General features: G+C 37.0%; 3 pseudogenes; 2 read left to right on the forward strand and 1 right to left on the reverse strand.

The window, feature by feature from the left end:
* The first annotated feature begins 9,935 nt into the window (after nt 1-9,935).
* Nucleotides 9,936-10,824, forward strand: Cavporv1r-ps683 (vomeronasal 1 receptor cavPorV1R-ps683 pseudogene; annotated as a pseudogene).
* Nucleotides 10,825-36,400: 25,576 nt separating this feature from the next.
* Cavporv1r-ps682 (vomeronasal 1 receptor cavPorV1R-ps682 pseudogene) lies at nt 36,401-36,914 on the reverse strand (annotated as a pseudogene).
* Nucleotides 56,288-56,699, forward strand: Cavporv1r-ps681 (vomeronasal 1 receptor cavPorV1R-ps681 pseudogene; annotated as a pseudogene).
* Nucleotides 56,700-72,089: the final 15,390 nt, after the last annotated feature.

Here is a 72,089-nt window from a genome sequence, read left to right on the forward strand (position 1 = left end):
AGTCAATCTGCCAGTCATGTGTAAGTGAGAATCCAAACCCCTGGGGTGTGAGTAAAGGAAACTCAATGAACCCTGGAGTGTAGTTACCTAGAAGACAGGGCACTGAAATTCAGTAGTCTTAAGGAGGGTGTTGCAGGAAGTAAGGCAGATAAGAGGCTCAAATAGACAGCCTAGGAGACTGAAAATTACATGAAAACTATCATGAACACAGGAAAGTATAGTGTGATTTTTTGAAGAAGTAGAAATGAATCGTCTTTGATCTAAGAACCATTGATCCTTTGTGGGATAGTTCTGGTATTGTTGACACTCAAAGGGAGTATAGGCAGGTGGTGAAGCATGAAAGGGCAAAGTAGTCTCCCCTTATAGTATGATGGGGGAGATTAGCTACTTCCTTTGTGGCTTCATCTGCAGAGGCATTTCCAGTGGCTATGGGATCTGTGAGTTTTCAGTGTCACAATGAAGTGTATCCACCAGTATTAGTAGAAAAGCTGCCTGGAGATGGACTTTAATGCAAGGGGCATGCATGATTGAGGATTGCTGAGAGGGGAGAAAACCTCTCCCTACTCATATGGCAGTGTGATTGTGAAGTATGTGAAATACATATTGGAATCTGTTGTTGTCTACCTGTAAGCACAGTAGCACAGGTTAGAGCAGTTTGAGCAGTCTGCTCAGTCTGTTCAGTGTGTCTAGAGGTAGTTCAGGAGAGGAGAGCTGTAGTTTCTGTAATAGTGTCATGTGAGACAACTGCTTAAGCTGCCTTAGCTGACAATGTAAAGGAAGCCTGAAAGGAACTCGCATCAATAAATCAACTGTGATCAGAGGTAGGAAAGGGGGAAGTTGAGATATGAGGAAATGGCAAGATTGTTATGTGGATGAGAGACACAGGCAAGTGAATCTGACATCTGAGAAGGAGGCAGAGTGGGAATGAAAGGACAGAAATAATTAAACCTTCAATTATTGTAATGATTTCTATGAAAACTGCATACAACTAAGATTCCAGGAGCGAATAGAAGATGAAAGAGATTTGATAAGGGTGTGAGACCCTCCAGGTTATGGGAGGAGTACAGCATGAGCATAAGAGAAACTGCTGATGGAAACAACCACAGCAAGGCTGGCCAACATAAGACTGGAATCATGATCCTTAGATAGGAAATCAACTGGGCATAGACTTGGCTCTGTGGTACATAGACAGAAATGTTGTGTACAGTGTGGCAAACCAGGGATAGAAATATTTTTAGAGACTTTGGAAGGGAGTTGGAAAGAAGAGTGAGAAAGGTTTTTTGACATAAAGTTTCCATTGAGTGTAATTTGTATGATTATAAAGAATTTTCTAAGGAGATGGTAATGATAGATACATTGTATCAAAGTGGGAAGTTTCGTTTAAACCTAGAAAATCATCAGGTGGCCATGGTCCTCACTTTGTAAATATTCTCATCTTGTGAAATCAGTTGGATGTAATGCAGAAAATGTGAGTGTAGACCCATACTAGTAGGTGAAAACTTGCTTACAATATAAGGGAGGAAAACAGTATTGGTCTCTCACCCAACTTGGCTCTTCCTGCATTTTCTATCTTCTGCCATCTTGAAGTATCACCCATGTGCTATGCCACCCTACCTTGCAGCAAGCTGATTATGGGCTGAAACCTCTACAATCTGAGACACATAGATTTTTCCATCCTTGATTTTGGACATTGGGTATTATGCATCAGCAATGAAAGAAAAGTAACTAAGACAGAGGGAAAAGCTAGGAACCCAGAGCAAGGGAACCACTATGAGAGATGAGAGAAATTGTTGTGTTTTACCGAGGGTGGGAATGTGTGACATTAATTGGACAATATCTGGCATGTGTTTGTATAGAATAATACCCAATATTTGATAGATGGGGAAGAAAATTAAACCTCAGATGCAGAACGAGACCAGAACTTCCTGGCTAAATGTTGAAGGAGTACAAGTGTATCCCATCTAACGGATTCATAAAAGGGGGCATAGAGCAGGAGATCATCTATATTCTATATGAGGTGGGATCAAACAGGTGAAAGGAGAGCAAATCACAGGCAAAATCCTGACTAAAGTAGTGGAGACTGAGCCAACCTAGGCAAAGTCAGGATTGGTAAATGTTACAATGTGTCCACGTAAAGGTGAACATTGTCTATGATGAGGGATGTAAGGAAGGTTGAAGAAAGCATCCTTCAAATCTCAGACTGAGATGTGCATAGTAGATGGCGGAATCAGAGATAACAGGCACTAGAGGATACATAGGAAGAACACTTTGATTAATAGCAGTGAGGTACTCCACCAAAATGTTGGTGGCATTCATCTTTACAACAGAGATAAAGAAGATATGATTATGGCATAAAATGACCACTCAGTCAGTTACCACAGTCCAGTTATACCTCCAGTTTACCTCAGTCCCTGTTACTAATACCTGTTAGTTCTGTTTACCAAAAATGACTGGTCACTATGATGCATGGTTGTCCACTATAGTGCACATTGTAGAAACCAATGACAAGTTGTCAAGGCACTCTGCCCTGTACTTCTGCTTGCAACCCGATGATAACCTCAATCACTGAGCCATCAGGACCTTAATTCTTTTGGGCAAAAACCCAGTCAGGTTCATCAGTGTAAATATATTCACTGGCTTCAAATCTTTTTGAGTGTCACTTCTGTCCTGGTTCCAGTTTTCTGAAATATTTTGGCTCCCTGATCAGGAACAGCTGCATTGTCCATTTAGGACACAGAGTTTGGGCATTTGTGTTTGGAGCTAGGAACTCTCTATAGGTTCATTCATGGGAAAATGTGCCCATGATATTTCCTCAGAATCTCCTCAAAGATTTTGAAATGAATGCATCTGCTTAACACTTTTAATCCATTATATCCAAAACAGATCAAAAGGAAACAGTATGGTAAGGACATTGGTTGAGGTAGGTGCCCGCAGTGCACCCCTGTCAGTCTCTCTGTCAATCTTCTTCAGCTCAAGCATAAAGTGAGCCCTCAAAAGTAAGCAACACTCTTGAGGAAAGGGAGTTGAAATCTGTTAAGCTCTGAGTGCCTGCTGAATGATTGTGTGAATGACTACAATGGAGGCAATGAATGCAATCCATTGCATCATTAAGGCTGCAATAGAAAGGATGCAATAGAAAGTTCTGTATGTGTCACACAGTGAAGAGGAGGGTTTTTTCTCTACATTACGGTGTTTTATTGTTCCTTACCCTGTGGTCCCAAGCAGGCATATAAAATGGGCAAAATAGAGACTCTGCATTCACCTTCTCCATAGCCAGACAGTTCCAACGTTACTGAGGATCAACTGGATAGGTGAGTGCTTGACTGGGCTCTCTGTTAAGGGTCTCCCATCATTTCCCTGTCACAAAACCATTGAAGGGTACACCTCATACATAGAGGGAGTCAGAATGGGTGGAATTTAGGCAGCCCAAACCCTCAGACACTGACTTCATGCCCCAGAATTTTAAAGAGGATTTTTCTGGTGATTAGAGAGTTAAAGTGAAACCAAATTGCTTCCTCTTGTGTCTCAGGAAATGACCCACTCCTCCTCAGAATTCAACTATTAGTAGATAAATCACCATTGTTGTCCATCACACCTATTGCCAAAAACAGTTTTAGCATCCAGTGCTAATATGTAGTTCTGGAGAGGACAATCATGCCTGTGTTCACCCACAGTCTACCATTGCACACTTAACCTGATCAGATGGTGTCATCTAATTTCTTCTGATTCTGTTTAACAAAGAAATATCATTGCACTTTGACTGAGGAAAAAACTTGACCATCAACCCTGATGAATTGGTGTCCATGGCCTTTCTCAAAGATCACCCTACATAGGAGCACAAAATCCAGCAAAAGAAAGAAAATAACCATGTCAAACACGTCTCAAAAGCATCAAAGAAACAGAAAAAACCTCATCAAAATATCAAAACTTATTACTATGGCCTAGAAGCCTGATACATCTCTTCAGACTTTTATGAGAGACTCTATCTGCATTTCTTTCATAATGGGTTGGCTGAAAGTCTACAGATGATAGATCCATCCATCATTGCTCAAAAACAATTGATATACCCAAGAGAATCCAAGCTGATAGTTACCTATACCCTCTGACCAAAGAACAATATACAACACAGAAAAAAATACTATGGACACCAGAAAATATATCCCAATTTTAATTAAAAGATAGTGACTCTCAAAAGGTTCAATTTAGATCAAATGAAAACCTTATAATCAGTGTGGCAGGATCATACTAGGCCAAACAAGGCTTCCTTGACCTGTATCACTGGCAACCTACAGTTCATATCCATGTTGGGGATCAACCTATGAAGTTCCTCATAGACAAGAAACCTATTTATCCTCCATCAAAAAAAGTTACCCTCAGCAGGGAAACTGGGACTCTGCCTCTAGCCCCTACTACCCGGCACAAACTTACAGCTCAAGAGGACTTCTCACCAAATATGAATTCCTGTGCATGCCAGAAAGTTCCCCTGTCATTCCTTGGAAAAGAAGTCCTCTCAAAGTTAAAAGTGACCATTTGTTTAAAAGAAGCTCTAGGCATGTTTAAGCCTCCATGTGTACATCTATCCTATATGCATGAGGGAAAATGAAAACAAATTACTAAATAAACAAGAAACAGAAAAGCCAAATAAATAAAATGGCGCACAAAACAAGGTTGATATAGGCCTTTAAAACAAGGTGATAGGAATGTAATTAAGGCTATTATTTTATCTAGTGATCTTCAACAGGGTTCCTCAGATCACCAGACACAAACATGAAAAATTGATCCAATCCTACGAATGTTAACCATTTTGTTCCAAGAACTAATAGAATTTGTAGCACAATCATCTTAGTTATCTTAAGTGTGTTTATACAAATTTAAATATTTTTTCTTTTCCTTTCTTTACTTCCTGCCCTTTTCCATGAGATATTATTTTCCCCTTTAAGCAGATGCTTAGACTTTGATAGTATATACTGAGGATGTTAATCTTATATACTCTTACCTTTTCTAACATTAGGAAGACAATATGGTATTTACACAAGTGAGTTTGACTTATTTCAATGATGAGTATGGTCTCAAGTTCAATCCTATAAAAATCTCAATGTAATCATTGTTTATAGCTGAGTAGTACTCCATTGTATAAAAGTACCATTTTTTTAAATCCTTTCTTCAGTTGATGTCTATGTAATTTGTTTCCAAGATATGGCTATTGTAAGTTGTGCTGCTGTAAATATGGCTGCATATACACCATTGTAATTCCAATTCTTCTGAGAATATGCCCAGAAGTGAAATAACTAGGTCAAATAGTAATATCCATCCCAGTTTTTTGAAGAACCTCCAGACCAAATTCCACAGTGGTTGCACCAGTCTAAACTCCCACCAGTTGTGCAGGAGCATTCTTTTTCTCCACAGCCTTTCTGGTGTTTGTTGTTGGTAGTTTTCTTTATCCTGGCCATTCTTTCTAATTTCAACATACATGAAAAGGTATGGACTGCTTTTTTGAAGAGACATTAAGGTAGCCATTGTTGGTTTTCCTATTGTCTGGTTTTGAAGGCCTGTGATGCCTTTAGTGTTCTGTTATGATCAGTTTTATACTATTTTTTGTATGAATTCATTGTGTGTGAAAATGTAGACAGCTATTTAGAAGAAAACAAAAGACATTATTGTAGCCTCTGTTGATTTCCTGTTGTCTTGTTTGAAATCTTTGCCACTTACATTGTTTTCTTCTGATCTGCTTTGTTCTGATTTTTATGGCTTGTATTTCTCTATTTAAAATAAAATAAAAAATGTTAAAAAAAAAACAGTGTCCATCACCAATCCAAGCCTAACTCTGTTTCCTGAGAAGAAGAATGAAGCATGCATCAACATGAGGTAGATAAGCACAATTTTGAAAGTCTAACAATTCTCACAGAGGTATGCACTGAAGATTAACCTCTGGTCCTGACCATCAGCCATGCTCTCTTAGTGACTAAACTCTACCATGCCATGACTCCCATTGCTCCCAGATAATATCCTGTATTACGGGAAGCTCAAACAGGCATCAGTCACATCTCAGCTAAAACACACTAGCATCCTGAAAACTTTTAATCACCTTGGAACTGCACACTACTTCTGGTGAAGAATCACAGTGGGGATTACTGCTCAGTGCAAAGTCTTCATGCATCACCTTGCACTCTCTGATTATCAATCCTTACACTGTTTTGAGTCTGCTTCCTCCAGACACCATCTGATTCATTTTCCTGGAAGTAAAGGTGACTTGTTTTGTTTGAGTGCTGCCTCCTCTTCACCAGCCTTTGTTTTCCTTTAAATGGAAAGAATTTACTTCTGGATTCAAAAGTCAACTGACCTGGACTCAACTTCAAGAGCTTGCTTACCCCTTTGCAGAAGCCCTTACAGTTGAACTTGGTATTTATCCTGCAGAAAATCCTGCTGGGAAGACAATAAAGCACTGCTGAAACATTGGAAAGCAGGTATGCCATGTCATTGTACCAGAAAGAAAAGAGATTATCTTTTTCATTCCAATCCCAAAATGAAAATTCATTGAAACTGCTGAGTTCTAAAAAATCTGAGTTCGATAAAAGCAAGACACCTCTTTGATGTCATTTCTGGAAAACTTTTGGCAAATTTTACTCTCTCCCAAAACAATAAAAATCATTCAATAACAATACAAAAGATCTTTTTAAAGCTTCATCCTTGGGAATTCCAGATGTATCTGGAATTCAGCTTATTTAATAATGATGACAATGGCTTCAAAGATGATTACTTAGACTTTCAGCCACTGGGAGCACCCACTGTTCTACCCGTGCAAATATTTGAATCCAATGTGTGAGGGATGCTCCCTTGCATCCATGCTCTAATAGCCACTGCCCTTCTGAACAAGAAAATCAAGATGCTCAGGTTAGGCTATGGCCTAACTCTCCAGGAGCCACATGCTTTACTGCACCTTCCTGAATAACCATGCACATGGCTGGCTCTCCAACATGTAAGTGCCCAGAAAAACCATTCTAATTCAAAAATCTCACCTGACACTGTAGCAGTAAAACCATTCAATGCTGCCACTTAGCTGCACATCAAGCTGGGCTTTCTAGAGAACAAAACAACATGGTGCTTTCTAGAAGCAATTTAGGGAAAACTCTGTAAAGGGCATAAGAATGTACGTGTCTTGTCTGGGAAAGATTTTCCAGGGAAATAAAAAGAAGTCACAAATACAGTGCAAATCCCCTCCCCCAGCCAGTGTACTACTGTTTTTGATACTCACTGTTGCCAGATAACCTCCACTTACTTCAGTCCCTGCCACTAGTACCTGTTGATCACTCTGCTGCAGGACTTATCACTGAAGTACACATTGCAAGAAAATGTCCCCAAATGATAAGCCATCATACTTCTGTACTTCTGCTTGCAACCCCAAGAAAACATCCCTCCCTCAACCTTGAGGACCTGACTTCTACAAACACACTTTACTGATTCAACAAAATCAGACCCAATTCTACCTTTGAGTATGTGTTATCAGATATGTAAAACTCCAGCCCGGCAAGCATCCCTCAGATCCCTCTTTCTGTCTGATTACTTTTCTGAGCATCAGAACATAGATATAAGTTTTATTGCCCCAGCATCTGACGGAAACATATTAGAAGGCATTGGACAGTCTACTGGCCATTCAGAATCCTTCCATTCCACTGACACAATCAGAAAAACTTGGCACTACACTGATCATTCAGAGGACCTCTGCTATCTTCTGATTCATTTAGAAGAGCCAACCCTTTCACTTACCCATTCAGGACTTTAACCCAATAGATCCAATTAGAGGACTTTGGGATTTCCATGGCCACAACCTAGAGGACATACATAAAAAGTGCTCCTTATTTGTACTCTGCTTACTTTTTGATTATAACTGACATTTCAGTGTTTCCAACCTTCTTGTCAAATTCAGTGGTCAGTGTCCACCAGTGTACATGAAAACGTTCGTGACCTCCAAAAATTCTGCACTGTGTAGTTTTGTAAAATACTTAAGTGTGCTCCAAAGCACACACTTACCATTGCTGATTTCTCCAACTTTACATGAAAAAATAAATTGTGTGTTGTTTGTGGAAACAAGAATAAACTTTCTAGCCACAGTCACCAAGAAACACAGTTATGATATTCTCAGAATATAGTTTCAACACCTGCCTTTGCACTGTCTTGAAATGTATAGGTGAAGTGGTAATTGCGTTTCAAAGGGAGTCAACCATGACTTATATCTTGAGTCCTGATAACCTCTCTCCCACACAAGCAGGAGATTTTACCTCAGCCTGCTGCTCAAGAAGCAGGAAGATGCTAGATGGGTATTTTCTGTAGTTTCTGTTCTAGTCTGTGAGACAGAGGCTAAGAAATAATGAGCTGTTTCAATGTCTGTATTTTTGTGAGTTGTCATTTCTGGAAAAGCAATTCAAAAGGAGTAACAGAGTCACACAGGGGAGGAGAATGATTCACAAGGTACAAGCTGAGCTCTGGACAGAGACTGGAGGGGTGAAATCCTACACCAGCCTGTAACTGCTCCCCCCCCCCAATTCTTTTACATATCTAGAAGGGAAAAATAGTTCTGACAAACCCTCCAAGAGAAATGTCACCTGATATCACAGATACATAACACTCCAATCTGCAAATCCATCAGCTATTCAGATTTCTGTGGAGAAATCACAGAAAAACTTATATCACTTACCTTCTGGCTTCACTAAAAGTTCTTGTATGTTATAGTGGGTGTTCTGGAGAGAGTTGAAGGAGATTTTATCTGTGTAAACAATGTGTTCAAGTTACATTTTTATAATGCTTTTTCTCTCAGTTGGGTAAAGGTAACAATTGCAGACAGTTTGTGAATCTCTGCAAACATTTGTAGTATTGACTATTTTGAATAAATTTTCCTTGACTTCATTTGAGATGGTTTTCATTAAAAAGTTAAATTAATTCTTTCCTGATTTATTCTGGAGAAAAATTAATGATGTCAAACAGGTTTGGTTATAATTATCAGGTTTACAAACTTCAATGTCATTTTGTGACTCCATGTATTCATGAGCCATTATGATGCGTGTGGTCTGAAGACTCAAACTCCATTTCTCACTCATGATGTACTTTAGCCTCATTCTCTAAAGACATTATCTGTTTTGTCTTTCTAAATTCAAAAACAAAAACAGAAAGTTATTTAGTGATGTTTAATTCCGTTTCTAGAATGGAAATTTCACATTTACAATATTACTTTAATGAAAAAATCAATATAATATGTGATTTCTATTTCAAATGGCAGAAGAAAATCTTTTATTACTGTCAAAACATTGAACATGTTTATTGAACCCACATAGGTTATAAGAGTTTATTATGTCCATCCTTATTTTTAAAACCTTGTGAATATTCTCCAATATTCCAATTATACCAATATTCTGTGGTATAAGTAAAATTTTCATGCTGAATGGAGATTAACACTGTTAAATATTTCTACAGGGATATCTCAAATATGATAAATGTTATACAGAGAGCCTAATGTCACCAGCATTCTGACTCTGACAATGCAACACAGAAATATGCATAGTGTTACTGAAGCCTGCTTCACAGATCCAAGTACCTTTTGACATTTAGATGAGTCACATGCCTGCCCTTCATTAAAAATGTTTTTGCTTAATGGCAAATATTATTAGGGCCTAAGCATTATTTTTAGCCCTATGTACATGGGAATTTTTAACTCAAAATTCACAGAGGTCCATATGGTCAAAATGCTATATAATGAATAGGAGCATTTGAGATTGAAAAACATCTTCAAAACACAAAATATAGAGTGGAAATAAAGTTTTAAAGAATTTAAGTGTGAAACACTTTGAATACATTTATATGAAATCTTCTCAGCACTACATATGTTTCTCTACAAAATTGCATACTGTACCATGTTCCTATGAATCCTGCACAGAGTGGTATCTATGGATCTGAAATTAGTAATTCTCTTCCTTTTCCCAATTGTCATTGGAAGCCTGGGGAATCTTTCACTTCTATGTCATTCTGTCTTCCTTTACTGCAGTGGACACAAGTCAAGATCCACAGATGTGATTGTCAGGCATGTGACTGTGGCCAACACCCTCTGCATTCTCTCCAGAGGAATCCCACAGATCACGGCAGTGCTTGTAATGGAAGATTTCCTTTATAACATTGGATGCAAACTAGTTTTCTGTGCTCAAATGATAGCAAAACATATTTCTGCCAGCATCACCTGCATGCTCAGTGTCTTGCAAGCCATCATCATTAGCCCAAGGAACTCTAAGGTGGGCAGAACTAAAATTTAAAGCAGAGAAGAACATTGCACCAAGTATCATCCTGATCTGGGTCTTGCACATCTTGCTAAACATCGGAGTTCCTATCGTTGTGAGTAACAAAAGGAACAGTACAAACAACAAACACCATAGATTTTCAGTATTGTTTTGCTATTTCTAGCAAAGAAAAATCTCTACCTTTGTGGCATTGACTTTATCCCGTGACATTTTGTGTTTGAAACTTATGATCTGGACCAGCAGCTCCATGGTTTTCATCCTCTACAGGCATAAGCAGCAAACACAGCATATTCATCACTCTAGCATCTTATCAAGGTATTCCCCTGAGACCAGAGCCTCTCAAAGCATCGTCATCCTGGTCTGTACTTTTGTATCTTTCTAAGCCCTTTCTTCCATCACGTACATTTGGTTTTCTATTTATAACAAAGCTGCTTGGTGGCTGGTTAAAACTTCTGCCTTAGCCAATGCTGCTTTCCCTACTATTAGTTCATTCATTCTCATGACTCATGAGCAATGTGTGTGCAGGTCCCTGTGGAAGAAGTGAGCATACATCTGACCTCATCTGACGTGGGACTCAGTCTGCCTTTCATGACTTCAGTACTACACACACTCATCCATCACAAATCCCAAAGCATAATTAGATGGTAGTATTACTTCAGAAGCAAGTGTAAAGATGACAGCTAGATATATTTTCATATATGATGGAAATTTTCTAACAAAAACATTTTACTATTTACTGTTAATACAATTTAATTGTATACTTGAAAGTTTTTGACCTCCTTATTCCATGGCTTTCCTTCTGCTTTTTTTCTCATTTTTTTCCATTCTTGGTTTTCTGAATGTAATAAATTTCTTTGCCAACTTCAAATATAAATTTTAATTTACTTTTTGTAGTGTATTACATGTGTATATATAGATATGTACACATATGTATATACATTATTATTATATATTTATGTAACTTTAAGTCTTTTAATATTCTTTTGTTCTTGCCTCATTTCTGTTTTATATTTCTGTCTTTATTTTTGAATTTTAGATCTTGTATTTCAACTTTTATTTTATTCTAAAATATTATTTTATTTAAATGATTTTTAAAAATTCATTATTGCTTTTGATAATCATCTATAATTGTTTAATAACAATATGTACTTTTTATGTAAATGTTTGGTACACAATTTGGAGACATATCTATATGGTAGACTTTTGGAATATCTAACATCTTGATATCAAATATTGTCATGAGACAAATATAAGAATTCAGAAACAGAATTGTTAACTTTTAAGCTACTAGAATGTGGCATGATTAACATTCAAAAATATGTACATTGTGATGTGCATAACTGAACGTATTTGGAAATAAGCACATAGGACACCAGCTTGAAAATCAGTGCCATTCAAATAGAAAGCTATCTGCAATCTTGGTAATTTGACAACTGTAGCTCAAGTTAGACCTAGGGGCAGAAGAGACTTGCAATAAATTCTTACTTTAGTAACAAATGTCTCCCGTGGAGTGCATGTATCTTGTTTGGTTTCATATTTCTACTCCAAGGAAATCTGAAAGTTTTCTGAAGTGTGTTACCAAACATTGTTGCCACATTGAGACATTGATAAACCTTGGTGCGTCTATGTCTGCTACCTCCTCCTTCCACTTGAAGATCTCATCTAAGTATGTAATCTTTACATAGTTGGTAATAAAGAACTGCCCAAACTCATAATCCATGCTGAGAATTACACATCATTTCGAGTAACTCTTTCTTTTCTTTTTTTTTTTTTTATTTAAAGAAAAGGAAACGAAAAAAGAAAAAAAATACATGGAGATAAAAAAAGGGTAGAAATAATACTAAATTACAGACAAACAAAAGGTAAGAAATTGCCGGTTGATAAGTTACAAATTGTCATCTTCGAAATGGCTGTTCAGGTTATAGAATTAAAGTATTTAGAATGACATTCAAAAAAAGTGACCCTACAAACCATTCTGCTCTATGGTCGAACAAAAGCTCCGTAATATGATTATCAGTCCCACCTATTTGTTTTACATCTCTAACAGGGTAAGGTTAACCATATCAAAACAGAACAGAACATTTAAAAAAAAATAAAAATAAAAAACAATTTAAAGAAATACAGATTTCAAAGCAAGTCCACTGGAGATCTACCTTATCTGTCTCTAGCTTCTTACAAATAGTTGTCCCTAACTTCACCCACTTTATATACTTATTGCATATTATAGAACTAATCAAATCATTACAGGATGATGGAGTCTTTTTAGGTCCTCAAGTTCCAAATTTGGGAAGACAATAGCAACTACCATCGCATCTCTCATTCTCTTTGTGATAGCCGTCCCCATCTCTGCATATGCTGAAGTTGAGCTGAAGAAACCAGTCCAATGTCATTCTAATCAGCAAGCAATAGATTGCTAGAATTTATATTATAACGCTACAAAATAAGCCTCGGGTTTTTCAGGTCTCTTCCTCAGAGTATTTGTTCCTATCCTCTCTGTATTATAGGGAAAACCAAGTCATAACAAGACAGCGAAACAATTACCTAGAAAAACATGCAATGGATAAGACTTATAAAACTATAATATAAATGATCTTCCGTAGCTACTATGTTTTCTCTTGTTATTTTCAATAGATTTGTCCACAACACTGGCTTATTATAGTTAAACATACTAACACCTATTTTTATAAAAACTTATCTTTGACTGCATTGTAGTATTTGAGAGCTGTTACTGATTCATACCAGTACAGATATCCTTTACATCTTGTCATGCTCAGAGTAGTTTCCTCTACTTTTAGGGTTGATTCTAACAAGCATACCGATTTCAAATAGGATCAGTCAAGGCCAACCAATAGTCTTATGATTCAGATACAATTAAGATCAGTCATAGTAAGACAATGTAAGTAATACAGGATTTCAGCCTAAGTCAATAGGAAAGTAAGGGTAGTTACCATGGTATAACCTGCTATTTTTGGTTCTAGAGGTCTGTGTCCTCAAATCTGACATGAGTGGACAGACCAGAACAAATTTAATTCAATCTAAATATGGCACTAGGACTACTGTGTCTTTTAAATCGTTATACACCATTAGCAATGACCTCTGCTTTTTTTTAAATATAGTTTCAGAGCTGTCTCTACCAAAGACTAGCTTACCGTCTCTGCCTCATGTCTGCTACTCCACTTTTCTGCTATATTTTGTCCACCTTATTCCCTCATTCCATTGTCTGCCCCGTTCACTGAGGCCTCTCTGCCACTGTAGCTGTAATCCTGATTTCTCTTCCTCTCTTTCTCTGTAATGTCCTTCAGCGCTCTCTGTAGGGTTGGATTGGTGGCCACGAACTCCCACAGTTCCTCCTTGTCTTGAAAGTATCTTATTTCTTCATTAATTTTTAGAGAGAATTTTGACGGATATATGAACTTCGGTTGCATATTTTTTTCCTTCAGGACTTGTAATATTTCTCCCCACTCCCTTCTTGACTTAAGAGTTTGTGTTGATAAGTCTGCTGTTATTTTGATAGATTTCCCGTTATAGGTAACCTGCATCTTTTCTCTGGCTGCTTTTAATATTCTGTTTTTTTGGTGGATTTCTGGGATCTCGATTATTATATGCCTAGGCGTAGATCTGTTTTGGTTGTAGGTAGCTGGCGTTCTGTATGCTTCTTTTATCTGGATATCATTTCTTTTTGCTATACGTGGGAAATTTTGCTTTAATATATCTGTGAATATTTTTTGTATTTCATTTTTGGATGTTCCTGCTTCCTCACTCACATTCTTTATTCTTAGGTTATGTATCTTTTTATCATCTTCCAGTTTTAGAATTGCTTCTTTCTGGTTCCTTGTTATTTTTAAGAGGCTTTTTCTTTCACGTTCATAAGCCCTAAATCTCTCTTCAAGTTTCAGAAGGTTGTCTTTAGTTTCTGTCAAGGCATTTTGCCAATATTCAATGGAGTTTTTAGTTTCCTGATATTCTCTTTGGATCTGTTTCATGTATTCTAAGTTATGCTTAAATTCTTCTTCAGATGCTTCTCTTTCTTTTCTGAATTCCTCAGTTCTTCCATCTGTGTTCTCTTGGGCGGGGCTTGTCATTTCTTTAATTAATCTCTTTATATCTTGCCTCACTTGGATCAGGAGTACATCTTTAAATTCCTCTATGAGATCATGTAAGTACTTTTTAATTTCGGCTGATGCTGTGTCGAGTAGAGGATGGTTACTGTGTTTGTTCTCTTCAGTGTTTAGTTCTCTTGGGTTTATTTTCTCCTGTTGAACAGCTGGAGATTTTTTTTAATTTTTATCTCTTGTCATGTTTCTGGTTTCTTTCAGACTGTCCTGGAGTTCTCTGGCCCTCTCTGAATTGCTTAGGGCCTCTCAGAAGCGTGCTGGCTTGAGTTTTTGCTGTCCTCCCCAATTTGCTGTTATCTGGGGTAGGCTGGGATGCAGGGGCGGTACAGTCTAGTCTCTAGCCTCTGTGTCAGTTAGTTCATAAATTAGGCTGTACTTTCTGGTTGTCACTGAGTTGTGACTATTTTGTATCCGCTTATTGGGCCCCAAGCAGAGGCTTGGTTTAGCCCCAGTAGCTCCTGCCAGTTCTCTTTGAATAAAAAGCAGCTGAGTAATGGCACAGGATTCTGCCCAAGTCCCAGCCGTTCTCTTCCAAACCTCTCTGTGACAGGAGCACCAGAAAAGCAGCTCTGCCCAAAACTAAGATGGCTCCCACTAAGTTCTCTGTGTGGAGCTGAAGCCAGCAAGTAATCAGGCTCTGCCAGGACTCAAGATGTCTTCCACCAGCCCTCCCTACAAGGGGACCTGGTGATGTCACCAAGCTGCGGTTTCTGCCACCAGGCTAATATGTCTGCACCAGACTCTGTGTTATTGATTTCCCTGTGGTGGCGGGCCAGCTGTTCTCTGGCCAAACCCAGCAGCTGCGGGGTTCTCTGTACTCACCAGAGTCCGGTGCAAGTCCTCATTCCGGGACCGCCGCACACCAAGCTGCCCACTTTTCCCGCACTCCCAGGACAGTGCGGGGCGGTGTACAGCGTGCGCGAGTAACTCTTTCTTAAAATTTGCTCAATTTTTTTCTTGCCTCTGTGGCAACAACATGTTAGATCTAAAGTCATAGCAAACTTTTACTTACACAGTGTGGTGGTTCTAATTGTACACCACACAGTATTCTACAGGAATCATACAGGGTTTCCTTCTCATCCTGAATCTATGACTCCTGTTTTATCTAACTTTCCATCTCCTGAAAACCAGTATTCTCTCCATTTCTAAAGGAATGATCATTGTGTATTCTGCATCCTTATTAAGTCACACAATATTTTAAAAAGTTTTTTTCCCACTCTATTTTACTGAACATAATAGCATTTGCTTGTCTTTTAAGCCTGGATATTAGTCAGGTCTTCATGTGCAACACATTTTCCTTCTGATCTCTCCTCCTTAGAACTCTGAGATGCCTTCTTTGTGTTCCTTACTGTAAATTATTTTGTTAATGAAATTAGAAAAACCATATATCTTTGACAGCCAATTTTTCTTCCTTTGGATACATCCACCAAGAGCCTGTAATTCTGGGTCAAATGTCTGCAATATTTTTTTGCATTTTAAAGAAAATTCTCAGCTGGGATTTAACTCAGGTTCATACGTGCATGCCTGGAAAACCTCAAAATCATGAGTTTGATCCCTCATAAAAAAATAAAAGAGAAAGAGAAAATTCTCTACAGCTTTCCATACCTGTAAAACATCACATTGTCATTATTTCTCTGCATGTGATTGGTTAAGAGAGGTACAAAACTTCACAGACTGTAAATCTTGATCTGCTGTTCACCTTTAAAAAGTTGGAGAATACCTGATGGTGTGACTTCTTTCATTACTCAGTGTTCTCTGTGGTGCTCATGGATTGGACCAGAGCTTTTATTTTTTACTGATTCAAGAGCAGGTCAAAGCAATAAAAGCACAAATCCTCCTCTTAGTCAAAACCACCAAATCCCTCCTTACCTGCACAACTTGATGTACTTTTATACTCTAAAATTTACTCTATCTTTTGAGTCTCTTTATTGAGTTGATACTGTTGATCATGGGCTTCTCAAGAGGAAGCCTGCAGGTTCTTTATCCTTGTTGGTTCTCAAGTCATGACTCCTGTGTACAGATGTACACTTCCTGTGTCAGGAAAGGAACACCACTGATTATTGTCAGAAGGATATGTATTGTATGTATCTCTACAATATTTAGTTGTGTATTCACTTAATTCCACAAACTATATGCAGGACAGAAAAGTTGCATTATCCAAAAGTGTAACAGGCACTATATCAATTAATGTTTTAATATGTCTTTGAGGATCTTAATGAATATATTCAAATATGGATTTTGAATAAGAAAAATGGTCATTTTTCTCAATATAATGTTACATATTTTGAAACTAGATTTATCAAAATATTAAATGCACTTCATATTATCTGCTTTATGCCCATGTATAGGTTAATATTTTTATAGCAATTTTCCCACAATTCTTCATTTCAGGTTTTATGGAGAGTTGCACATTGCCTGTCTAACAATTCCCCACACAGAAGTCACAGATCATTTATAAACAGTACTTTGGTGCAAAATAACATAACATTTGTAACCTGTGAACTCTATTATATTAATGTTTTTATCTTCTTTCCATGTAAACATAATTCTGACAAGGGGATAATCCTTGTGCTTCAGTCAGAGTTGACTGGGAAAGCAAAGTACACATCTTAGGTTTGAACCACAGTTCCAGAAAAAAATTCAAGGATTAAAAATACATTTTGAAATATTAGATAGTGCTGGTGATGTGTGACTATAATTACAGTTACCTAGGAGTTAGAGGCAGTAGTATGTAAATGTCAAGGCCAGTCTAAGTACTGTAAATGGACCTCATCTCAAAAACAACAAAAAAATCAAGCAAACTACTTAAAGGCCTATGCACAGCCCTTTAGTAGATATCACCATTGATAGTTCTTGGGTCTAAATGCCTCCTAAGTCCTCATTTGGCCATAGATATGGGGCATTTCAGATATGACTGGATCTAGAGTGTATGATATTGGAATTGTTTGCGATGTTAGCTTCAAGGGTGTGTTATTATTACTAACTTAGTCCACTATTTGTTTTAGCATAGTTCTGTGTGTGGATAATGGGAAGCTGCACCATGGGTGTCAATGTTACCTGCCCTATGTGTGTGTGTGGTCTGGGGAAGACTAGAAGGGACAGAGAGTTGTTGCATTGCTTCCTGCATCCTTCCTCATTTGTTGTCCTTATGCCTTCTGCTCACCATGAACACTTTTTTTCTCTGCAGTGACTCTCTGCCATGACAACCTGCCTTGGACCAAAGTGAAAATGACCTCCAAAAACTAAAAATGGTTAGCAAAATAAAGTTCTCTTCTTAACTTTGAGAGTCAAACATCTTGTTTCAGGAATGAGAAAAGTAACTAAGATCTCATGAAATCAAAACAAAAATATGCATATTATTCAAATGAATTTCTATGCTGACAAAACCAGGTCATTTTAAGCTTACTCGCATCTCCTCATGCCCCCTACCCGTCCCACTCTATGGAGGGATTGCTTCACTGACCTCTGAAAACACTCAGAATCTTTTCCTCTTTGTACTTTACTCAGATATGAGCCACTAGGCAGACTTTGTGTGACTTTCAATTTCCATATGTTATTTTAAATTTGTATGTATTTGGGCATATGGTTTAAGATCCTATTCAGCACTGAATTCTGTTTTCCCTTTGTTTCTGTTATTCATTTACTAAAACAGTATTAGAGATAAATTGTACTGTGAGTATATCAGAGAGCTGGTCATTCGTATGTTGTTGTACACATGTTTTTTCTATTGAGCCTGAGGGTTGTAAAATTTTAAAATGTGTTAGCGACACATGTTCAGTTTGTCTTCCACATATACATAGTGGTGTGTTGGCTCCATTAGTCCTTGTACCTTTTGAAATTCTGGTGATACTGCCAAATAATTTTATAAAATATTTGCAAAAATTGTATGCTTTCTAGTAATGTAAAAGTTTTGTAGTGTATGTACAATCTTCTCGAGAATGGAATTTTGGTTTATTCTTGTAGTTGCTCTAGAAATGTAGGATTATATGATTTCATTTTTCTGGTTAATAAGAAAATTGAGTGCATATTCACATGTATCTATTACGTGTATCTACTGTCTTTTAGGAAGACTGTTTTATTTTCAAATCCAACCATGGTTATATCTAATTATTCTTACTAGAATAATTACTGTAAGAGTAACACTAATCACTAAGGAATTTGTCTATTTACCGGCAAAAAAATCTTCCCTGGTTCATTAGCTTCTTTTCTCTTTTTTCCTTCTCTGTCATTTAATAAGTAATATTTATTCATTTTAATAGCATGATTTAACATTTCACTTTGTATTTTGAATGGTTCTTGTTTCATTTCAAGACTATTTTCCTATTTCAAGACAACAGAGTTGATGTCCTACATATTTCCCCATAAATTGTGATGCATATTTAAAATCTAGATGGTCATCTTATTCAGAAACTATCTTTGCTATGGCTGGTGACTTAAATTTTTTAGAAAAAGGTAAGTCAGTTCAATTCTTTCAGAAAATATTTTGCTGCTTATTATTTGCTGCCATCACCTTTTTTTCCTGAATTATCCTGATCCAAACATTGAAGTTGGCTTTGCTATGATTATATTATATAATTTCATATAATTTTTCCTATTTCATATAGTTTATTTCAATGTCATATCAGGAAATATTCAGATATACACTATACTAAATATGCCTCATTTTTTAAATGAAATGATGGAACTCCTACGCTAGAGTCTTGTGGAAGTTTAAGTTCAACTTCCACCCTTAATTGGATACAAGACTGAGTAAGTAAACTTGCCGCACACAGAAGAATCCAAAAGCAGGGCAATCATAAGTCACCATCTCTCGTGAGCATCCCAGCAAACTGGAGAGTGTCTTACTGGACCATAGAGGGGTCTTACACTGGCTCATGCTCTCCCTCAAATTTCTCTGACTCTGTAGATCTGAATACTCAGTAAGATCTGATATTGATAAACAAAGAAATGGTATTGTCTTGACCTGCTGACAACATGCGGTATTTGCAGTGCTGGCTGGCATCCTGAAAATGACCACTATGAGTGACAGTCGGTTATTGGTGTGATCGGGGTGCAAGTGTGGACATGCAGGAGCGGTCATCATAGGGAAATGGGGGAGACTTGCCCGCAAGCTTGCTTATCTCTGTGCGGATCTTTGATCCTGCACTACAGGCATTATGCATTCCTTCCTGTAGCCATCACCATAATCCAAGTAAGTGGTTCTCCTACATCTTGGCCTGTGAGCCAGTGAACCTGCAAACCAGAGGAGCTACTACTTCGCACACAGAACCTGCATCCAATTAAGGAAGACCTGACCCACACATTGATTATACTAGGCAAGGTGGTTTGTGTTTGTTATCCTAGTAGGTGGCTTATGTACACCTCTGTCCTAACCTCCACCTGTTTCTCCAAAGTCAGCCCTTTCATTCTAATGAGCTGAGACACAGCCAGACTCAGGATCAAATTATCAATTTTTTCAGAAACATACAACGTGCATAGTTTTAAATGAAGAGAAGTGATATAAAAACAGAGTATCCTGTCGACAGGCAGATAGATAAACTGATAGAGCTGCAGATGTAGTCTATAGTGCAGTTCCTTTCTATGGTGCCAGAGGAACTGGGTTTTATTCTCTGGACAGCAATTAAATGGATAAAATATATATCATTTACATTTCAATAGAAGAAATTTAAGCATGAAGACATCAGCCTCTAAGATGGACCTTGGTGAGTTTGGAGATTCCTCAACCTGCATCAATATGGAACTCTCAAGTCAATGCAATAGACATGAGTGACCCTTTCTGCACAAACTGTTGACAACTGTCTTAAAATGTTGTTTCTAGAAGGAAATACAATAGGCTTCATAATAAACACTGAGTCATTTTGTCCATGAGAGTGAAATACTTGTAGAAATCCTTGATAGAAGATAGAACTGCACAGATGAGTGGTGAGTATTCCAAGGAAGCCTCTTCTGTAGATTGCCAGGTATCTGCATGCATTTTGGACAGTGGGGCTGAGACTTAGAATTCTGGAGTGAATTCTTTTCCAGTCTGTTTCTAGAGAGTAGGCCTGGGAAGATGGAGACAACTTAATTGACTGGCCCAAATGTTAGACTTTTTATTGTACAGGAAAACAATGATGTCTTAGTCCATGATAGATGACCATAGGGTTATTAGAAATTTCAGTGAAACATTAGAGATTCCTGTGTTTGGGTTCTATACCAGTCAAACAAATTGCTGCCTGAGTAACATCCAAATAAATATTGTGACATTTAAGTGTATCTATTTGCTTAATCTGATTCTAAAGAAAGGCTAACCTACTCTCTAATATAAGACAGACAAGGGTGCTCAGAGAAAGGTATACAATGAGTAAGAAAATTTCCCTGTAATACAGAGGATTGAAGTGCAAACTGGGGAGAAAGAAGGTGAACAGCCTTACAGAGGGAGCAAGAGAAATCAAAGTTCCATATCAATTGAGTTGTCTTTCTGTGCCTTAACTTTAAAATGTTTAAGAAAATTCATATGGACCAATGAAGATTTTTTGAAAGTAAATTCTTTTGCAGACACAATAAACTGTGCTTTTATTTTATGTCTGTGCTTATATCGTGCAGAGTTAGACTTTATGAAGGCCAACTTATTGGCAGACTCTGGATAACTGTATATGGACCTGTATCCATTCGTGACTCTGTGTATGCCTCCAGCAGAAAGAGCCAAATGTCTTCAGATTAAAGTATACAATTGCAGAAATAAAAATTTGTTGTTTCTGATTTCATTTGCAAGAATATCTTATTTTACACTTTCTCTTTCAACCTATGTAAATATCTTAAGATAACATTGTGTAGGAAATATAAATTTCTGCATATTTTACCTCTTTGGACTCAGCTTCTATCATTTGATGGGATGGTTAGGTCATTTGCATTTCAAGTTACCCACATTGTGTTCCTTTTTTTCTCTCTTGATGTCTTCCATTGCTATTTTATGTTTTTTGATATGATTTCCTTTTTTATCTAACTTTCATGTCTGGCAGGCTTTTACAGAAAACAATTTCTACTTATACCAGCCTGATTTAAACTTACTGAAGCAGATCTTCAAAGCCATACCAAAGCACTGCACTTTCACTGTCTTCCTTAATTTTTAAATTTTATTTATTTATTTTTTATTCGGTACCGGGGATTGAACTCACAATTGCCTGCTTGCAAGGCAGATGCTTATGCCACTGAGCTAAATCCCCAGCCCCCTGTCTTCCTTAATTTTATGTTGTTAGTAAAACATACTCTTTGTATGAATGTATTGAGTTCAATAGTGTGTTCACACATGCAGGTAGTATACACTGATAAATTTGAACTACAGTTTCAAACTCCACAGCACGACATGACATCATTCACAATTATTAGTAATCATTATTCTGACTTTAGATCAACTTCTGTTAGCTTGCACATATGAGAGAATATATGCTATTTGTCTTTTTAATCCAAGTTGTTACACACAATGGAATGTCATCTCCTTCTTTGAATTTTGTTGCAAAGTACAGCGTTTTATTCTTTAGGGCTGACTCATACTCTGATACATACACAGATCACACTATATTTATCCATTCATGGATTGAAGGGCATCTCATGTATTTTGAGTACTTTTGGAATAAATATTTACTTACTTCATATGTGATATTACTATTTACATATTTTATGTTGCATACATTATAAGGAAATATGCATAGACCTATTGTAGTACTTTGCTATTGATCCCTTAATCTATGATTAAGACAAATTTACAAACAAGCATGACGTTTTTGAGAATATTACACATTTGAGCATATAGCTAGCTTCTACACTAAAATATAGACTTTTGTGGGTTTTCATTTTAGTAATTATTGAATTTTTATTTTAATTTGAGTATATCTATTTAGCCTTTTCTGTAAGGCAGGTTTAGGTGACTCGTGCTCTGTATAGCCTTTTGCTTCTGTAGGGGCACTTCTTTTTGGTCTCTATTTTTTCCTCTGAGCACTTTCCATATTGTTCTGTCTACATTGTTACCATCTTTTGAATTTTCTATTCAAAAGTTTACTTTGTTCTTTCTCCGTCCCACACACTGTAGATTTTTTCTCTCCTTGGTTGCCTATTTACCTCCCTCATTAACCTTCTCTCCGTTCTGAGGTTTGTACTTGTTTGGTTGCCCTTCTTCTTCCTCTCCATTCTGGCTCTTTTTTGGCACATTTTTGAGATTATTCTGTTTAACCTGAGTTGTCAACTCCTTTTTTGTCTCACAATTTGTCAAAGGCACATGCATATATATATTAACACATGCACACAGAAACAAAAACACATGCTCATTCATTTGATCATACCTCTACAATTATGTGACGCAATTAAATATTAATACAGAGTTTCACAAACACAGATGCACATAAAGCCACACACATAAATATAAATTGTACCTGAACAATTGACTATCTTAGAAAAATTCCTTACACTCATGTTATTATGAGTGTAACATACAGTAAGTATATTGAAAGTAATAAAATTGTGTATTCAATGTCTTTAAGATAAATGGTCTGCACAATGTAATTAAGAGTTATGTATGGAATAACAATTATTAAAATAGTATTTTGCATTCTAATTTGTAGAAATTGAATTATAGACTTCAGAGGAAGTAATAGTCTGCATTAAGTAAATTATCTAAATAGCACTTAGAACACAAATTCCTTGTGATCCATACAGAGGTCATTTGTAATGATTTACTCATGTACATACAATTTTGTATTAATGTGTATAATTCCATATAGCTGAAAAATGTATGATATATTTAGAATTCTGTTGTAAAAATAAACATTTGGTTTAAGAATTTCAAAGTAAATTACATTATAAAACGTAAGATGGTGTAAAAATTAAAAATCTGTGCTTCGCATATATGAAGAATAAAGAATAGGATCAAGAGATGGGTATTCGCAGAAGGAAAGTGGTCAAAAAAGAAAGCAGAGGTCTTATACATACCCACTCCCAACAAGAATGTAGACTTTATTTACTGTAAGCCTGTCATAATAAAAAGTAACAAATGGGGGCTGGGGATTTAGCTCAGTGGCATAAGTGCCTGCCTTGCAAGCAGGCAGTTGTGAGTTCGATCCCTGGTACCGATAAAAAGGAAAAAGACAAAAAAAAAAGTAACAAATGAAATATCTGAAATGCAAATCATGTACAATCACAATGTGTTAAAATAAATAATGTTTTTAATAAATAAATAATTTTCTCTACTGTTAATTCATTGGAGCTTCTTGCTCCCTTCTTCATTTCTTCCTGGAAGGCTCTCAATGTTTTTCTATTCCAGTTATACCCTTCCTGGGACCTGAAAGCTTTAAAACCTCAAGGAGCTGCCTAAATTGTTTAGGTAGAAATACTGGAGGGAATTTTGAGAAGACGGGAAAGTTTCACTTTAAATACTAAGAAGTCCAGCCAGGCATAGAGAGCAGGAGCAGAACAGTCACTCCAACCAGGTCAACATGGGCACTATCTAACAAATATGATTCTGGGAGACGAGACTTCTGGTTGGAGAAAATACAGTAGTGACAGTAGCAGTGCCTTAAATTATGCTTTAAAATCAGGACAGATATTAAACATTGAAATCAAAAGCAAAAATACGTTCTCAGACACTTAAGTCCCTAAAAGCTGATCTCATGGATGTTGATATGGAAGACAATGCAGTTAAAAATACAGAAAAAATGTGTACAGTGATTGGGGAGATCAAAGAATAAACAAAAGACAAAACTACATGGTGTTGAGTGAGTTCAAAGTGAATGGGATGAAAATGAAATTATTTCATTAATAAAATACTCAGAGAGAACATATAAAATAAAGAAAGAACTTACTGAAATAAGGAAGATGACTGAATATACGTGTGATCATTCCACATCATAGCTTCCATAAAATTAGGGAAAAAAATCTGTCTGGAAGAAGGAGTTAGAGTCATGAATCTCAGTTTGCCCTGACGATGGAACATTTTCTAACAGAGTGGACATTGAGTAACTTCAAAGTTCAGTTCCATCATTTACCAGGAATGTAACAAGTTGGCCCTCAAAGCAAATGTGGCATATGTGCTGTTCAAGGTCCTGCTGAAGAAAGCAGTCCTGTCTGGTCTACTCTGAGCCTGTCAGATCAATGAAGTGGTTATCATTTGATCCAGCTTGAAGAAATTTAGAGTCCTTAACTTCTATTTTAAGGGGCATTTATTTTTAATGTGCATAGCTCTTTCACTCATATATTGGTGTATAGCTAGAGGGTATGGTCTCTATCAGACTGGATTGTATTGTGAATATCATGTGCTCACTGAAATAACGTCTGTATCTACTATTAGTAGATCTTCTGGAACCTTAGGGTCAAATGTTTGTAGACCACGTAGTTTTCACAGAATCACTCATAAAATCTTAAGGGTTTTATCAGGTGTTTAGATAACACAGTAACTTTTGACATACAGTTGATTTTTTGTACCCCTCTTCAATGACTTCAAGAAGTACTTGGTTGTGTAGCATTGTTTGTTTTTGCTGGTTGGAAAGCTACTGGCCCAATAGAAGCTCCAGCAAGGTCCCCAAGGTCGAATTCTCAGGACTCATTCAGAATCAAAGAGCAGCACTTTGATTTCATTTTAACTTCATAATCACTAAAAGCAATTTTGAAAAAATTTTGGCCTGCTGTTGAGTACCATAAGTTTTGACTAATTAATTCCCATTTCTGACTCCCTATGTGTGTGTTGTGTACTCTTGAATGATGGTGCCAGAGACAAAGGGTGGTTACCCCTCAGAGAGAGACCATTCAAATGCCTACTGGGTTGTGTGCCTTGCTGAGGCTTAGGCATAATTCAGCTAGAGTGTAAGGCCTCTTTTATATCATTTAAACAACCCCAGAACCATAGATGAACTATCAACTATCAACCAGTGCTTTCCTGCTTGGTGCATAGATGAATCAGCCTATGGATATGCTGTCCATTCCATTCACTCATACATTCAGCTACCTTTCAGAGGTTAAACATTCCAGATCCCTTCTATGGAGAGTGACCCTGACTGATAATAATTGATCAGGCTGGGCAGAGATTACAATGATGTGTGTTTAGAACTGCAAAATCCAGGTGGATTTTCTAACGTATTTACACTTTACAGAATGCAAAGAACAACAGAGTGTAAATCATGACTCCTAGATGACTGTTAGACTTAATAGTGATACAGGCAATCACACTCAAGGCCCTAGAGATGCCTGTGTTACTCTTTCCTCTAAATCCTAAGAGTGACCAGAATGCTCAGCAAAGCTGTTGAGGGTAAAAAAGAGAAGTGACTCATTTGAATATACATCTCACTATCAAAGTACATTTCATTTCCATTTCTATTAGTTCTCTGGCTACTGTGAACATGAGAAGTCCTTATTTAACACCAAACCGTTTGTCAATGTGGGACTCCACACTCCCTCTATTAGGCACAAGAAAGTATAAGTGCAAAATGGATTCAGTTAGCTGCTTTCATTCCTGTGTCTTACACTCAACTTTATTTATAGATTAAATAGGTATAATCTGAAAGCAGTGCTTGGAACATAGTATATTCTGATGTGCTTGGAAGTCTTTGGGTCAGTCCTAGCAAACTGCGTCAGAAATAATTCACTTTTCCCTTGTCATGATTTTACTTTTGCCAATTCATCACATCCTGCTCATGAAGACTGTAATGAAATGAAAAGAGTCTTAACCTGAATGCTGTTTACACAATAAACATTTCCGTGACCCTTCAAAGGTCTTAATACAAGGTATTGGCCTTATGCATTGGTTAAGAAATGCTTCACCTACTTATTTCATTCATGATCTTATTTCATTAAGAGCAAGGCAGTGTCATATATTTAGAAACCACATTTCTCTCCCCAAAATTACAGGCACAATGAATGAAGAATGAATGAGTTGCGATCAGTGATTTCTGGTACAGATAAGAAACTCAAGTGAGGAGGAGAAAATCTTTCAAAATATAGGGCAAGCAAATATTCCTCAACTCTGTGTCAGAGGAATTTTCATCATCATACTACTAAGGATAGTCCCAATTCTTTGTCCTAAAGACAGAGACAGACAGAGAGAAAGAGAGACAGAGAGACAGAGACAGACACAGAGACAGAGAGAGAGACAGAAAGGAATAGATCAATAAGATCAGCACAGTTCAAGGCTTTTTCTTTCACCAATAAATTTAAAATGATATTCTAGATCACAGCTAGCAAACTTCATAAAGAGATCTGAGAACTTCACTGGTACATTTATCCTATTGGACATTTTTCTTTATAATTTGGAAATCATTGATCCTGTCAATACAAAATGCCTCCTGAAGATTTAATGAACCAAAGTATTTTGGAACAGGAGACAGGTGAATAGGAAAAGAGCTACACAAATTTGAATCACTTTGGACAGCCAAAAAGGGGACATTAACTAAAAGGTAACAAGTGAACATTCTCTGAATTATTTATTTTTAACTCTGTGGCCAAAATACTCAACTCCCCAAAGTTTATAACAATTCCTATGAATAAAACAAACTAAAGCTGTTCTTTTATAAAATTTTAATCCATATGTTTTTCTTCTTTCTTCACTGATATTTAGATGTTTATTATGTCATCTTAGATTTTTTTTGTTTTGGTTAATTTCTTTAAATTATTTTTAAAGACAAAAAAGCAAAACAGAAAAAAGGGAAGAAATAATATAGAATTTTAAAGAAAATGAACAGTAAGAAATCACTAGTTGATAAGTTACATATTGTCATCTTAGAAATAGTTATACAAGTTACAAAATTAAAGCACACAAAATGGATGCTTAAATGGTGAGACTGCAAATTGTTCTGTTCAATGATCCAACAAAAAATTTAGTAAAGTTGTTATCTATTGTACATACTTAAACGTACATGCAGTTATATTCTTTAGAGCATTTTATTTTCCTCTCTTTTTTACAATAACAATTACACCTTTGGGATTTTACTACTCCTACAGTTCTGTTTATTTTTTACACATGAAGCACAATGTGATATTTATAAATATGATTCTTATTTATTTCAATTATGAGGATAGTCTCAAGTTGTATTCATTTACTTATGAAGGCCTCAATACCATCCTTTTTTATATCTGAGTAATCCATTGTCTAAAAATACTGCATCTCTTTCATCCACAATGCAGTTGATGGACATTTTGGTTGTTTCCAAGATTTAACTATTACAAACAGTGCTGCTATTAACACAAATGCACATATACCACTCTGACTTTACCTTTTCAGTTTTCTGGGAAAATACCCAGAAGGAGAATAGCTGCATAAAATGGAACTCCCAATCCTACATTCTGAGATATCTCTATGCTGATTTTTATAGTGGATGCACATGTCTACACTCCCACCAACAGTGGAAAAGTGTTCCTTTTCCTTCCCAACCTTACCAACATTTGTTATCAGTTGATTTCCTGATGGCAGCTATTCTTTCCAGAGTGAGATGAAATCTCAATGCTGTTTTAATTTGCATTTTTTGAATGACTAGTGATGTTGAACATTCCTTCGTGTATTTATTTGCCACTTGTATATCTGCATCTGAGAAATGTGTATTCATCTCAGATGCCCATTTTTGCAGATGGTCTGTGAATTTGTGGGGCTTGGTATTTTTCAGCTCTTAATATGGTCTGGGTATAAGTCCTGTCTGAGGGATTGGTGGCTAAAATTCTTTACCATTCTGTTGGTTTTCTTTTCACTCTGTTTGTGATTTCTTTTGAAGTGCAAAAACTTTTCAATAATACGAGACGCCAGTTGTTGATGCTTTGAAGTATTTCCCATGCAGTTTGCATTTTGTTCATAAATTCGCTGCCTACCCCTATGTCTCCAACACTTAGACCTTCCTTGTCTTCTGGTAGATTTAGTGTTTCTGTTTTAATATTTAGATCTTTGATCCACTTAGAGTTTAGTTTTGTGCATGGTGATAGGCATGGGTCTAGTTTCAGTCCTCGGACTGTGGAGAACCAATTTTTCAAACACCATTTATTAAAGAGACCATCTTTCTTCCAGTGAATATGTTTAGCTCATTGTCAAATATCAGGTGGCTGAGTGTTTTTGTAGTTGTTTGCATCTTCTAATCTGTTGCATTGATCCTCAGCTCTATTTCTTTGCCAGTACATGGCTGATTTTATCATTGTGGCTTTGTAGTATAGTTTCAAGTCAGGAATTGAGATTCTTCCTGCATTGCCTTTGTTGCTCAGAATTGCCTTTGCTATTCTAGGTTTCTTCTGTTTCTAATGAATTTTAGATCTGTGGGGTATATTAATGGTATTTTGATTGGGATTGAATTAAATCTGGTAAGAGTTATGGAAGTATTTCCATTTCTACAATTTTGGTTCTCCCTAGTGAAGAGCAAAAAATATCCTTCCACTTTCTTATATCCTCTTCAATCTTCTTTTTAACAATTACATACTTTTTGGCATGTAGGTCTTTTACATTCTTGATTGATTCCTAAGTATTACAACTTTAGAAGCTATTGTGAAAGGTCATATTTCCATAATTTCCCTCTCAGTGAGATTTTTATTTGCGTATAGGACTGTTATGTCTTTTTAAGCATTGACTTTGTCTCCAGGTACACTGCTGCATTTATTACCTCTAGTGGTCTTTTACTGGAGTATTTTGGGTGTTCTATATAGAGTATCATGTCATCTGCAAATAGTGATAATTTAACCTCTACCTTTCCTATCTTTTTTCCTTCTATTTCTGTCTCTTGTATGATAGCCCTGGCTAGTATTTCCAGAACTATATTGTATAAGAGTGGTGATAGTGGAAATCCTTGTCTTGTTCCTGATTTTACAGTGAAAGCTTTTGGTTTCTGTCCATGTTGCATCATGTTGGCTGTTGGTTTGTCATAGATGGCTTTATGAAATTGAATTAGACACTGTGTATTCTAAGTTTTGAAGAGTTTTTATCATTAACATGTGTTGAACTTTATCAAAAGCTTTTTCTTCATGTAGTGAAGTGACCATGTTTTATTTGTTTTTGACTCTGTTGACTTTGTATATTACATTTATTGATTTGCATGTTAGACCACTCCTGTATTCCTGGAATGAATCCCAATTGTTCATGATGTGTAAACTTCTTGATGATTTACTGCATTCTGCTTGCCTGTAGTTTATTTGAGAGACTTTGCATCAATGTTCTTTAGTGAGACTGGCCTATAGTTCTCCTTTTTGGTTAGGTCTTTCTCTGATTTGTTATCAGAGTAATACTTGCATCCAGAAATGATTTAAAGAGAAGTTTTTCATTTTCAATTTCATTGAAGAGTTTAAAGAGTATTAGCATCAAATCTTCTCTAAATTTCTTGTAGAAATCAACCATGTTTACAACAGGACATGTACTTTTTTTTCTTGGTAAGTTTTAAATTACGTTTTCAATTTCAATAGCTGAGAGTGGGTTCTTCAAAATCACTATATCTTCTTGCTTGAGCTTTTGTAGTTCATATGTTTCTAGAAATCTGTCCATTTGTTCTGTGTTTTCCTCTCTATGTGAGTAGAGATTTTCAAAGTATGCATTCATGATTTTTGAATTTCCCTGGGATCTACAGTAATTTCCCTCTTTTCAGTCCTTATTGCATTTGGGTTTTTCTTGGTTTTTTTTTCCTTGTTTTTCTTGGTAAGGTCAGTTAGAAGTTTGTCAATTTTGAATATTCTCTAAAAAAAACCAGCTTTTTGATTCATTAATTTTTTGTATTTTTTTTTTTAGTTTCAATTGCGTTGATTTCTGCTCTTATCTTTATAATTTCTTTTCTTCAGGAAGCTTTGGATTTAACTTGCTATTCTTTTTCTAGAAGGTTGAGATGAAGCATTAAAGTTGTTTACTTGTCCTCATTCTATTTTCTTGATATGACCATTTATTGCTATATGTTTCCCTCTTACAACCACTTTCATTGCATACCACAGATTATAGTATGCTTTTCCACATTTTCATTCAATTGTTGGTATTGCTTTGTTTTTTCTCTAATTTCTTATGTATCCCACTGGTTGTTCAGAAGGTTGTTATTTTAGTTCCATGTATTTATGCAGGGTTTTCAATTTATTTTGCCATTAATTTCCAGTTTCACTGTGCTATTGTCAAATATTATGTGTGGGATAATTTCAATACCTTTGCATTTAAGAATGTTATGTGGGATAATACATAGTCTATTTTGGAGAATTTCCCATGTGCAGCTGAAAAGAATGTGTATTTTGATGTGGTTGAGTTTGACACTCTGCAAACATCTACTAAGTCCATTTGCTCACAGGTATGATTCAGTTCTATTACTTCTTTGCTGATTTTTTGTCTAGTTGATCTATCTCTTTAGGGTATTAAAATCCCCTGTTTAACTATATTCTTATGTATTTGGTTTATCTTGTCCATTAGTATTTGTCTTATACTGGGGCTGTAGATTTAGCTCAGTAGCTTAATCACCTGCCTGGCAATCACGAGGTCTTGAGTTCAATCGCTGGCACCAAAAAATAAAATATTTGTCTTGTATATTTGGGTGTTCCTGTATTTGGTGCATACATATTTATAACTGTTACTTCTTCCTTTTCAAGTTTTCCACCAATGAGTATGTAGTGACCTTCTTTATCTCTTTCAATCATTTTAGGTTTGAAACTCACTGTGTTTGCAAACAGAATAGTAACCCTTGCTTTTTTTCTGGGTTCCTGTTGCATGGAATACTGTTTTCTATCCTTTGGTTTTTCATCTATGAGTTTCTATTTGAGTCAGATATGTTTCTTGTACACAGCATAATGTGGGATCCTGTTTCTTGATCCATTCTTTTAACTTGCTTTTTTCTGATAGATGAATTGAGCCCATTTGCATTTATGGATATCACTGATATGGACTGGCTTGATTTTTCCATGTTGTGTCCTTGTTGTTGGTTTCTTGATTTTCTCCTTTATTTAATTTCTTGTCCAGCCTGGTGCTTTCTTTCTGTTACTGTTCTGGAGATTGTGCTCATTTTTATCTCTATGTAACATGTCTTTTGGTATTCTTTCTTGGATTGTCTTGGTGGACATGTCTTTCTTCAGTTGTTCTTTGTCATGGAAGTATCTTGTTTCTCCAATAAATTTGAAAGGCAGTTTTTCTAGTTTCATCAGTGTGAGTTGAAAAACAACTTTTTTTAGTGCTTGAAGTTTTACACTCCAAGCTAGTCTTAACCTGAGGGTTTGTGCTGAAAAGTCTGCTGTGATTGTAATAGGCTTTCCTTGATAGGTGTCTTGTGTCTTTTCTCTAACAGCTTTTAATATTCTGATTTTATGCTGAATGTCTGGGATTGTAATTATTATATATCTGGGTGTAGATTTATGTTGGATGTGATTGTTTGGTGTTCTATATGCATATCACTTATTTGCATATCAGATTTTCCCCCATGTTTTGGAAACTTTCTGCTATTACTTCTGTGAATATTTTAGTTAGGTAATTTGCATTGACTCCTGCATCTTCAATGATGCCAACTAGTCTTATGTTTTTTCTCCTCTCATCATCTTGAAGCTGCTGGATTGCAATTTCATGCTTCTTTGCTATTTTTAATAGTTTTATGCTTTCATGATTGCTAATTGTGATCATTTCATGAAGGTACAAAATTCTGTACTTAGCTTCATTTAAAATATTTTTTAAATTTTATTAAAAAAACAAAACAATAAAAGGGTATAAGCAATACAGAATTTTTTAAAAATAAACAGTAAGAAGTCACTATCTAATACTTTACATATTATCATCTTAAAAATAATTGTTCAAGTTACAAAATTAAATCATACAAAGTGGACATTCAAACAGTGAGATTCAATGATTCAAACAGTTCTGTTCAATGATCCAACAAAAACTTAGTAATATGGTCATCTATCTTACACACCTAAACACACTTGTAGTTGTATCCTTTAGAGCACTTTCTTTTCCTCTCTTTTTTACCATAACATTTACACATTTTGGAACTCCCACAGTTCTTGTTACATTTTTTTGGAAGAGAATAAAAACAAATGTGACAAAACAAAGCAATCAGTCAAAACAAAGGATGGACATAATACATGTTGTAAAAACATTATATTACAGAATACAATGTAATCAACAATGGTTACCATAATGCCTCTTGCTGCCTATATCTTCAGGTATAATAAATTTGAACAAAACAGTATAGAATGAAACCAATAAAACCTAAACATTGGAGACATTACAGGACTTCAAAAGAAGATAACAGTCAAATCAGAATGGACATCATAGTGAATCTTATTGCCTTCAAAGTAGTTGCTCATACTTTCAAACTTGATACTATCAAATAGAACAGAATAGAGTAAAATCAGTCAAAAATGGTGAGAGCAATACAGGGCTTCAAAAAAGTTAATATGTAATCAAAAAAATTACTATAATATATCTTGCTCATAATTTTTTTAAATTTTTCCCTTAATTAAAAATGATAATAAAAATATAAATAAATTTTTTAAAAAGGGAGACTGAGATAAAAGAGGACATAGCAACATAACAATACAGGTCATAACAGAACAATTTAAGCAACATAATGTTTCACCACAAGATAACCCCACTTAATAGTAGCTACCATAGTGTCTCTTTCATGAAATGTTTGAGGATAACTTCATGTACTATAGCATCCAACATACGAAGACAGTGTGAAATCATTCAAAAGAATGAAACTATTACAGGGTATTTAGAACCACCTAAGAGAAAACAAACAATGGTTTTTATATTATATTGGCTTATAAAAATTTTTGTTCATACTATCACATATAATAAAATCCAATAAGTTACAACATGATAAAAGCAATGGAGACAGAAGAACAACAGTTTGATGGAACTTCAAAACAAGATGATATTGAATCAGCACTAGCTATTATTATGTCTTCTTTTCTTCAAAATAGCTGTTCATATCATCACAGACAATAATATCAAACATCCCAGAATAAAACCATTCCAATTAATGAGTGAAAACTTTGTAAGGCTTCAAAGCCATATACTGTGGAATCATGATTACCACATACTTCTATGTATTTGAATCATTTCTTACACTAGGGAAACTATTCGGTATTCATACATGTGAGTTTGATTTATTTCACTTATCAGTATGGTCTCAAGCTGTGCCCATTTATTTATAAATATCTCATTGTGATCATTCTTTATAGCTGAGTAGTACTTCATTGTATAAAAAATACCACAACTTTTTTATTCATTCCTCAGTTGATGGACACTTAGGTTGTTTCCAAGATCTGGCAATTATAAATTATATTGCTATAAACATGGGTGCACATATATCACTGTGGCATGATGCTTTCTGTTCTGGAAATATGCCTAGAAGTGTAATAGCTGGGAAAAAATGGGACTTCCAATTCCAGATTTTTGAGAAATCTCCAGACTGACTTCCACAATTGTTGCACCAGTCTACACTCCTACCAACAGTGCAGGAGAGTATCTTTTTCTGGACAGCCTCTCCAGCATTTGTTGTTGGTTTTCTTGAACCTGGACATTCTTTCAGGAGTGAGATACAATCTCAGTGTGGTTTTAATTTGCATTTATCTAATAAGTAATGAAGGTGTACATTTTTTCATGTTTTATTTGCCATTTGTATTTATCCATCTGATAATTGTATATTCATCTCAGATGCCCATTTTAGGGTTGGATCTTTGAATTTTGGGGGTCTGATTTGTTTTTAATTCTTTATATGTTTTAGAAAGAAGTCCTTTGTCTGAGGGACAGTTCACTAAGACTTTTTCCCAGTTTGTAGGTTTTCTTTTTAGTATGCTGGAGATTTCTTTTGACATGCAGAAACTTTTTAATAAGACATGATCCCAGGTATTGATTCTGAGAAGTATTTCCCATGTGGTTTGAGTCCTGTATATGAATTCTCTACCTACCCTATGTTTTCAAGGTTTTTACCCAATTTGTTTTCCAATAGATTTAGGGTTTCTGTTTTAATATTCAGAACTTTGATCCATTTAGATTTTAGTTTAGTACATGGTGACAGGCATGGGTCTAGTTTTAGTTTTCAGCATATGGAGAGCCAATTTTTCCAACACCATTTATTAAAGAGACTGTCCTTCCAGTGAACATGTTTGGCCCTTTTATCAAAGATACGGTGGTTGAGTGTGTTGGTAGTTTTGGTTGTATATTATGATCTATTCCATTAATCTTTAGCTCTGTTTTGATTCCAGTACCATGTTGATTTTACTACAGTTGCTTTGTAGTATAACTTCAAGTCAGGGATTGTGATGCCTCCTGCCTTACTTTTTTGATTAGAACTGTCTTTGCTATTCTAGGTCTCTTCTTGCTCCAGATGAGTTTTAGGAGTGATTTGTCTAGACCTATGAGTTATGTTGATGGTATTTTTATTGGGATTTCATTGAATCTATATAAGAGTTTTGGGAGAATGGCTATTTTCACAATATTTATTCTTCCTATCCATGAAAAAGGGATGTTTTTCCATTTTCTGAGATTGTCTTATAATTCTTTTTTCAGTGTATTATAATTTTTCCTGTATAGGTCTTTCACTTCTTTTGTGAGAGTAATTCCTAAATATTTCATTTGTTTGAGGTCTTCTATGTAGAGTACCATGAAATCTGCAAATAATTATAATTTAACTTCTTCTTTTCCTATCTTTACCCCTTTTATTTCTCTCTCTTGTCTCTAGTCTGGCTAGTATTTTCAGTACTATTAAATAAGAGCAGTGATAAGGGACATCCTTGTCTTTTGCCTGATTTTAAAGTGAAGGCCTTCATTAAAGGATTTTTCCAGCTTACAATAGCATTTTTGATTCTCGGATGTCTCTTTGAGTTTGTTTCATAAATTTTGCTTGTTTTCTATATTGTTTTTTTCAAGGTTTCCATCAGTTTCACATGCTTATGTACGTTTTTATCTATTTTTTCTCTAGCTGTCATGAGCAACTCCTTTACTAAAGTTGTTATTTCTGTCTTTACATGAAAGATTACTTCTAATTTGATTTCCTATATAGCTTCATGGAGTTTTTTTTTTTTATTTCACTTGCTATATTTTCAGAGATTTCCAGTGTGTAACTTTTGAAGTTCTCTATTCAATGTTTCCTGTACTTGCTCCTGTTAGACTAGTTATTTGAGATTGCATTTTGATTTTTCATTTTGCCATTTTCCCCTTTCAGGTTAATATTTGGTCCTTCAATCCCATCAGTGTCACCTGTTCATAATGTATATCTTAGAATCCTATTGTAATGTTGATGTTTTTCCAATTGCTGGATCCCACAATGAAGAGATAGGCCAGTCATTGGAATTCCTCCTTCAGGGCCTGTGGCATGAGTCCTATATTATTCCTAGGTTGACAAGTGCATTGATGAAAATCAAGTTCCTGGTGTTATTGTGTCTTCAGGTTGTTCAGAGTCACCAGATCTCCCTGTTCAAAATGTTTTTCTCAGCTGAAACCCTACTGCATCTCTGGGTGCCCCACAGGCCCCCTTAATTTTGTACAGGTTGGGGGAGGCCTTAGTACACCCTCCTCAATCTACCTGATATTCTCTGTGTGGAGGAAAGACTCACCCACCCACTAGCCAAAGTCACCTATGGCCTTCACTATTGCTCGTGTTTACTCACTGAAGGTGGCAAACTCTATTCCTATTTTAGGAACAAACTCACCTCACCAATGGAAACCTGCTTAGTTCTTCTGTTTGGATGAGGGATTAATGAGTCTCCCCTTGATAATGCATGGTTAATCCACAGGAGTCCAAGGTTTTGTGGGGAGGTATGGGAGCCTAACATCAACAGCAATACTAGGTTGATGAGTTTGGGGGTCCCCAATGATAGCAGTGGGACTGTGGGGCACACATCACAGGCTGCAGTTCCTAGGTCCTGAGGTGAGTGGCCAGGACTGTGGGGACATGGTTCTGGCCCAGCCCCTCATGCACCACTGGCTGGAGTTCCCAGGTCCTTCGGGGTGGTCAGCTCAGGTCAGATTCACAGGTGGGGCTTGGGTGTATTGCAGCCACCCACATACTATTGTCTGGAGTTCCTGTGTCCCAGGAGGTCCATCTGAGTTTTTTTTTTTTTTCAAACACCAAAACAGTATCTGAACTCTTTTGGTATATTTTGGTTTTGTGATACCATTTGTCCGTAACCTACATAAGATCAATAGTGTTTAACAGCATGTGGAGAATCCAACAGAGAGTACTGAAGATACCTCTATAATTTGGGGCTGTTATCTTAAACTGTTCCCACCAGGAGTTCCCAGTGCTGATCTTGATCACCTGGAAAGCACTCAAGAAGCAGATGCTGCAAATTAACACACTTCTGCCTACTGTGTGAGGATAAAAAACAATTTTGCATTGAAGGTCACTGAGAAAATCTTTCAATCTAAATGTTGCCATGGTTTTAGGAGCTCATCTAAGCAGAATGGTCAAGGAGTTGGCTACAGTCAGGTGCTTCAGAATCAGATCTGTGGACCATAATCTGCATTTAGTGAAATGCAGACAGGAACTCTAGTAAAAAGGGGAGAAATTCCTGAGTCTTCCAATGAGAGTTGAGAGAAGCTGACGAGTGTAATGACCACATCCTGAATGCCACTGAGCTGTATCTAATGTGTGGTATTTGTCCTCACAACGAGACTTTCCTGCACTCAAATGTGCAGAGTGGCCAGTTTTGTTTTGTTTTTTTTTTGTTTGTTTGTTTGTTTGTTTTTGGAGTTTTCAGGCCATAATTAGCTGGCACCAATGCAGGTTGGAATGGCACAGAGGAAAAACTTCAAGGTGGCAGAAGACAGAAAAAGCATTAAGAGTAAAATGGCATGAGGGGAGCCAGTCTCTTTTTTTATTTTAAATGTAGTAAATTACAACAGAAGACAGAAAAAAGGCAATTGAGACAGTGAGGTGAAATTGGTATAGAACTTCACAGCACGATACCTGGATAACAGTAATAGATACAGTAGTATATATCATTGTCTTCACAGCAGCTGTCCATTCAATCAAGTAGAGCAAAATGAATCCAAAAACATAATATTATAAAAACTATCAAAACAGAATATTGAATAGAGCAAAAACAATTAATCAGAACAAAGCAAAACCATGAAAACAGCATTTTCCTTCAAAGAGAAGATCAAAGGAAATCCCCCATATTTGCTGTATTGGGTAACTTATGGGTCTTATCATCCCATAAGACCCACAGTGACACATTAGACAGTATGTCTGTGAGAATATCTTTTTCACTGCTTTCAATATTTGTAAATTTTATCATCTCTCACCCTAAATATTTCCCAAGTATAAACTCACTATCTTTTTATTTGCTGTCATTTTGGGATATATTCTGTTGTTCTCTTGAATCCCTGTGTATTTTCTCCTTTGGTATATTTCCCTCTCCATGTTTCTCATCTCTTTCTTCCCCATGCTCTTGCTGAATCCCTGTTCTTTCACTTGTGTAACTTCTCACTCTGTATCTACTATTCTCATATGCACTGTTTCCTTCTGTGTTTATAACTTTTCTTCTGCACAATATTTTTCCCAGGCTTCCTCTGTGTCCTGGCTTTAATTTTAAATTTTAATTTGTTCTTCCTTTTTTTTTTATGTTTCACTCCCAACCAAATTTTAGAATTCAATATTTCTCTATCCTTGTTTCACTTGTAGCTGTTCTTCTCTCTCTCTCTCTCTCTCTCTCTCTCTCTCTCTCTCTCTCTCCCTCTCTTTCTCTCTCTCTCTCTCTCTCTCTCTCTCTCTCTCTCTCTCTCTCCCTCTCTCTCTCTTTCTTGCTGAATTTCCCCTTTCACTTCAATAGTTGTTCTCTTTCTGTTTTTATTTACCACTCCTTTTTCTCTCTAGAACTACACATGCACATGCACATGGACACACACAGGCATGCACACATGTTCTCTATTTCATGTGTTTTGATGATATCATTTTTTTTCTTCCTCTTTCTGTTCCTTCCTGCATCCATACTTCCTGGATGCTGACTCTGGTTTCACTTTAATTTCTTCTGTCCAATATTTCCTCATTCATCCTTTGGCTCAATATCCGTTTCTCCCCTCTGGCTTTTCCCCAGGTTCCAACAAACTTAAGGTCCCTTCAAACTCCTCTTCTACCTCATCTTTTATCCATATTTTTGGAATTTCTCTTCTCTCTTTCAATCCCTTTCTGCTGCCTGTAGTCTCTCATGATATAACTTCTTTCTCTTCTTGATTTTTTCCTGTATCCTTCAAATATCTCTTTAGTTTTACATTTTCCATTACAAGAGATTTCCAAAAAGTACCATCTCAGGAGTGGTATAAGAGAAATGGCAATAAAACTTAAAGTAATAATAACAATTTTTAAATAGATACCTGATATAAAAAGTAAGATAAGCTCTTTCTTTCTTATTCAAAATAAGTCAATCTTCAAGGAAAACAATATCCCTTGTGTCCTTCCTGAGAAATGTTGGGTCCACCTATCCTGTGTTTATAGGTCATGAGGTCAAATGTAGTCATATAGACTTTCATACAAACATGTAAACAATACTTACATGCAGAGATGCAGTGAGGAAGAGATGTTTACACGAGAACATACACAAATATTCTCCCATAGAAACATAGTTATGCATGGAGAGTAAAAAAAAATTACATTCAAAGATGACTTTGGTACTCAATAAACAAATCATGCTGTTAACATTTTATTACCTGTGACATAATTTTAAACAGCGTTATATGCACATGAGGTAGATTATACTGAAGATTTAATAAAAACATCTTATAAGATCAATATTTACTCAGTATTTTTATTAATATAAATAAATCTGAGATTTTTTATTTAAGGGTTACATCATGTTCTAATTTTCATTACAATACATACGATACAAAATTGCAATGCCAATAGATAAAAAACATGAGAGACCAGATGGAAATAGATGCTAAAGCATATGGATAGATATGCTGACAGAGATATCGATGTATGAATATTTATAAAAGATAATTTAGCTCATAATCAAAATATTTTACAACAGTATACATAATGCTTCACACAGTATAATCAATAGGATATATTTAGTCTTTCTTATGGTAAATAGATAGAACTAAAAACTTGAAAATCCTTTAGAAATTTTAAAAACAGTTTAAAAAATTAAAAAAGCAAAGTAAAATGTTGAAAAATAAAGCCAGGGGAAAAATAGTTTTATGAATTAATCCTGTTTTGAGAAATCAATAAAGATCTCAGTACTGACCTGTGATGTTTTTCAGATCCTCCACAAGTTCTTTGGTAAATCACCTGAGTGTGCCCCAGACTGCTCTCATTCTTAGATTTCAGAGACATTTGCATTTACGCTCCTGAGAACATTTTACCATTTTTGGCTCAGCACACTTCTTGAAAAGGCAGGAAATCTCAGAGAACAACTACTTCAGAAAACAGTCCTCTCAGACACAGAGAATTCAGATGGTTTCTTGCCATGGTTTATGAGATTTAGAGAGAATGACCAAAAAGTGGGCCACAGTATGATGTTAGAGTCAAGTCTGTGGTCCTTGTGTCATGTCCACTGAACTGCAGAAATATGTCCTGATTTAAGAGAGATAGAAATTCATTATGATTCAAATGACCACCTGGACAATGAAAATTTTGTCAAGTTTAATACGCATGCAGGAAAAGCAGTGATGGAGGCGCTTGTACCACCACCTGTGGGAACTTTCTCCCTGACTTGGGGGACCAGACCGGCTCCCCACCGAAGGGTAAGAGTAACAGCTGTGGCTGGGAGCTCCACCCAGCTTGCGGGAACTTTCGCCCTGACCTGGGGACCCAAGCTGGTTTCCCAGCAGACCCGGGGACCAGCCCAATTCAGAGACTATAGCAGCTTCAGCTGGGAGCTCCGACCAGCCTGCGGGAACTTTTTCCCTAACTTGGGGGACCAGACCGGCTCTCCACTGGACTAGAGACCATACTGGAAGGGTGAGAGTAACAACTGCTGCGGGGAGCTCTGCCCAGCCTGTGAGAACTTTCGCCCTGACCTGGGGACCCAGGCCAGGTCTCTACCAGATCCGGGGACCAGCCCAGTTCAGAGACTATAGCAGCTGCAGCTGGGAGCTCCGCCCAGCCTGCAGGAACTTTCTCCCTGACTTGGAGGACCAGAGGGGCTCCCAACCAGACCAGAGACTAGACCGGAAGGGGAAGAGTAACATCGGGGGCTGGGAGCTCTGCCCAGCCTGTGGGAACTTTCGCCATGACCTGGGGACCCAGGCCAGGTCTCTAACAGACCCTGGGACCAGGCCAGAGACTGTGGCAGCTGCGGCTGGAAGCTCTGCCCAGCCTGAGACACACTTCCTGGCCTGAGGAGCAGGCCATTGTTTCCTGCTGGGTCCAGTGAGTGGGGCCATCGCAGGGTACCCCATCCCAGGCTGGTGGATCTCTCTCCCACACCTGGAACAACACTTGAAGCTTCCAAATACAGGAAAATGACAAAACAAAAGTCTAAAATGCAATCTCAAACATCCAGCTCACCCCAAGAAAGCCCAGGAGCCATGTGCATACAAGAAAAAACATGCCACATGACTGAAATACCTGAAATAATGGTAACCAAAATAAAAAATCAAGTAAGGGAAGCCCTGAAGGAATTCAAACTAGAAATATTCTCTCAGATGAAAGAAGAATTGATAAAAGAAATGAAGCAGATGCTCAACATAGCTAAAGAAGAGGCAGTTAAAAAATTAGAGGAACTAAACGGAAGGATAGAATCCCTGGATGAACAGTATAGGAAGCAAACAGAATACATAAAACAGATGCAAAGAGATACACAGGAAATCAAAAACTCCATTGAAACTTGTAAAAACTGCCTCAATGAATGTGAAGATAGAATCTCAGACCTCGAAGACAAGATTTCAACAAGTGAACAGGAAAGAAAGGATCTTTTTAAAATAACAAGAAATCAGGAAATAGCAATTCAACACCTACAGGAGGACACAAAGAGAAACAACATAAGATTGATAGGAATAAATGAAAAAGAAGGGGACAACATAAAGGATGTCAAGAGGATATTTACAGAAGTAATAGCTGAAAATTTCCCAAACATGAGATTGGAAACTGATATCAAGATCAATGAAGCATATAGATCTCCGAATAGTCACAACCAAAATAAATCTACACCCAGACATATAATAATGACCATCTCAGAAACTGAACAAAAGAATAGAATATTAAAGGCTGTCAGAGAGAAAAGACAGATCACCTATAACCTATCAGAATTACAGTAGACTTCTCAGCACAAACAATAAAGTCAAGAAGAGCATGGAGTGATGTATTTCAGATCCTAAAAGAAAATGATTGTCAACCTAGGCTGATGTACCCTGCAAAACTGTCCTTCAAATTTGATGGAGAAATACGATACTTCCATGACAAAGATCAGCTGAAAAATTTCATGATCACCAAGCCAACCCTGCAAAGAATATTGAAAGACAGCCTAGATACATTTAGAAAAAAATCACTAAACAAAGCAGACAGTTGAACAGAGCAGAAAGATAAACATGCAACGCCAGAAAGATAATATGTCAACAATAAACCAATTTATAACAGCTCTTACTATTAATGTAAATGGTCTCAATACACCAATTAAAAGAATCAGACTGCAGAATGGATCAAGAAACAAAATCCAACCATATGCTGTTTACAAGAAACCCAATTAACTCAAAAGGATATTCACAGACTCAAAATCAAAGGATGGAAAACAACATTCCATGCAACAGGAAACCAAAAAAAAAAAAAAGCTGGGGTAGCTATTCTGTTTGCAGACAAAGTCAACTTCAAGCCAATAATGATTAGAAAGGATAAAGAAGGTCACTGCATACTGGTTAGGGGAAAACTCTAAGAGGAAATATAACTATCTTAAATATATATGCACCAAACTCCAGAGCACCCAGTTATATAAAACAAGTAATAACAGAAATGAAAAACCAAATCAGTAGTAATACAATTCTGACAGGAGATCTTAACACACCAGTGACACCAATGGACAGATCAACCAAAAAGAAAATCAACAAAGGAATAAAAAAACTGAATTGCGCCTGTGAACAAATGGACTTAATAGATATACACAGAGTATTCCGCCCAACAACAGCAGAATACACATTCTTCTCAGCAGTACATGGGCCATTCTCTAAAATAGACCATATATTAATTCACAGAACATATTTAAATAAATGCAAAAGGGTTGAAATTATCCCTTGCATGCTATCGGACCATAGCAGCATGAAATTAGTAATCAACGATAAAAGATATTGCAAAAATCCCACAAACAGATGGAAACTGAATAACGCACTCCTGAGTAATCACTGGGTCACAGAGGAAATTAAAAAAGAAATTAAGCAATACCTACAAACAAATGAAAATACAGATACAACTTACCAGAATATATGGGAGGCTCCGAAAGCCGTCCTCAGAGGAAAATTTATTGCACTGAGCTCCCACATCAGGAAAACAGAATGAATGCAAACAAATAACATGATGCTACACCTCAAACAGCTAGAAAAAGAAGAGCAAGTCAAGCCCAAAGCCAAAAGAAGAGGGGAAATTATAAAAATCAGAGCAGAAATCAACGCAATAGAGACTAAGAAAACGATCCAAAGAATCAACAAATCAAAAAGTTGGTTCTTTGAAAGAATAAATAAAATTGATAAGCCTCTAGCCAACTTTATTAAAAGAAGGGAAGAGCTCAAATCCATGCCATAAGAAATGAAAAAGGTGAAGTCATTACAGACTCAATAGAAATACAGAAGATCATCAACACCTATTTCGAAAACCTCTACTCTCAAAAGTTTGATAACACAGAAGAAATAGACAGATTCTTAGAAACATATGAAGTACCAAAGCTAGATCAAGAGTATGTAAAACTGCTGAATAACCCAATCTCTATCAATGAAAATGAACATGTAATTAATTCCTTACCTACAAAGAAGAGCACAGGCCCAGACGGATTTACTGCAGAATTCTACAAGAAATACAAACAAGACCTAAGACTGACACTCCTCAAACTCTTCAATGAAATTGAAAGGGAAGCAATTCTTCCCAAGTCATTCCTGCAAGCAAATATTACTCTAGTACCAAAACCTGGGAAACACCCAACCGAAAAAGAGAATTACAGAGCAATCTCCCTAATGAACACAGATGCAAAAATCCTCAATAAAATACTGGCAAATAGGATGCAGCAAATGATCAAGAAGATTATACACCATGATCAAGTGGGATTCATCCCAGGCATGCAGGGATGGTTCAACATACGTAAATCAATAAATGTAATCCACATATCAATAAAGCCAAAAGTAAGAATCACATGATCATTTCCATAGATGCAGAAAAAAGCCTTCAATAAGGTCCAACATTCTTTCATGATGAGAACTCTACAGAAAATTGGAATAGATGGTCTTTATCTCAATAATATAAAGGCTGTCTATGGCAAACCAACAGCCAGTATCATACTAAATGGCCAAAAATTTAAAGCCTTTACTTTAAAATCAGACACAAGACAAGGATGTCCTTTATCACCTCCCTTATTTAATATAGTACTGGAAGTACTAGCCAGAGCAATTAGATAAGAGAGAAAAATAAAAGGGGTAAAGATAGGCAAGGAAGAAGTTAAATTGTCATTGTTTGCAGATGACATGATACTCTACATGGAAGACCCCCTAAACTCCATTGAAAGACTCTTAGATATAATAAATAAATTCAGCAATGTAGCTGGGTACAAAATCAATACTCAGAAATCAATAGTATTCTTATACACTAACAACAAAATCACAGAGTGAAAAATAAGAGAAGCCACACTCTTCACACTAGCAACAAAAAAATGAAATATTTAGGAATTACTCTTATGAAAGAAGTGAAAGACCTATACAGGGGAAATTATAATACACTGAAGGAAGAAATTGAAGATGATCTCAGAAAATGGAAAGGCATCCCATGCTCATGGATAGGAAGAATAAACATTGTGAAAATGGCCATTCTCCCAAAACTGTTATACAGATTCAATGCAATCCCTATAAAAATACCATCAACATACCTTATAGATCTAGAGAAATCACTCCTAAGTTTCATCTGGAACCAGAAGAGACCTAGAATATCAAAGGCAATTTCAAGCAACAACAGCAATGCAGGAGGCATCACAATCCCTGACTTGAAGTTATATTACAAAGCAACAGTAGTAAAATCAACATGGTATTGGAATCAAAACAGAGCAGAGGATCAATGGAATAGATTAGAAGATACAAGCACCACTACAAACACACTCAACCACCTTATCTTCGATAAAGGAGCCAAGCAGGTTCACTGGAAGAACGACAGGCTCTTTAATAAATGGTGTTGGAAAAACTGGCTCTACTTTTGCTGAAAACCAAAATTCGACCCAAGTCTATCACCATGTACTAAATTAAAATCTAAATAGATCAAAGATCTGAATATTAAAACAGAAACACTAAATCTATTGGAAGACAAACTAGATAGAAACCTTGAAGACATAGGGGTAGGTAGAGAATTCATGAACAGGACTCAAACTGCACGGGAAATACTTCCCAGAATCAATAACTGGGACTACCTCTTATTAAAAAGTTTTTGTACTTCAAAAAAAAATCTCCAGCATAGTGAAAAGAAAACCCACAAACTGGGAAAAGATCTTAGTGAACTCCCCCTCAGACAAAGGACTTTTGTCTAAAATATATTAAAGAATTAAAAAAAAATCAGACCCCCAAAATTCAAAGACCCATTCCAAAAATGGGCATCTGAGATGAATACACACTTTCCATACAAATGGAAAATAAATACATGAAAAAATGCTCATCATCATTGGTTATTAGGGAAATGCAAATTAAAACCACACTGAGATACCATCTCACTTCTGAAAGAATGGCCAGGATCAAGAAACCAACAACAACAAATGCTGGAGAGGCTGTGGGGAAAAAGGAACTCTCCTACACTGTTGGTGGGAGTGTAGATTGGTACAACCTTTGTGGAGGTCAGTCTGGAGATTTCTCAAAATCCTGGGATTGGAAGTCCCATTTGTTCCCGCTATTCCACTACTAGACATCTTCCCAGAAGAACTGAAAGCATCATACCAAAGTGATATATGCGCACCTATGTTTATAGCAGCGCAATTTGTAATTGCTAGATCATGGAAACAACCCAAATGTCCATCAACCGAGAAATGAATAAAAAAGCTGTGGTACTTCTACATAATGGAGTACTACTCAGCTATAAAGAAGGATCACATTGAGGTATTTATCAATAAATGGGCGCAGCTTGAGACCATACTCATAAGTGAACTAAATCAAACTTGCATCTGTGAACTCCGAATAATTTACCTAGTGTAGGAAATGAATCAAATATATAAAAGTATGCAATGACCATGATTCCCCATTCTATGGCCTTGAAGCCTTATAAAATTCTCACTCATTACTTGGAATGGCTTCATTCTGGGCTGTTTGATATCATGGCCAGTGATGCAATGAACATCCACTTTGAAGAAAATAAGACATAATTACAGCTAGTGCTGATTTAATAACATCTTGTCTTAAAGCCATACCAAACTATGCTTCTTCTGTCTCCATTGATTTTATTATGTTGTAACTTGCTGGACTTTATTGTATGTGGTAGTATAAACAAAATTGCTATAGGCAAAGAGATAATATTGAAATCATTGATCTTTTTTTCTGTTAGCTGGTTCTAAATACTCTACAATGCTTTCATCCACTTGAATGGTGTTACACAGTCTTGATATATTTGATGCTATAGCATATGAAGTTATATTCAAATATTTCAAAGAAAAAGACTCTATGGTAACTACTATTAGGTCGGGTTATTTGGTGGTGAAGCACTATGTTGCTGAAAGTGTTATGCTTTAACCTGTATTGTTATGTTGTTATGCCCCTTTTTATCTCATTCTCTCCCTTATTCATTAAAAAATCATTTAATTAAAAAAATATATTAACCAATAAAAAATGCTCCTGGTTCTGTAGGGAAAAAAAACACTTTACAACTGTTGGTTAGAGAGTAGATTAGTATAAACACTGTGGAAATCAGTGTAGAGATTCCTCAAAAAATTAGGATTAGAGGTCCCATTCAACCCAGGTATTCCCCTTCTGTATATCTTCCCAGAATGATTGAAAAACATCACACCACAGTGACATATGTGAAACCATAAGGTTCAAAATATACAATAGTCACTGTGAAATGGAAGGAAACTCTTTAATAAAAAGAAGAAACTAAGATAGGAGAAAAGAGAAAGGATAGAAGGGAAAAGAAAAAAAGTGCAAGTTAGTTATACCACTAGTGTCACTTAGTTCACTGAAGAGGAAAGGTTGTGCTAATATTGATTGAAGAAATTTTTATGCCCATATTTTGTACTTGAGTGACTAAAGAAAATGTTGTGTAATTTATTAATAATTACTTTTTCATTATTTTGTTGTGAAAATTTGTTTTACCTTTTCTTCTTAATATTAATAAATAAAGTAAAAAAATATATATGCATGGAGGAAGCCAAAAAGCACTTCCGTTGAATCAATAGAAGACTTACTTGGTCCAGGAGAAGTCCATCAAGAAAAAGCAACCATTAGCCCTTCCAGTAAGTTGAGTAAGCCAGGAAAGGCACAGAAAGAGAGATGCTAGATAGTGCCTCCTGTTAACCTACAAGCACAGGGGCTGCCAAACAAGAACGGCGCCCACGCTTGCAAAGGAACTGGCTTGTTTGGAGAATAGGCTAAGTTGTTAGTAGTTAAGATACAAAAAACAGCTGAGTGCTTGTATTGTTTAGCTGACATTTCAGGCATGGGGCTGGTGTTTTGAGCATCTTTTGGGAGGATTACAGTATATGATAGAGCAAACATGGGGCATTTCCTTCTGTCTTGTTTTTAAAATTCAAGTGTTTGCAAGCAGGCAGTCATGAGTTTGATGCCCGGTACCGATAAAATAAATAAAGGAATAAAAAAATCCAAATGTTGTTCCCCCTGCTTTGCTTTCTCCAACTTATTGTTCTCTTTTATTAAAATTTCATTTGAAATGGTCTTACTCTATTTTATTCAGTTTCATTTTTTTATGTTTGATGGAATAGACAACTATTGTGAGAATATATTATGTTAACCATTAGGGGTTTCTGTTACCTTGCTTTGAAATTTTATACTAATTTTTCTACTTTATGTCGATTGGGTTTATTTTGTTTTGTTTTCTTGGATTTTATTAACTGTAGAATAATCATGGAGGTCATTTTGTCATTTCTCTGTTCAATGTTTGTGTTGATAAATGGAGCTATTTGTACAAAAACATAAATAGTATTACTGCATGTAAAGTTACATATGGGACTCCCCCTGTACCATGACTTTCCACAGAATCTTATTTCTAATGTAGATTTTACTTTGTAGAGTGAGCAACTAAGTCTCATGTGTTTATCAAACAGTTTTTGCATTATGAAGATTACCTGATATATGTCATAGTACATCTACTTCAATACCTACATTTATATGATTCATACACTACTTGAGATTCTATTAAACCCTTGAAAATCTAGCCATGGAAGAGTTCATGATTCACTTACAAACTGGATTCAGTCCAGAGTATCCATGTGTCTGAATTAGTCTAAATATTAAAATGCTTTTTTTCTCTCCCCTCCCCTTTTGTGTTCTTCAAATTACACATGCATGTACTTGTCTTTTTTGTATTCACTCCCGATACTTCATGTGTTTGAATATGTTAATTATCCACTATTACAAACATTTTGTATAGTGGAAAATAGAAAAGAGTGTGCAAATGAAAATTTTGATCAAATTTCTGCTTATTTCCTCAAACTTACCAAAAATAACTGCTTACGAAGAAAGCTTTTAAAAGTAACAAAGCAGAGCTGCCGTGCGTGGCCATCGGTCTGCAGAGGAGGAGCTGGGCAGATCTGGGGTGCCCTCACCGGCCTCTCTGCGTGTCTGGAGGACTCTGGATATCTCCGCCCAGACTGTTGGAGTCCCCCCAGGCTTCCAGGTGCAGTGAAGGGGAGAGGTGGGTTTGAGGCTTCCACATCAGCCTCCCCATTCCGGTTACACTTGGAGAACTGCTGAGCTCCCAACGGGTGGGCAGGCCCACACTATCAGCCTAGCCCAGCCTGTTTAGCTTCCGCTCCTGGCCATCGGTCTGCAGAGGAGGAGCTGGGCAGATCTGGGGTGCCCTCACCGGCCTCTCTGCATGTCTGGAGGACTCTGGATATCTCTGAGCAGAATGCTGGAGTCCCCCCAGGCTTCCAGGTGCAGTGAAGGGGAGAGGTGGGTTTGAGGCTTCCACATCAGCCTCCCCATTCCGGTTACACTTGGAGAACTGCTGAGCTCCCGACGGGTGGGCGGGCCCACACTATCAGCCGAGCCCAGCCTGTTTTGCGGCCACGCCTAGCCATCAGTGTACAGAGGAGGAGCTGGGCAGATCTGGGGTGCCTGCATCAGCATCTCCATGTGTCTGGAGGACTGTGGATATGTCTGCAACCAGGGAGGGCCCACAGGTACCTGAGGCACCGCGGCCTGTGGTGAGTACCCTAACCCAACTGCGATTGAAGAACTGTGGAGCTTCCAAGGGGCAGGTGGGCGCACAGTGTCCCTGAGGCCCAGCTTGTCTGGAACTGAGGAGTTCTGAGCAGGCAGAGGAGGGCCACTGGTTCTGTAGGCCCAATGGCTTGGGGTGGCGTGGTGCCAGAGTCTCAGTAGCTCCAAACATAGAAGGGGATTTTCAACAGATCCTGAGGAAGCTTTCAAATAACACTTGAAACACAGAAATATAGGAAAATGACAAAATGAAAGACCAAATTACAACCTCAAACCTCCAGCCCATCTCAAGAAACCCTAGGAGCGATGTATATAGAAGAAAATATATCCCATCCACCTCATATATCGGACACAATAGCCACTGAAATTGACAAGCAACTCCAGGAAGCTTTAAAGAAATTCAAACTCGAAATAATCTCCCAGATAAAAGAAATGAAAGAGATTCTAAATATATCTAAAGAAAACACAGATAAAAAATTGAAGGAACTAAACAAAAAGATAGAATCCCTAGACGAGCAATATAAGAAACAAAACAGAATACATAATGCAGATGCACAGAGATATACAGGAAATAAAAAACTCCACTGAAAGTTGTAAAAGCCACCTTAATGAAAGTGAAGATAGAATTTCAGACCTTGAAGACAGGATTGCAGCTAGTGAACAGGAAAGGAACGATCTTTTGAAAATAACAAGGAATCAGGAAACAACAATTCAACAACTGCAAGACGATGCAAAGAAGAATAACATAAGAATGATAGGGATTAATGAAAGAGAGGGAGACAACATGAAGGATGTCAGGAGGATATTTAGAGAAGTAATAGCTGAAAATTTCCCAAGCATGAGATCAGAAACTGACATCAGGGTCAGTGAAGCATATAGAACTCCAAACAGTCATAACCAAAATAAAACTACACCCAGACATATAATAATCACCATCCCAGACATCCAACACAAGAATAGATTATTAAAAGCTGTCAGAGAGAAAAGACAGATCACTTATAAAGGAAAACCTATCAGAATCACAGCAGACTTCTCAGCACAAATGATAAAGTCAAGAAGAGCATGGAGTGAAGTATCCCAGATCCTAAAGCAAAATGATTTCCAACGAAGACTGATATATCCTGCAAAACTATCATTCAAAATAGATGGTGCAATACGATATTTCCATGACAAAGAACAGCTGAAAAACTTCATGAACACCAAACCAACCCTGCAAAAAATATTGAAAGACAGTTTAGATACACAAAAGAAAAAACCACTAAGCAAAGCAAATAATTAAACAGAACAGAAAGATAAAGATGCAACAGCAGAGAGATAACATTCCTACAATTAACCAGCATTTAACAGTAATAACCATTAATGTAAATGGTCTCAATGCACCAATCAAAAGAAACAGACTAGCAGAATGGATCAAGAAACAAAATCCAACCATATGCTGTTTACAGGAAACCCATCTAACCCAGAAGGATACTCACAGACTGAAAGTCAAAGGATGGAAAACAATTCTTCATGCAGCAGGAATCCAAAAAAAGGCAGGAGTAGCCATTCTGTTTGCAGACAACGTGAACTTTAAACCAACAATGACCATAAAGGACAAAGAAGGTCACTACATACTCGTAAGGGAAAACTCCAAGAGGAAGAGATAACTATCTTAAATATATACGCACCAAACTCCAGAGCACCCAGTTATATAAGACAATTATTAACAGAAATGAAAACTCAAATTATCGGTAACACAATTGTAACAGGAGACCTTAATACACCACTGACACCAAGGGACAGATCAACCAGACAGAAAATGAGCAAAGAAATAACAGAACTGAATCACACCTGTGAACAAATGGGTTTGATAGACATATACAGAATGTTCCACCCAACAACATCAGAATACACATTCTTCTCAGCAGTACATGGATCATTTTCTAAAATAGACCATATATTAGCTCACAGAACATATTTAAGCAAATGCAAAAGAGTTGAAATCATCCCTTGCATATTATCGGATCATAGCGCTCTGAAATTAGAAATTAATGACAAAGGATACTGCAAAAATTCCGCAAACACATGGAAACTAAATAACACACTCTTGAGTAATCAGTGGGTCACAGAAGAAATTAAAGAAGAAATTAAACAATACCTAAAAGAAAATGAAAATGCAGATACAACTTACCGGAATCTGTGGGATGCAATGAAAGCCGTTCTGAGAGGAAAATTTATTGCACTGAGTTCCCACATCAGGAAAACAGAACGAATACAAATAAATAACTTGATGCTACACCTCAAACAGCTAGAAAAAGAAGAGCAAGTCAAGCCCAAAGCCAAAAGAAGAGAGGAAATTATAAAAATCAGAGCAGAAATCAATGCAATAGAGACTAAGAAAACAATCCAAAGAATCAACGAATCAAAGAGTTGGTTCTTTGAAAGAATAAACAAAATTGATAAGCCCCTAGCCAACCTTATTAAAAAAAGGAAAGAAAAAGCTCAAATTCATGCAATAAGAAATGAAAAAGGAGAAATCACTACAGACCCAATAGAAATACAGAGGATCATCAACACCTATTTCGAAAACCTCTACTCTCAAAAGTTTGATAACACAGAAGAAATAGACAGATTCTTAGAAGCATATGAAGTACCAAAGCTAGATCAAGAGGATATAAAACTGTTGAATAACCCAATCTCTGCTAATGAAATTGAAAATGTAATTGGATCCTTGCCCACCAAGAAGAGCCCAGGCCCAGATGGATTCACTGCAGAATTCTACAAGAAATATAAAGAAGACCTAATGCCGACACTCCTCAAACTATTCAATGAAATTGAAAGGGAAGCAATCCTTCCTAAGTCATTCCTGGAAGAAAATATTACTCTAGTACCAAAACCTGAGAAAGACCCAACTATAAAAGAGAACTATAGACCGATCTCCCTAATGAACACAGATGCAAAAATCCTCAATAAAATATTGGCAAATAGGATCCAGCAAATCATCAAGAAGATTATACACCATGACCAAGTGGGATTCATCCCAGGAATGCAAGGATGGTTCAACATACGCAAATCAATAAATGTAATCCACCATATCAATAAAGCCAAAAATAAGAATCACATGATCATCTCTATAGATGCAGAAAAAGCCTTCGATAAGGTCCAACACTTATTCATGATAAAAACTTTACAGAAAATTGGAATAAATGGTCTTTACCTCAATATAATAAAGGCCATTTATGACAAACCAACAACCAGCATCATACTAAATGGCCAAAAATTGAAAGCCTTTACTTTAAAATCGGGTACAAGACAAGGGTGTCCTTTATCACCACTCCTATTTAATATAGTACTGGAAGTACTAGCCAGAGCAATTAGGCAAGAAAGAGAAATAAAAGGGGTAAAGATAGGAAAAGAAGAAGTTAAATTATCATTGTTTGCAGATGACATGATACTCTACATAGAAGACCCCCTAAACTCCATTGAAATACTCTTAGATACAATAAATAAATTCAGTAATGTGGCTGGATACAAAATCAATACTCAGAAATCAATAGCATTCCTATACAGGAACAACAAAATTACAGAGAGGGAAATAAGAGAAACTGGACTATTCACATTAGCAAGCAAAAAAATGAAATATTTAGGAATTACTCTTACGAAGGAAGTGAAAGACTTATACAGTGAAAATTATAATACACTGAAAAAGGAAATTGAAGATGATCTCAGAAAATGGAAAGACATCCCTTGCTCATGTATAGGAAAAAGAAACATTGTGAAAATGGCCATTCTCCCAAAACTGTTATACAGATTCAATGCAATCCCTATAAAAATACCATCAACATACCTTATAGATCTAGAGAAATCACTCCTAAATTTCATCTGGAACCAGAAGAGACCTAGAATCGCAAAGGCAATTCTAAGCAGCAAAGGCAGGGCAGGAGGCATCACAATCCCTGACTTGAAGTTATACTACAAAGCAACAGTAGTAAAATCAACATGGTATTGGAATCAAAACAGAGCTGAAGATCAGTGGAATAGATTAGAAGATACAACCACAATTACGAACACACTCAACCACCTTATTTTTGATAAAGGAGCCAAGCAGGTTCACTGGAAGAACGACAGTCTCTTTAATAAATGGTGCTGGAAAAACTGGCTCTCCATTTGCCGAAAACTAAAGCTAGACCCATGTCTATCACCATGTACTAAATTAAAATCTAAATGGGTCAAAGATCTGAATATTAAAACAGAAACACTAAATCTATTGGAAGACAAAATAGGTAGAAACCTTGGAGACATAGGAGTAGGTAAAGAATTCATGAACAGGACTCAAACCGCACGGGAAATACTTCCCAGAATCAATAACTGGGACCACTTCTAATTAAAAAGTTTCTGCATGTCAATAGAAATCTCCAGCATAGTGAAAAGAAAACCCACAAACTGGGAAAAGATTTTAGTGAACTCTCTCTCAGACAAGGGCCTCTTGTCTAAAACATATAAAGAATTAAAGAAACTCAGACCTCCGAAATTCAAAGATCCAATCCAAAAATGGGCATCTGAGATGAATACGCAATTCTCAGATGAAGAAATGCAAATGGCAAATAAATACATGAAAAAATGCTCATCATCATTGGTCATTAGAGAAATGCAAATTAAAACCACACTGAGATACCATCTCACTCCTGAAAGAATGGCCAGGATCAAGAAAACCGACAACAAATGCTGGAGAGGCTGTGGGGAAAAAGGAACTCTCCTGCACTGCTGGTGGGAGTGTAGACTGGTACAGCCTTTGTGGAGATCTGTCTGGAGATTTCTCAAAAAGTTGGGACTGGAAATCCCATTTATTCCAGCTATTCCACTTCTAGGCATATTCCCAGAAGAACTGAAAGCATCATACCACAGTGATATATGTGCACCTATGTTTATAGCAGCACAATTTGTAATCGCCAGATCTTGGAAACAACCCAAGTGCCCATCAACTGAGGAATGGATAAAAAAGTTGTGGTATTTCTATACAATGGAGTGTTATTCAGCTATAAAGAAGGATCACATTGAGATATTTATCAATAAATGGGCACAGCTTGAGACCATACTCATTAGTGAAATAAATCAATCTCGCATGTGTGAATACCGAATAGTTTCCCTAATGTAAATAATGATTCAAATATATAAAAATATGTGGTAATCATGATTCCCCATTAGGTGGCCTTGAAGCCTTATAAAGTTTTCACTCATTAATTAGAAAGGCTTTATTCTGGGCTTCTTGATATGAAAATATTTGAAGCTAGAGTATATGAAGTTTTATCCAAATATTTCAAGGAAAAAGACACTATGGTAACTACTATTAAGTCAGGTTATAAGGTGGTGAAGTACTAGGCTGTTGAAACAGTCATGCTGTGACCTCTATTGTTATATTGTTATGTCCTGTTTTATCTCAATCTCCCCCTTATTGTTTCAAAAAAATTATTTAGTCATTTCTTATGTTTGTCTTAATTAAAGAAAAAATTCAAAAAAATTAGGATATATAAATATTAACTCTTTTTGATTTCCTATTAACTTGTTTTGAAGTCCTGTAGTACTCCCACGATCTTGTTTTGACTGATTAGGCTCTGTTCCATTCTATATGATAGTATCAAGTTTGAAGACATAGGCAACTACTTTGAAGACAATAAGATTCACTAAGATACCCATTCTGGTTTGACTATTGTCTTCTTTGGAAGTCCTGTAATGTTTACAATGCCTAAGTTTTATTGGTCTTGTTCTCTACTGTTTTGTCCAACTTTATAATATCTAATGAGATAGACAATTCTTTTTAAGGAAACAAGGGACAACGTTGATAACCATTGTTGATAAACTTGTACTCTGTTCTACACCATGTGCTATGTCTATCCTTGGTATTGACTGACAGCTTTGTTTTGCCATATTTGACTGTATTCTTCCCCCTCCCAAAGAAAGTAATAAGCACTAAGGAGTAATAAAATCCAAGATGTGTAAATTTTGTTGTAAAAAAGACAGGGAAAAAAAAGAAAAAGAAAAAGAGCTCTAACGGATATAACAGCAAGTGTGTTTGGGGTTGTTATATAGCTGACTTTATCAATGTTTTTGGAACACTGAACACAGCTGTTTGCAGTCTCCCTGTTTGAATGTCCACCTTGTGTTCTTTGATACTGTGATTTGAGGAACTATTTTCAAGAAGATAGTGTGTAATCTACTAGCAGGTGATTTCTTACTGTTATGTTTTTTTTTGTTTTGTTTTGTTTTGTTTTGTTTTGTTTTGTTTTGTTTTGTTTTGTAGTTCTGTGTTGCGTGTACCCTTACGCCGCTTTGGTTTGTTTTGTGTTTTTCTCTTTTTCCTCTTAAATAAAAAAAAAAAAGTATAAGCAATGAGCAGGACTTTAGGAGTCACTTCAAAGACTTCTCCAAGTGGAAAATTATTCCAATTTAGGAGAACCATCTTATCTCCATGATGACACTTATGGTAGAAGTGAGACTGCAGGAGTGAGATTTCTGCAGCTGCAGTCCCTACTTAATTAGTTCTACAGACAATGTATCCTCAGCTGTGGCCTTATGGTGCCTTTTGAAGTGTCTCTGGCCTCACAGGTCACTAAAGGTCTCAGCCAGGGCCAGTGATTCATAGAGGTTCACTTACTATGACCCACTATGCAAGGGGCCTAGGCCAAGGATAAACTCACAGATAAACAGAGAAAGCCAGTTAATTTTTAAAATGCCTCTCAGAGCTGCTTCATAGTGATCACCAAAAACATGACTTGGTACATGCAGCCCATGCCTCATCTTGCCTTGCAGGGTACTCAGCACAGACAACATGAATGGGTAGGATGGCAGCCCTTGAAGTGGTCATAGGAGTGATCTTCTTATCACAGACTGTGATGGGGGTTTTGGGCAATTCCTCTCTTCTCTACCAGTATCTATTCCTTTACTTCATTGGGTGCAGGTTAAAGTGCACAGACCTGATTCTTAATCACTTGATTTTTGCCAACCTCTTAACCCTCCTGTGTAGAGGAGTACCCCACACCATGAAAGCTTTTGGCTGGCAAGTTTCTCTTGGTAATGTGGGGTGCAAACTACTCTTCTACCTACACAGAGTGGGCAGGGAAGGGTCCATCTGCACCATCTGTTTCCTGAGTGTCTTCCAGGCCATCAGCATCAGCCCCAGGAATTCCAAATGGGCAGAGCTTAAAATGAAGGCTTCCAAGTATGTTGACTTCACCTTGTGCCTTATCTGGGTCCTGTACAGCCTTATAAATGTTATTTTTCTTAAGTATGTAACTGGAAATTGGAAAAACAAAAATCACACAAGCCTCAAATATCATGGGTACTGTTCTAGTATTCGTCATGACAAAATTTCAGAGTCATTATATGCAGCCCTGCTGTCCCTCCCTGATGCTTTGTGTGTGGGGCTCATGCTCTGCTCCAGCATCTCCATGGTTTCCCTGCTGTACAGGCACAGGCGGCAGATGAGACAGATCCACAGGACTAATGCTAGCCCCAGATCTTGTCCTGAGTCCAGAGCAACCAAACACATCCTTCTCCTGGTCATCTCCTATGTCTGTTTTTACACACTCTCCTGCATCTTTCAAGTTTGGTTGTCTTTTACATATAATCCCACCTTTTTCCTGTTGAAAATATCTGCAATACTTTCTGGGTGTTTCCCAGCTATCAGCCCTCTTCTGCTCTTGAGGTGTGAATCCAGAGAATCCAGGTTCTGTTTTGCCTGTATAAGGAATGGAAAAGCACCTATTTACATGACAAATGGGTAAATTTTTAAAGTTTTTACATTATTGGAGTTTGTCTCCATCATCCTACAGAATTATTCACACTTACACATTCATATTACATGAGGATACAGATTTACACAACTGCACTTGTGTATTAGATACTTATGTGTTTATATGTTGTTCTTTATCATTTATCCAGCAATAATTTCAGAAAATTTTCTTTAACAATGATGTATTTCATAAATACTAGTTACAAGAAAGGCAAGCTGATTTAACATACAGTAAATCTTTTATATATTTATGTATTCTGAGTGTTTAACTTGATAAAATACAAGATATGTATTTTTCATTTATCCACTTTTATGTTTGTATCTTGGCTATGTCTGGTGTAAGAAAGATCCAGTGATTGTAGTCAAACATTATTTCACTTTAGCAACTGTAATTAGCCTTACATTTTTCATATAACACTGGACTTATTTGGGCACTAATCATCAACCTATTTTTGCCACTATTACCCTGGTTACATTTTCTTGGCTGATTTCAACTATCTTAATTGATTTCCATAATGCTACATTTCATCATGGGAGATTAAATGCATGCCATTATTTGTTGATGTTGGCACATTTTCTAGCACTAAAACACACTCCTAGATGCTTTATTTCTTCTTTTTAAAAGCTAGTAAGTACAAGCTGATAATGTTTTCTTAAATATTCACAATTACATTGTGTACTCATATATTTCCCTTTCAAAAAATTTATTTTAAAGGGAATGAAACAAAATAATAAAATGGAACAAAACACTGGTATCATTTGAAAGCAGATATCTTGTGCTCTGGGTGAATGATTTGGGGAAGAAAATGCACAATGTGTGTACCAATGTATGTACCCTGATTGATGCGCTTTGAAATTTCATTGTAGATTTTCCTCTTCTTTTTCTCCTCTTCCTCCTTCTTCTGGTTTCTTTCTTTGTTTATTTTCATCTTTGAATAAAATGGATTTTTAAAAAAATGGACCAAAACTAAACAGTAAGAAAAATATTGGATTTCAAAAACTGGACAGAAGAAAATGCCCCATAGTGGCAATATTGCATATTGTTATTCTCTAAATAGATAATCAGACTATAAGGTTTAGGCCTGCAATATCAATCAAATAATTCTAACATTTTTTTTACTTCACTTGCTATCATCTCAGACTGTGTTCCTCTAAACCAACCAGGTGCTTATGGGGGTGGTGGCAGGGAGCTTTTCTTGTCTCCCAGCCTATACATCAGCTGGATCACAGGAGTGCATAGCTTGGCTTATTGGTTGTCCTACCAGCCCACCACTGAAACTGGCTCATGAGAAGTTGCAGCTCAGCTTCTTGCTTCTCCTCCTGGCCTGAATGGCGGCCACTGGCTCACGGGAAGGTATAGCTTCTTCATTTTCTTCTAAGCCCACAACTCCCACTGGCACATGGGAAGCCACAGTTTGGCCTCTTCATTCCCCTCCTGGCCCTCATGGCTGTCTCTGACACATGTGTCTCTGGCACATCTTGGATCTTGGCTGTTTACCTGGTCCATGACTGTCACTGGCTCATAGGAGGGCACCTTATATTTCCCTCTTAACTGCTGACTAGTAACTTACTCTACTGTATCTTTAAAACATTTTTACATATAAGTCATACATGCTGTGCTCAATGTTAGTTTTCCAAAAGGCTTTTGTAAATTGCACCTTGAGATGTTCTGATTTTCCCCAAAATACCTTTTGCGTTTTCCCCCTTTATGACTAATTAAAATCATTTTTGTATATAAGAATCTGTGATAATGTCTTTCATTTTTATCTAAAGCATCAAACTGTATTCTGAAGTTTTCATCCACAATCCACTCATAACCAGTTTGTTAGGTACTAGTGGTGATATGAGCCTGTCATTTAAACATAGTAATAAATTTCAATTTATTTTGAAAATATAGCATAATGTTACTTTTGCCTCTCAATGTCCACTAACTAACCTTGGTTAATGTCACTTCTCCTCTGGTTTGGCTTTCATGAAAAGTCTCCTGCTCATTGTATCTGTTTTTTCTTCTTATTTCTTATGAGATAGTGAAGCATACAGTCAAGACCAGTCCTGATGTTAAAACTCTACAGTGGATGAAAATCAGGCAAGATTATGAAATTGAAAGTATGATGATTCTTTCAGCCCCTTTACAGGAACTACACTGTCAGAACCTGTCTACGGAGAGCACTCACTGTGGAACTCCAGAGCACATTAAAGGTCTGAAACTTCCAAAACAAATCTGGACTGGTAAATTATTGCCAATTTCTGGCATTTGTATCTCTTAGCACTGTAGCATCTACCCAAACCCTCTTAATGGCATAGGGCCACCTGTATGTGCTCCTGGAGCAGCCTGCCTACATTTAAAATCATGGGGGCTTAAGACCTGTGTGGTTCAATTCATACAACACTGTATTCTGGGTGCACTTGTAGACCTGGAAATATTGCCCCAGAACCTGAGAGACACACCTAGAAGTCTCCTCTCACCATTACAAGCCACTCCTCTTTTCTGGGATTTAAAAGGCCAGTGTCTCTCTCTTCAACTTTTACTATTTCTTTCTGCTTGCTTTACCACTCATGTCAGGGAGCCATTTATGATCTCTAATATTTAAAAGTACTTGCACATTTAATGAAATTGAGAACATAGTTATGCATGAAACTCAAGAAAAAACACTGTAAGGACCTCAGAAGACCTTTAATTCACACCTCACTTTGATAACCATGGGGTACAAAGCATACACTAAAAATCCAAACAATAACCAAGCAAACAAAAATGCAATTTGGGAGGGATAAGATAGGTGATTTCCAGAATTCCATTTTTCTTATAATATTCATAACTCTAGTTTCCACTCAAATAAAAAAAATTGAAAAGACAAGGAAACAAAACAATCAAAACTCATATAGGGAAACAAGAAACTGGTCTATTTAAAAGCCAAAAAAATTTTTCACTGTGGTGTAGCAAAAATTACCATGGAAAGAGAGCCCCAAAGTATCCAACAGGGCAGTCAGAGGCCAGATGGGTACAGTGGTAGAGAAACTGAAATAGAACTTGAGCAAGATAGTGATAAGGTAACATAGAGAAAACAAAAAGCAACAGGAAGAATTGAAGCTGTGAATAAGGTCAGGTTCTAAACAAATATAATCTGAAGACTCTGTGGTTAACATCCTCATGGTATCAAGTGTCCTCTCCACCATGACACAGCACAGAATCTGTGATAATGACAGCAAGCAGGTACTGGGGTCACAAGGGTAATGCTCAGTACCAATCTAGAAACCTAGACACCCAAGAAAGGCAAACATTTTTCAGAGCAAGAAACCAGGAGTGCAACCACAATTGGACACCCACACCGGTGCCATTGTCCACAATGCAAGCAGAGTGACAGTCAATGGTTTCTATGGCCACCAGGTAATTTTCAATCACAACTCTTGTGCATATCACAAAATATCATCCACACTTAGCAAAACATTGAAATACTCATGATTTTTAAATCTTAGAAGAGAGCTCTTTACTTAATGCACTAAACGAAGAGTGCACATTACTCTATCACAAATTGCCATTAATAAAATGAGACCCATTAATAATTTTATTTAAAAAGCGGGGTAATTCATTGGGAAATATAATTATCTGTAAAAGATGTAATAGTCCAATATGGGAGTTGTGGCACATACTTGTAATCCCAATACTTGGAAAGTTGAGGTAGGAGGAGTGCTGAGAGTTTGAGGCTTGTCTGTCTACAATTGAGTTCTAAGCTATCTTGAAATGCATAGTGAGACCCTATCTACAAAAAGATAAAAAAAAATCATAGTTGAGAGAATTTCATTCATAAGTGGAGAAATTAACCAAATGTCATTTTACCTAACTTTTAATAATATACTAAAACAACATTCCCTCATCATTTCAATTTTACATAAAATTTAGAAATCCATTGTTTATGGTATGATAATGAAAGACATGAAATTTGTCATGTGCCAATCAAAATTTAAACATGTTATATAATTCATTTAACCCTAACAATAACTCCAAACTTAAGCTATTATCCCTACAAATTCTGGGAGAACATGGCAGGCAAATAACAGCAGCCACGGAGGCTCTCTGAGATTACCAGTTTAGAATCCAGGAGCAGTGCTGTGTGAGGAGTCCTACACAAGGGGAGAGGTACCCTGCCAACCCAGGAATGAACTAAGCTGAGAGAAACCATCTGGAAATGCAATCCTGATGCTATAACAGGAACAGATAAAATCTCAGTGCGGAAGCTGGATCCCGTGCCACTGGAAGCCATGATTTGAATTTCCTGCTGCTGCTACTGTGTCCCAATCCACACGGCAGGGAGAGAGACACACGAGAGCTCTGAGAGCTGGAATCAGCGAACCAAATGGTGTTGAGAGTGGGACTGGCAGGGAGCCCTGCATCAACCTGCGGTGAATGAGAGAAATGGGGACCCTTTCATAGACTAGGAGGCTCCAACAGAGGATATTCTAGGAACGAGCAGACTAGCTGGAACAGGGGCCTGCAGTGACTTTAGTCGCATATTCCCCTCTCAAGCAGGAGTGGTGGGGAGCACATGGCCTGGTGACGCCACAGACTGAAATCCAGTAGGCTAACCCAAATCAGGTCCCTGCACCTGGTGGTGCACCCTAGCAGTGAAGCTTTCAGTAGGTTGACCTGGAGGGGTGGGCCCAGCAGAGGCTTCCCAGGTCTGTGTCTCCCTAGTACACTGCAGTGGGTGAGAACACCTATATGGCAAATTCAAACAAACTGTAACAGACAAAGAGAAAAAAAATAAACTGGGCCTCCTACATACGCTTGTATGGAACGAACAAAATGTATGGGAAAGGGGAGCAACAAGAAAGGGTCCTCAGTCCCCAATCCTGAGAACACTGATCCAGGAAAGGTAAATGCAAAAGAGAATGAAGACAGAAAACAGGCAATATCCGACATGGCACCTATAGACATAAAGCAGTATCTCCAGAGCCTCATAGACAAGTTCAAAAATGAAGTATTTAATGAAATAAAGCAAGAAATAAGTAGAATAGTTAGAGAAATGCTAAGCACTGCCCAAGAAAAAACAGATGGTGGAATGGAAGAACAGAAAAAAAAAGGGGAGAATTGTTGGATGGAGAAAATAGAGAAAACATAGAATACGTGAAGCAGGTTCAAAGGGATTACCAGGAAACTAAAAACTCTATTGAAAGCTGGCATAACAGCTTGAAAGAAACTAAGGATAGATTATCAGAAGTGGAGGACAGATGTGTAAGGTGGGAGCATGAAATGAAAAACTTATTAAAAATAACAAGAAAACAAACAGCAATAATACAAAGACTAGAAGATGATAAGAGGATCTATAACTTAAGAATTAAGAACATAAAAGAAGAAGTAGGGACTCAAACAAATGAACTACAAAAGCTATTCACAGAAATAATCCAGGAGAATTTCCCTAATTTAGCAAAAGGTAAAGATACCCAGATGTATGAGGCATACAGGACCCCAGCCACCTACAACCCAAACAGAGCTACACCCAGGCATATAGTAATCAAAATTCAAGAAATCCAATATAAGAACAGAATATTAAAAGCCGTCAAAGACAAGAAACAGATCACTTTCAAGGGAACACTCATCAGAATTATAGCAGACTTCTCAGCACAAACCATCAAATCACGTAGAGCTTGGGGGGAAATAATTCAAGCTTTGAAAGATAATAACCTCCAGCCAAGATTGATATATCCTCCACAACTGTCCCTAGAAATTGATGGAAATACAAGGTGCTTCCAGGATAAAGAGGAACTAGGGGAATTTGCAACAACCAGTTCAACTGTACAGAGACTACTGCAGGATATTCTAAAAATGAAAAATACCAAGATTCCAGAAACAGTGGCAGAGCGGCCACAATGAATGGAGCAGAAAGTGAAATGAAGAGGACAAACTGACAACTGATGACAGAAAAAGAGCTCAACAGAAATGAGGCAGAGAAGTTTGGATGGTAGGAGCAGCCATTTAGGAGAAAACAAGACATCATAATAGGTAGTGCTGATTTAATATCCTCTTGTTTTGAAGTCCCATCAAGCTTTTGTTCTTCGGTCTCCATCGGTTTTAACCTGTTGTATCTTATTGGATTTTATTATATGTGATAATATAAACAAAAATGTTTATAGACATGGAAATGATACAGAAACCATTGTTCATTTTCTGTTAGTTGATTCTAAATACCCTGTAATACTGTCACTCTCTTGAACGGTTTTACATTGTCTTGATATGTTTGATGCTACAGTATACGAAGTTATACTCAAAGATTTTAAGGTCAGAGACACTATGGTAACTACTATTATGTTGAGATTATCTTGTGGTGAAACACTATTTTGCTTAAATGGCTATGTTTTGACCTGCACTGTTTTGTTGTTATGCCCTCTTTTTTTTTATCTCAATCTCCTTTTTATTATCTACTTTTTCATTTTTATCCTTTTAATTAGGGGAAAAATAAAAAAATAGCAGGATATATTATGGTAACCCACTTTGATTTCCTGTTAACTTGATTTGAAACTCTGTATTGCTCTCACCATCTTGTTTTGACTGATTTTCCTCTATTCTGTTATGCTTGATAGTACCAAGTTTGAAAGTATAGGCAACAGCTATGAAGACAATAAGATTCATTGTGACCCCCATTCTGGTTGACTATTATTTTCTTTTGAAGTCCTCTAATGTCTCCAATGTTTTGGTTTTATTGGTCTTATTCTTTACTGTTTTGTACAATTTTATTATAACTGATGATATAGGCAATTCTTTTTAAGATAACAACAGGCATTATGGTAACCATTGTTGGTCACCTTATATTTTGTTTTTACATTATGTATTATGTCCATCCTTTTGATTTGACTGACTCTATCCTGGTATGTCACATTTGGTTTTACTTTCTTCAAAAAAAAAAGTAGTAAGAACTGTGGGTGTAATAAAACCCAAAATGTGTAATTGTCATTGTACAAAAGAAATGAAAAGAAAGTTCTCTAAAAGATATAACTGCATATATATTTAAGTGTATAAGATAGATAACCATATTACTGAGTTTTTTTGATCATTGAACAAAAAACTGTTTGCAGTCTCACTGTTTGAAAGTCCCCTCCATATGCTTCAATTTTGTAACTTCAACAACTATTTCTAAGATGACAATATGTAATTAACTAGTGATTTCCTACTGTTTACTTTTTCTGAAATTCTGTATAACTTGTACCCTTTTTCTGTTTTTTTTTTCTTTTTTCTCCTTAGATAAATTTTTTTTTAAAAGACAAAAAAAAAAAAAAAGATATTATCCCTACACCCAAATAAGTGGAGACACAGTTATCTCCATGGAATTCAATACTCAACGAGACTCTTTAAATGAAATTTTTCTGGAATCATTTACAGGGTATGGAGATGAAACATGACAATGTTGAGGACCAACTAGATATGGTGCAGAGCAGGCAGTGATTAATATTATTTAATAGACTAACATAAAAATATGTTGAGTGGAGTGTCCTTGGTCTAAGTGAGTTATGGGAAAGTTCTTGACTTGCATAGGAATGAAATTAATACACAGGCTAAATCCAGGGACAAAACCAGCAAACAGTCTGTGAAGTGCTGAGTCCTCAAAGCAAAAGAAATCCTACAGCTGAGGACTTTGACTAACTAAGATTCCATCCAACTCAGTGGTGTGGGTTAACAGATAGTCAGGTTGATAGTTAACCATGAATGGTTCACATGTACCTTTCCAAAAATGCTTTGTTCATTGAATCTCTGAGCCTTGCCTACATCAGCAGTTCACCCCCATCACTACCTGCTTCCCAGCATCTCACCCCCTAGTCTAGCTGCACACCTAACACAGATCAGGACACGGTGACTCAAGTTCTTTAACTTCCATGAAATCTGATTATTATTAATACAAGGGGCACCATCTGGGTGCCCACTGTAACTTAAAAACATATCCTATCTCTGTTTTGGTCTGTCCTTTTATCACTGAGCATGAGATTGGTGATCCTAGGCCAGGGCTATGATATATATGTATTTGAGTGAACTCACCAAAAAGCCCAGATGCTAGAGAAATTTTCTGCTGGGAATCCGTCTGGGCCTGGGCTCTTCTTTGTAGGTAAGGACTTAATTACACTCTCAGTTTCATTAATAGAAATTGGGTTATTCAGCAGACTTACATCCTCTTGACCTAGCTTTGGTATTTCATATGTTTCTAGGAATCTGTCTATTTCTTCTGTGTTATCAAACCTTTAAGAGTAGAGGTTTTCAAAATAGGTGTTGATGATCTGTATTTCTATAGAGTCTGTAGTGATTTCAACTTTTTCATATCTTATTGCATGCATTTGAGGTTTTTGTTCCCTTTTTTTATAAGGTTGACTAGGGACTTATCAATTTTTTTATTCTTTCAAAGAACCAACTTTTTGATTCATTGATTCTTTGGATAGTTTTCTTAGTTTCTATTGCATTGATTTCTGCTCAGATTTTTATAATTTTCTCTCTTCTTTTGGCTTTGGGCTTGACTTGCTCTTCTTTTTCTAGCTGTTTGAAGTGTAGCATCAGGTTATTTATTTATATTCCTTCTGTTTTCCTGATGTGTGAACTCAGTTCAATATATTTTCCTCTAAGGATGGCTTTCATTGCATTCCACAGATTCTGGTAAGTTGCATTTGTATATTTGTTTGCTTGTAGGTATTGTTTAATTTCTTCTTTAATTTCCCCTGTGACCTACTGATTACTCAAGAGTGTGTTATTCAGTTTGCTTGTATTTGTGGGATTTTTGCAGAATCTTTTATCATTAATTTCTAATTTCAAAGAGCTATGATCTGATAACATGCAACCATAATTTCAACTCTTTTGCATTTATTTAAATATGTTCTGTGAGCTAATATATGGTCTATTTTAGAGAATGACCCATGTACTGCTGAGAAGAATGTGTATTCTGATGTTGTTGGATGGAACTCTTTGTTTATGTCTGTCAAGTCCATTTACTCACATGTGTGATTCAGTTCTGTTATTTATTTGCTGATTTTTCTGTCTGGTTGATCTGTCCCTTGGTGTCAATGGTGTGTTAAGGCCTCATGTTACTATTGTGTTACTGATAATTTGATTGTTAATTTCTGTTAATAGTTGTTTTATATAACTGTGTGCTCTGCAATTTGGTGCATATATATTTAAGATAGTTATATCTTTCTCTTGAAGTTTTCCCCTAACGAGTATGAAGTGACCTTCTTTGTCTCTTCTGATCATTATTGGTTTAAAGTTCACATTGTCTGCAAACAGAATGGCTACTCCTGTTTTTTTTGTTTTTGTTTTTGTTTGTGTTTGTGGTTTTTTTTTTTTTTTTTTTGGTTACTGTTGCATGAAGTGTTATTTTCCAACCTTTGAATTTCAGTCTGTGAGTATCCTTTTGGGTTAGATGGGTTTCTTGTAGACAGCTCATGGTTGGATTTTCCTTGTTGATCCATTCTGCCAGTCAGTTTCTTTTAATTCGTTCATTGAGACCATTTACATTAATGGTTATAACTGTTATATGCTGGTTTATTGTTGACATGTATCTTTCTGCTGTTGCATCTTTATCTTTCTGTTCTATTTAATTATCTGCTTAGGTTAGTGGTTTTTTTCCTAAGTGTATCTAAACTGTCTTTCAATGTTTTTTGCAGGGTTGGCTTGGTGATCATGAAGTTCTTCAGCTGCTCCTTGTCATGGAAGTATCTTATTTCACCATCAGTTTTGAAGGGCAGGTTTTCAGGGTACATCAGTCTAGGTTGGAAATCATTTTCCTTTAGGATCTGAAATACTTCACTTCATGCTCTTCTTGACTTTATTTTTTGTCCAGAGAAGTCTGCTGTGATTCTGATAGGTTTTCCTTTATAAGTGATCATTCTTTTCTCTCAGAAAGCCTTTAATAATCTATTCTTGTGTTGGATTTCTGGGATGGTGATTAGTGTTTGTCTGGGTGTAGTTTTATTTTGATTATGACTATTTGGTGTTCTGTATGCTTCACATCCTGATGTCTGTTTTCGATCTTGTGTTTGGGAAATTTTCAGCTATTTCTTTTTTAAATATCCTCTTGACATACTTTATGTTGCTCCCTTCTTTTTCATTAATCCTTATCAATCTTAAGGTATTTTTCTTTGCGTCATCTTGCAGTTATTGAATTATTATTTCCTGTTTGTTATTTTTAAAAGATGTTTCCTTTCCTGTTCTCTAGCTGCAATCTTGTCTTCAAGGTCTGAAATTCTATCTTCACTTTCATTGAGGTGGTTTTTACAGCTTTCGGTGGAATTTTTGATTTCCTGTATATCTTTGTGCATCTGCTTTATGTATTCTGTTTGTTTCTTATATTGCTCCTCTAGGGATTCTATCTTTTTATTTAGTTCCTCCAATTTTTAACTGTGTTTTCTTTAGATATATTTAGCATCTCTTTCATTTCTTATATCATTTCTTCTGTTACCTGGGAGATTATTTGTAGCTTGAATTCCTTTAAAGCTTCCTCGAGTTGCTTATTTCAGGTGCTATTATGTCTGATATTTGAGGTGTATGGCATATGTTTTCATAAGGTTTCTTGGGATGGGCTGAAGGTTTGAGATTGTAATTTGGTCTTTCATTTTGTCATTTTCTGAGATTTCTGTGTTTTGAGTGTATTCTAAGGCTTCCCCAGGGCTTGTTGGCAATCCTCTCCTATGCCCTCAGCTCCTGGTACTCTGGCCGCCAGTTCCCTGGATTGAGAGAAGTCACTTGGTGGGGCAGCCTGGCTCAAGACCTACCAAGCTGGTCCAGTGCAACAGGAAGATGTCAATTTCACTGTTCCAGGATGAGCTAGGATACCAAACTAGCTGGGTTCGGGATGGTGCGGGACACTCACCCCAGACCACCAAGCCTCGGGAAGCAATGGCACTGGCACACTTAGAATTCCAGAGTCCACCAAGTATGGTAGGGATTGGTGAGGCCTGATCAAGACCCACTGAGCTGGTCCCGTGCAATAGGAAGACATAGAGTTCCCTGTCCAGGGCAGTGTGAGGATCCCAAACTACATGGGTTTGGAGATCATGTGAGGACACTCACCTGAAGCTGCCCAGCCTCTGGGAGGGATGGCACTGGCACCAGATATTGAGATTTTTATACCCCAATTATGAAAATGAAGCCACTTTTTAAATACTTCCATGAACTTGATCTATGATGTGCATCTTAATCATTATCCTGGAGAACTTTTTTGGATACCTATGATTTTGGAACAAAGTTTATAAAGGTAACAATTACATTCACTAAATTCATCTCTTGTAAATTTGAGCCTGTTCATTTCTTTATAAATATACTGAAGAATTAGGAAACAATTTTAGGACAGAGGAAAAGCAACCATGATTTGAGAAGGCCAGAAAATGAAGAGATTGTACAGTCAGATTTCCTGTACTAAGAAGGCTCTTTGGAATTAAGAATGCTCAGAATAAAGAACTTAATGAAAACATCTTGTTTTCTACACATATATCTTTCATCTAATAATTTAAATAAATCAGGTAAGCACAAAAGCCATGAGGTATAATTGATATACCAAAGCTCATATCTGATCTCAAAAATGTTAAGGGTGTGAATCACATATATAATGATACAGGTATAAATCAAAAAAAGTATAAGTACAGTGTAAAAAACCATACTTTGAAGGATACACAAAAATATTGGTATATTTATGATAATATGGATAGAATCAAACTATTATAATTTGAAAATGATGCTGTATTTTATTTCATTATTTCATTTCATATTATTTCATTTGTACAAAATTTCAGAATGTCTTTGCGCAATTAGCATACCTGAAAACGCTCTTATGATTGGGGCCAGGAGGATCAGAGCTCAATACCAGCAAGGATAAATTAATGACTTGGTAAGAAGCTGCACAAAATAAAACTAGAACGGAGGTGGCTGAAGATCAGTATAGTAGACATCAGTTTGATGTGTTTATATGCAGTACTAAAACAGTGACTTTTCAGAAGAAAATCTAGCCTCAGAGGTTACTCTTTCTTTCATGTCAAGTATAACAAAAAAACACTAAAAACTGAGAACAAAGATTATAGTTGCATTATTATGTTATTACATAGAATGTACAGGAGATTTTGAGGCTGGTGAAAGTTTGATTAATACAGCTGGCTGCTAATTGAAATGACATGAAATTATCCAATGTTTTAAGTTATCTGTCATATCTTGTACAGTTATCTGCATTTATAGTAGATTTTAAAATTTGGAGGTACAGACTATTGGGGTTAATATAAAACAAAAAAAACAGCATTTAGAATTAAAAATAACTCAAGAAATTGAGTAACAAAGAGTACTGCAGAAGCAGGAGAAGTATATGTTTATGGAAGAGAAGAAATCTAGGTTTCATATTTATAGGAAATAAAAAGAAATATCTAGTGATACAAATCTGAAAATATTAGCTGGGGATTTAACTCAGTTGTGCCAGCACCCACCTTGCAAGTGCGAGGCCATGAGCTCCAGTCTCAGTACAAAAAATATTATTTTATGATCCAAAATTTTTGGGATGTTTCAAAACGAAGCTTCAAATTTATGTTCTATCTTTGAGAAACACTTTAATTTGGAATAGAAGCTTCTAATAGTATCAAACATTCATATGCAAATGGAACTTTTTGAATTCTGGATTAGAATTAGTCCTTCAGAACACAAAGTCATGTGCAGGTGCCAAAGCAATGGAGGTCTATTTTCATCTCATGGACATGGAGAAAAGATAGCCTGAGTAACATGAAATACATGCTAAAATATTAAAGAAAAACTTAAAGAATTGTAAGTGTAAACCTGTCCTTTGTGCATAAAAATGGATCATGAGATTTAATTAAGAAAATTAAGCGGGCAAAATCAATACTGTGAACGTAAATGGCATTTGTGATACAATAGTAAATAGAATTGCTCCTATTTTCTACATTATAGAATATCAATTAAACTCAAATATAGAGTCCCAAAAATGAGTGTATAATTGTGAAAATAATAAATTTTCACAATGATTTGTTAATAGCCATATTGATCTGTTGCAGCATCCTTTTCTGTTGGTAACATTTCTGCAGCATTATCAACAGTGTTACACAACAGATGAGGGAATAGAAAAATGTGATGCCCCCTTTTCCAATTTCAATTCCTGCATTTTGGTTTTTAATCCACTGTTAATTGGTTTCTGTTTCTGGTTAGAGGCAACTGTTCATTTTCTTCTACCTGTGACTATGTAATTCTCTGTGAGCAACAACTTAAAAACAGTCTTTTCCAGTTTGTATTCTACTCAACTGTAGAATATCAGCAGAATCTAGATACATGCCTTTTATTTCTGGATTCTCTGTTTTGATCCATTGGTCTATTTGTTTTTGTCCCATTGCCAATCTCTTCTGGTTATTACCGTTTGATAATATATTTTGAAGTAAGCTAGTGTGATACCTCTGGTGTTGCTGTAGTTGACATCGTTGAAGGTGTTGTTATTGTTGCTGTTTAAAACTAATTTGGATATTGGGGTCATGTGCAGCTCAATTCATGTTGAGCGCAGGCGCTCAACACACCATACCCCACCCGGGACTAAGGACCACGCCAGCTTCCACAATGCGCTATGTCCCTCTTTAAATTAGCCAACCCGTGCGCACTTCGTGCTCACTCCGTACTCTGTGGCAACTCCTGATTGGCCACAGCTGGATATAGTAGCCAGAGCCTGTGTCCCATTCCCGCTCTGCTTCCTCGTGGCAGCCTGTGATTGGTCACGGCCAAATATATAAACCAGAGCCCGCGTGAATAAAGCAGCAGTTAACTGTCGCCCACAAGAGCGTCTCCTATCTCATTGGGGAGCTGCGCCGGTCAACTGGTGGCCCGTATGGGGAGCGTGACAGTACGGGGAGCACTGAGACCCTCTCTCCCGGAGCGCTGAGACCCTCTCTCCGACAGTACGGGGAACGCACCTCTCTCTCCAACAGAACAGAGACGTTAACAGGTAAAACTGTCAAGCGCCGATAGTGGGGGCTACTCGGTGGGCGGGGGCTGACAGGTTAAACTGCTCAACGTTGGTAGCAGGGGCTACGCAACAGGCAGCGAGTGCTGCCAGGCCGGATGGCGGGGGCTATCGGGCAACCTTGGGCGGACGCGTCGCAAGGGTCGAGGAACTCGTAAAGAGAGTTCCCGGTGCCGTAAAGAGGCAGGTTTAGGGGGCGCCGTAAAGGGGCACGGGGACTAAGCTGTCCCTGTTACAAAAGAAAAAAAAAAAAAAAGGAAAAAGAAAAATAAATAAATAAAAAGAAACTCTTGAAATTCCGGTTAACATGGGTAACACCGCTACTCAGCCACTGTCAGTCGCCTTAAGCGACTTACTGAGAGAAAAGGGATTACAAATGAAAGGAGAACAAATTCAAAACTTCCTCAATCAGGTTGATAAGGTAGCACCTTGGTTTGGTCCCATGGGGTCCGTTACCATCCCCAGCTGGGATAAATTAGGGAGAGATCTTGACTTTGCAGCAGAAAATGGCCTCCTGGAGCCAGGAGTCAGACCCCTTTGGGCAGTAGTGAGAAGCTGCCTCGCAGACACCTCTTGTCGTGACCATATAAGGGCTGGCGCCATGGCGCTTGGTTACCATCAGGCAGAATCCTCCCGCGAGCAATCTCGCGAGCCCAGTACCGCAGGCAAGGCGACCGCACCCAACCCAGAAACAGAGGACTCGTCAGATAATGAGGGGGAGGAAGAAGAAGTATACAAAATGGCTGATGCAGACACCACCGAAAGAGGGGAAGTCACACACATGCATTCGAGAGGGCCCTACTCTGAGGCCATAAATGAGCTGCAACGCAGGATTTCTCAGAGTAAATGGGTCAATGAAAGCGAGTACGGGATCCCAGAGCCACCCCGTATAAGACCTATGGCTCTACCTCCCAACCCGCCAGATTATCATGTTTACCAGAGACCCTGCCATCAGCTATGTAGCTGTCCGCAACAGGTCCAGACGTCCCCTGGGACATTCCAGGAAGACCTTTGGCATCAAGTCAAAAGAGAGGACCCAGGAGGCCTGGGCCATTTCCTCCAGGCTTTTCCAGTTGCTGTAGATGCTCAGGGAAACAGAACCCACCTGCCTATAGATATAAAGGCGATAAAGCATCTTAAGGAGGCCAGCACCATGTACAGTGTTAACGGGGCGTATACCCTGGCCCTAGTAGAAGCCCTGGCAGGAAACGCCATGACACCTGCTGATTGGGCCAGTTTGTGCAAGGCGGTGCTCAGACCAGGCCAATATCTTGATTGGAAAGCCTGGAATGTTGAACTTGTCACAGAACAGGCCCAAGCTAATGCCCAGAACAATCAGGCTGCCTGGAACGTAGATATGTTATTAGGACAAGGGCAGTATCTCAATAACCAGCTGATATTTCCACAAGAGGTATATGCACAGATAAATAGAATAGCCATACAAGCATGGAAACGGGTCTCGGCTAGGGGAGAAGTCTCAGGCCACTTGACAAAAATTTTGCAGGGCCCAAGCGAGCC

This window comes from Cavia porcellus, unplaced genomic scaffold, assembly GCF_034190915.1.
Source record: "Cavia porcellus strain 051 isolate PalLab524CR breed Dunkin Hartley unplaced genomic scaffold, mCavPor4.1 scaffold_7, whole genome shotgun sequence".
In the NCBI taxonomy this organism is placed as follows: domain Eukaryota; kingdom Metazoa; phylum Chordata; class Mammalia; order Rodentia; family Caviidae; genus Cavia; species Cavia porcellus.